A 69613-nucleotide genomic window follows, 5' to 3' on the forward strand; every position below is an offset into this window, starting at 1 on the left:
AGACTACCCTACCTCTTCTGCTCCCATGAAGCAACCACTCTTTGAGTCCTTTTTCTCTGGAGGATATTTCCCATATCTCTAAATAATATGCATGCACTTCTATTTCCTGACTTATCAATTTTAGATATTATGGATTTCCTGTTATAGTAGATGAGCACTTACCTCTCTTACCTCTCTGCCTCCCCTTTTCCCTTCTTCCTGGTACAGTTAAATCACCACTTTCAACCAAACTGATAACCAATGTTTATATTGTTATGATTATGGAATTGTTCACCATATTGCCAAGTTGTATACTAAATAGGACAAAATTTCTTTTCTTTACCACGTTTTATTTTTCCTGGGCTCTCTAACTACCTTTCTTTCTTTCCTGCAATATTTGTCACTGAAATATCCTCAATTATTTTCAAGGGATCCATCACATTATCTTTTCCACTTATTCCTCATTTTTCCCAGAGGCTCTTTCCTGAGGCCTTCCTTCCTGGTTGTTCTCTGGGCATGCTTCTCTGGACAGACTGTCACCCTGTCACCTTCACTACAGTGGTTAGAGCCACTAATTCCTGGACCCCATATCAATCTCTTCCTTGGTCACACTTAAGGAGCACATCCTCAAGTAACTGCCTAAGAAAGGGTCCATGGGAGGGAAGTTTTCTGGACTTTGCAAGTCTAAGTGTGTGGTTTTTTTTTCACCCTTACCTTTCTGATATTTACAAAGCCATACCCTTTACCACTCTGCTATGCTGACCCCTAGCAAAATGAAGAAAAACAGTTGGCCTGAGGTGATTAACATAACATAATAAAAAACAACAACAACAAAAAACAAACAGTTGGCTTGCATTGAGGACATTGAAGTTGGAGATGACTTTTCTAGATGCTGAAGTTGTGAACCCAGAGTTATCAGTGGAATAAAAATGATGGTAGTTAATGCTTTTTGAAGGTTCACCACGTGGCAGACACTGTGATGAGTGCTTTACATAAATTAACTCATTTAATCCTCACACCAAATTTATAAGATAGGCATGGTTATTGTTCCCATTTAAAGATGAAGCTGAGCACAGAAGGGTTAAAGTAACCCGGTGATGTTCATGGAGTAAGTGATAGACTCAGGATTCAAACCCTGGTAGGTAGGTTGACTCTGGAATCCATGTTCAGATTCAGTAATTTACATTAGAAGAGGCTTAGAAATTAGTATCTTCAGACTTTGTCTTCCTCCCACCCATTTTGTAAATGTGGAGACAAGACCTAAGATCTAAGTGACTTGTTCAAGGTCCCATAGCTAGTTAATAACAAGAACTAGAAACGCAGGTTTCCCAGCATCACCTTCTCAATCAGGAAATGGGGGTTCAAATTCAGGATTCATTTCTGAAATTTGGTTTCCCTGTCTGTTTAGCGGGGAGGAAACTAGTGGAAAGGACAAATATAAAAGATTCGTGTCCCATCAGATTGTTGCTGGGACATATAATAGAAGCACGTACAATGCATTGTGGAAACAAAGAAAGCTAACTCATATGATATAGGATGGAAGTCTCACAGGGAAGGTGGCATTGCACTGGACCTTGTACAGGACTTTGAAAGCCAAGGAGGGCAGGGCATTCCAGAGGAAAAGCACAGCAGAAATGAAAGCCAGGACAATTGAAAGTGAACAGCTTTTTTGAGGAACCATCGCAAAGTTTGGTTCCCACGTTGGCGAGTCCTCTATGTCCCTGTGAAGACATACAGAGAGACCTGTCCTCCTTTCAATCAATCTTCAATCACACATTCATTCAACATTTTGTCAGTAAGAGAGACAGAATAGTATGGTAAGAAAGTTCTGGGTTCTAGTCCTAGCTCTATCACTAATTCACCGAGTGACCTTGAGCAAATCTCTGGGCCTTAGTTTCCTCATATATCAAATAGGAAGAGTAGATTTATGATCTTTAAGATCTCTTCTTGCATTTGTGATAATTGCAGAGTGAAAATAGGGCAAAAGATGTCTAAGTGTCATTGATTCCCCTCCTTTAGAGTAAGGAGGAAAATAGCATTTGTTAACTTCTGCTAAGTGCTAGGCGTAGCCCCCTCCAACCACCCTGTGAGAGAGGTGTTATCTCCCCATTTCACAGAAGAGAAGAATGGAGCTCAGACTGTTTGAATAACTTCCTCAAATTCTCCCAGCAAGTAACAACAAAAAATAAGAGCTAACACGTATGAGTGTTCACCATGTGCCAGACACTCTGTCAAGACCTACATTAGCTCATATAATCCCCCAACAACATCATGACGTGGGAATTATCGTCTCCATTTTCAAGATGAGGAAACAGATTCAGAAATTAAACAATTTGTTCAGGGGAACTCTAACAATAAGTGACCCACCTGGGTCGGCCTGATGCCACAATCCCTGCTTCTAATTACCAGGCTACACTGCATCCCAGTGATGACATTTGAGTCTGCACCACACTTCCTATAAGCCACTCCAACATCAAGGCTTCCAGATGACAAGGGACTGTCCCTTTCCTCTCCTCACCACTGGGCACCTGTGATTTGGCCATGGTGGAGGAAAGATGACAGAAGGACAGATGCATAGAAACTGTCCTTTCTCAGGCACCTGGCTGGTTCAGTTGGTAGAGCACGCAACTCTTGATCTCAGGGTTATGAGTTCAAGCCCCATGTTGGGTGTAGAGATTATTTAAAAATAAAATCTTAAAAAAAAAAAAAAAAAGAAGCTGTCTTTATCCCCCTCTGGCCTCTTCTGAATGCAAGCAGCCTGTTGAGAAGAGATGCCCCAACTGCTGTTCTGTTAAAGGAGAGAGTATGGAGGGAAGAGAATGGAGACCCAGGATCCTTGATTCCAAGATTATCAGGCCAAAAGGGACCTTGCAGATCGGCCAGTGCTCTCCCAGACCCCAAATATGACACTTTGACACCAGCCATTTTCTACACTCAGATTGCAAACCTCCAGCAACAGGGAGCTTATAGCTTCTGAAAACCTTGCCCATCCCCTGATAGTTGGGATTGTTAGAAAGTTCTTTCTTCCATTGAATTCAAGCTGATCTCTATAGCCTTTAACCACTTGTCTTTAGAACAAGTCCCCTCCCTCTTCTGCAAAGACTCTAGGATCAAGCTTTCTGTTCAAACCCCAGTACCACCCTTCCCCGGTTGTGTGACCTTGGACAAATTTGTTAGGGGCTCAATGCCTTAATTTTGGTAGATGTCCCACTGTTCCTCTGGAAGCTAGCCTAAAGCCAGATTTACCCAGCTTGATCCTCAACCTCTTTCCATTGTCTGTGCATTACTTTGTACAATGCTTTTGCAACCACAAAGTGCTTTCCCATGACTCTGGAAAACAGGGTTGCTGCAAAAGGAGGGAGGCAAGATGGGTATGTGGTTATCTCAGTTTTGTAGATGGGGCAGGTCTCTACCCCCAATTCCAGACTTACCTCCAAACTTATACTCCTGACTCCTGCCAGTGAGCCTTCTGGGGCCTCCATACCCTTGCTCTCCCTTTCTTTCTGGTGTTTTTCCATGTTTACCCCTCTGCCCAAAGCACCATTTCCCTTACTTCACTTTTCCTTTACGTATTCATTCTTTAGGCTCCAACATAGACATCATTCATTCAGGGATCTCTTTGCCTCTACCCACTCACTAACCTACCACCCCTCTCACTTGTTCTTATAGTACCCTATACTTCTTTTTAATTTTTTTTAAGATTTTATTTATTTATTTGACAGAGAGAGAGAGCACAAGCGGGGGGGGGGGGAGTGGCAGGCAGAGGGAGAGGGAGAAGCAGGCTTCCCACTAAGCAGAGAGCCTGAGGACCACGTGGGGCTCAATCCCAGGACCCTGGGATCATGACGTGAGCCGAAGGCAGACGCTTAGTCTACTAAGCTCCCCAGGCACCCCAATACACCATACTTCTACAACAGAGTATCTTCCCCACTTTGTTATATTTGGCTATTTGTCTTTCTCTCCCATTGGCTACCGTAATGTAACACCATAGTCAGGGACTATGTCTTGTTCATTGTGTGCCCAGCACACAGCACAAAGCTTGAAAAAGAGTAATTGTTCATTAAGTGTTTGTTGAATGAATAAATGAATGACTTGTTCAGGATTCCATGGCTAATAATGGCCAGGAGTAGAATCCAGGTTTCATTTCTAAGTCCAGAATTCCTTTTACCATCTTCTGAATCTAACCTAATTCCTACCCTTAACCCCGACTGTTAGCCCCTGTCCCCACTTAATTCCTTAGAATCTTAGATTGTTTATTTGGAAGAAATGTTAGAGCTCATCTGATTCAACCTCTTCATTTTATATATAAGAAAACCATTAAAAAAAAAAAAAAGAAAGAAAAAGAAAACCATAGAGGTTAAGAAGTTTGCCCAAGGCCACATAACAAATTGTGGCTGTCCTCCTGACCACCAGAGTGGTGCTTTCCCAGAGCTCACCAATGAGTTCATGGACTGCCAGGGCTTTGTCTTGGGGGTGGGAGTAGTTGCAAGTAATTCCGTCCGAGTCCCTGCTTTTATGCTCTCTCGCTGCTCAAAAGTCCAGATACCAGAGTTTTCTCTGAGACACCTCACAGGCGGAAGTTTCAGGCAAGACAGGATGGAGGGGGGACGTATGTGTTGTGGGGAGGAGTGGGTCATGGAGCCCAGGATGCAGACATGAAAACCAGGCTGTGCGGCACAGCCCTATGTTGTGGGGTCCCTCGAGGCTCCCACTGTGGCAACACCACTCCCTCTGCCCCTGATGCTGACCTTTGGGGCCAGAGATCAATAACCTGGGACTTTGGCTTCAACCTCCTTTAGCCCTCCAGTGACCACAGGCCTCTCAGAAGAGCTAGCAGGACTCAGGGTCATTAAGTAACTGTCACTCTTCCCCAGTCACTGCGGGGGGAGGGGCCAGGAATGGGAACCATTACGGAGAGACATAGGTATGGTTGGTTCTCCTCCCCATCAGAGGAGTGACTTCTATCTGTTCTTGACGGCTGCCCTTTCCCCAAGATTAACTCCTGCCCTCTCTGTCCTGCCCCCCACATCCTCAGCACTGAGCTTCCACTCCCCTCACAGAACCCCCAACCTCTTCTCTGAGCCTCCATCCTGTTTGCTGAGCTCCATCCCTCTCTCATTGAAACCCCGTATTTCTCTTAGCCTAATCTCCTATGACTCCCCCACCACACACAGATTGTGCTGTATAATCTGGAGATGTTTCACACTTTCTCAGTCAAGGCAGTAGACAGGAATTCCTCATCCATCATTTTTAAAATATCTCATCCCAGGTATCTTCTCATCCCCCCGCTTCTCCCCAAGAGCAAATTCACTCTTCTGGCCCTAACATTAACAAGATCGAGTTTCAGAAACACACTCACCCACCCCGGCCCCATCCCCCCAACTTTCCATGATCCCTGCCCACCATTCCTTCCCCACATCCACCCCAATGCCCTAGCCAATCACTCCTGATTGATTGATTAAGGAGGAGGAGGAGGAAAGGGGATCGATGGAAGAATCTGGGACTATTCTTATTCAAAGCTAAAGGCCCAGGGGGGAGGGATATTAATTGTGGGGAGGATCAGAGATCCTCACTATGGAGCTGGGAGAAGGGTGAGGTGGTTGGCAGCCGTGGGGAGGATGGGTGCAGGGCTCAGACTATTCCCTGAAGGTTGGGAGCAGAGTTGGGGTGGAACTCACAGAAGTTAGAAGGCATAAACCTGTAGGAGTCATCAATGAGGTTAGAGTCCCCAGGACTACTCCTCTGGTGAGAAATTTACCACCCCATCATTCTTCCCCAAAGGAGTCCTGGGTCCCTGGTACGCTTGTGTCCAGCAGGGGGCGCTCTGCCTCCACATTTCCCCTTTATTCACCCACCAGAACCAAGTTCCTTTGTTCATTCATTCATTCAAAAATACTAAGCCCCCACCGTGTACCAGGCACTGTACACCAGACGTTATGCCACTGGATTGCAAAAATGCAGGCACCAAGAGACAGACAAACAAGGTCCCAGACTTCGTGGTGCTAGCAGGATAGAATTACAGTGAATAAATAATTATAGTGATTTAATTTAAGGGAAAGGTGAACAGGAAAGCTTTCCTGTGAAACTGACTTTTAAACTGAGATTTAACAGATGCCTAAATCTTGACCAGGTGACAATGTGGAAAAGAGGTTTAGATGGGGTGTGTAGGGGGTGCGTTTCAGGCAGAGAGAACAATGTGCAAAGACCCTGAGGCAGGAAAGATCAGGACCCCTTCAGAGGAAAGGAAAGAGGCCTGCACGGTGGCTGCATTCAGCTTTGGTCAGAGGTTTAACCCTTTGTATTGTGGAACACACAGGGCTGGCGCCCTCAGCTTTCCAAGGCTCAATTTTCTTGATAATTGCTTCTTTTTCTTTTTTTTTTTTTTTTTTGAGAAAGGGAGGAGGGAGAACCAGCAGGTCTAGAGTAACTAAGTTGGAAGAGAGAATTCCTGTTCATCGCCTTCCTAAGCTCAAAACTTTTTGTCCAGAAGGAGTGGAACAGAAGTAGATTCAGTTTTAGTAGATTTAGAAGTAAATTGAAGCTCAGGGCCCCTCCCACAGCTTTGGGGGAGCCAAGTCATGTGCTCATGTATTTTTATAAAATGTGCACAAATGAGGGGCGCCTGGGTGGCTCAGTCTGTTAAGCATCTGCCTTCAGCGGGGGTCGTGGTTCCAGGGTCCTGGGATGATGCCCCACATCAGGCTCTCTGCTTGGCAGGGAGCCTGCTTCTCCCTCTCCCTCTGCTGCTCCCCCTGCTTGTGTTCCCTCTGTCTCTCTGTCAACTAACTAACTAAATAAAAATCTTTAAAAATAAAAAAAGTGCACAAATGAGATATTTTAATCACAGTTGGGAATCTGAAATGTGAAATACCAGCAGCTACTCTGTTAAAAAGTAGTATAGAGGTGTGCCAGACAGTTAAAATTAGTACAAATGTTTTATGGCATTTGTGGTATTTTTCAGCTTTTAAAAGATATGATTTATCATGACTTTTTTTCTCATTCTAAATAAATATTCACTAGGGGTATCTTGTTTTCCTTTGTTTAAAGAGGACCTCCTAAATTGAAAAAGCTCTCAGCCCAGTAGACCTGGATCTGCCTGAGTGGGACTCCAGAGCCCCGTGTTCTGGCTCCTGATCTTAACTGGCCCCTGAACCCTTCCTCTCCCTTTGCTCAGTCTCTCCTAGCCCTGTGGTCTACACCTCCAGGATGGATGGCTCATGGGTAATGAGAATGCCAAGGGAATAGAGCAGCCCTTTGGTTCCTGGGCAGAAGCATGTTGAGGGCTACACAGTGTTGGACCGCCCCTCGCCCCTCCTGAACTGGCCCCCAGAAGAGAAGCCTTCTCCAACTATCCAAGGTCTTTAGGCTAACATGAGAGTCTGTGGGAGTGCTGCTATCTGTCCCTTCATTAGTTCCTTCCCTCATCCTGTTGACCCAGCCAGCAGCTTTAAGGGGCCCTGTTGGCTTTGATGTCTACTTCACAGGTGTATGTTAGTCCTGAGTCAGAGGCGGCTCAGATAGATCTATTTTCAGGTTGTGCTGCAGACAAAGGGGGCCCAGTCCACTCACTGGAGTTGCATAGGTATTTTGGGATGGGGAGGAGGGAGGTGAGAGTGGTTTGAATGATGTGATTTCTTAGGCTCTGAGCGAGGGGCGCATCGCCATCAGGGACTGGGTGATACTGATCCTTCAGACCCACATGGAAGAGCCCTGGACCTGAACCTTGGAGATCTGGGTTCAAATCCTGTTTCACCACAAATTTAACAGCCCGGGGAAGGACGCTCAGTTCTCTAAACCCTTATACCCACATTTGTAAAATAAGTATGCTAAGACCTTCTTTTTCAACTTCTACATGAAGAGCCAATGAGATCACTGAGGGTCAAATGTTTTAACTTTTTATTTTGAGAGCATTCCAGATTTATAGAAAAGTTGCAAGAAGAATAAAACAAGTCCTATCTCCCCTTTACCCAGATTCTCCAAATATTAAAAATCTACTTCATTTGTTATTTCCTCTCCTCTCCCACTTCCTCTGCACTCAACTATTTCAGAGTAAATTGCTGACCTCGTGCGCTTTATCCTAAATACTTCAGGGTGTGTTTCCTAAAAATGCAGGGACATTCACAGACATAATCATAATACAATTACCAAAGTCAAGGTGCTATAATGCAATCTACAGACCTTACTTGAGTTTTTTTTTCAATTTTCCTACCAAGGTTCTAACAATGTCATTTCTTGTCTAGAAGCAAACCAGAATTTAATTTCCATTAAATTCTCACACCTCTATCTCTTTAATCTGGGATAATTCTTTGTATTTTTTTGTTTCTTATGACCTGGCCTTTTAAAGTTTATTTTTACACCCCGAGTGGGGCTCGAATTCACTGAGCCTGAGATCAAGAGTCGCAGGCTCCACCAACTGAGCCAGCCAGGTGTCCCTCATGACCTGACACTTTAAAAAATAATAAGCCAGTTCTTTTGTTGAATAAATATCCTTCAATCTGGGTTTGTCTGATGTCCCCTCATGATTAGATTCAGATTTTGCATTTCTGGCAGGCATACCACAGAAAAGATACTTCTCTCTCAGTACATCGTATCAGGAAGGAAATGATATTTATTTGAACCATTATGTGTTGAGTTTGAATTGCTTGGTTGAGGTGCCAGGTTTCCCTACTGCAAAGTGCTTATTTTTTCCCTACAATAATTGTATAGGGACATATGCCAAGATGACATAAATATCTTGTTTCTCACAAACTTTCACCCAGTAGTTTTAGCATTGGTTGGATGCTGAATAGGTTTTTTAAATTTTATTTTTATTTTTTTTGTGATGGTTCTAATTACATAATCTCTGCATTAGAAGAGATTTGCCTTTTCCATTTGTTTACTCATTTATTTATATCAGAATGGACTCATGGATTCCCATTGTTTCAATAGACTATAATGCATTCCTATCATTCATTTTGATGCTTAAATTGTCCTCAGTTGGGCCAGTGGATGCTGGTGCTTAGGTCCTGTGTCCTCATCTTTCTTTGAGCACTTCCTTGCTTTCCGGCACTTCCAGCTGTTCCAGGCTTACCTACACTTTCCCAGCCCAGGGCTGAGATCAGCTATCTCTTCAAGGAACTGAGTGTTTTATAAACTAAAACTGATAGGCAGGAGCTGTAGTCCTATTCATTTAGGACATTAAGTTTATAGAACCCAATATCTCAAATTTCTTAAAAAGCCTTTGACCTTAGAAAAGAGCTGAGGTGGTTTGTTTTGTTTTGTTTTGTTTTAAGATTTTATTTGTCAGAGAGAGCACAAGCAGGGGGAGCGGCAGGCAGAAGGAGAAGCAGGCTCCCCGCTGAGCAAGGAGCTCCCTGCCGAGCAAGGAGCTCCCTGCTGATCAGGGACCCAATGTGGGACTCCATCCCAGGACCCTGGGATCATGACCTGAGCCTAAGGCAGACGCTTAACGACTGAGCCACCCAGGCGCCCCACCAGGCGACATTTCTTAAAAACAGCCTCCTTCACTCAGCCTCTGGGGGTTTCCTGGAAATAGGGTGGTGCTGAGTCTGCTTCAAAGTGGCCAGGGGTTATTTTGGAAGGTGACACCTTCCCCCTGTCTACCACAGCCCCCTTCCAAAGCCTCCACACCTTCCCTCACCCACAGCTGCTCTGACAGCTGACAGGGGGAACCACAAGCACAGAAGCTGAGTCAGTCTGCTCAGGAAGGCCACAGGCAGAGAGGGGGTGGGGAGCTAAGTCCCTGCTTGGCATGCCCAAGTGGGCACAAGGTGGGAGTGCAGGACCAGCGGGCTCTGATGCCACAAAAGCAGTCACATGGCCATAGAGTCCTCTGCCCAGGAGTCTGTCTCTGCGGGGCGCCGAGCAGCAGATCCCTGGAGACAGGCATGAGCCTCTCTGCACCCATTTTAAGGTATGGAAACTAAAGAAATGACTTGAAAAAGCTCCCAGAACAAGTCAGTGACAGAATTAGGCTAGCACCCAGATTTCCCACTCTGTCCTGTATCTTCTTTTCACAATCCCAGTGATCCTTGGTTAGGAATCCATGGAATGCAGAATTTTCTAAAATGTTTGTTTGTTTGTTTTCTAAAATGTTTTTTGATACTTCATGTGGTATTCTAAAATATAATCAAGGCTAGTGATATTTTTTTCCCTTTTAAAATTTATTGGAAAAACATGTCCGTAATAAAAACGAAACACATTTCTATGATTGATCTTGCTGTGACATAATCCTTGCCTTTAATAAGTGGTACGCCACGCCCAAGCATTGTGCATGCCCCAACTGTAATGGCAGAAATCCCTCACCACACTCTCTCCAAGGCCCTGCTTCCCATGGCTTGGCCCCAGGCAGTGACTGAGCAGGCAAGGACTGAAAGCCAGGGCCATCTTGGGAGACGAGGGAGTCCTCCGATGGGCAACTTTGGATTGAGGACACCCACTTGACTCTGCTGAAACTTCCTTAAAATTGCACCACAGTCTAAGACTTCTCCTGCCCAACCTTCCTTGCTTCCTTCCTCTGTCCTCCATCCGGGTCTCACCGGTGCCATCTTCAGCCAGCTTCCTCCAGCTCCTTACCCGTTTTCTCTTGCAAGTCTTTCCCCCAATAAATCTATCCCACATTTAATCCCCTCTTGACATTTGTTTCCAGGAAGACCTGAACTAACACATCACTAACACGTCAAGAATTCCTACAAGCTTCATGAACTATTCCCCGATGCAGAAACACATTGTTTCATTTCAACAAATATTTCTTCACTTTCATCTTAATGCATTCTCCAGCCACGTACTGAATTGCATTTAAGATATTTGGTCATTTTACTGTGTCTTGCAACCAGTCTTATAGTTTCAGTGACTGTGGTAATCCATGCTTACTGTCTATTCAAAATAGGGATACATTTTTTTTTATCATTTTTTAAAAAGATTTTATTTATTTATATTAGAGAGAGAGAGAGCGAGCACGAGCACAGGGGAGGGGCAGAGGGAGAGGGAGAAGCAGAAGCAGACTCCCTGCTGAGCAGGGAGCCCTACTCTGGACTCCATCCCAGGACTGTGGGATCATGACCTGAGCCGATTAACCAACTGAGCCACCCAGGTGCCCCCATTTTTTATCATTTCTTGTAACAGTTAATTTTTGACACCTGTTGTTTTGTGAGAGACTGGGATATCTCCTTTAATCTGGAGGTTGTGACCTCCTGGTAGTGTTCTAATATATTACTTTATGAGTGTTCCATGGGAAATGAGTTTGTGAAGAACTGGCCCAGACCCATCTGGAACATGTATACCTTCTCAGTTCCTGACACTGCTCAGGGCAATGGGCTTTAGCTTCTTCTGGCTGAGGGCAGGCAGAGTCCGGCATTGCCATAATCCCCAGGGAACAAGTCTTCCAGAATCTGTGCCTGCCCATCCTGTGTGGAAAAGAGGACCCTCAATTTTGTCAGCTACCTTGTGTTGACCTCTTTGGTTTTCTTTGACGTGTTAAGAATGACCAAATCTCGGGGCGCATGGGTGGCTCAGATGGTTAAGCGTCTGCCTTAGGCTCAGGTCATGATCCCAGGGTCCTCGGATTGAGCCCCACGTCCAGCTCCTGGCTCAGTGGGGAGCCTGCTTCTCCCTTTCCCTCTGCCTCTCCCCCTGCTCATGCTCTCTCTCTCTATCTCTATGTCTGAAATGAATAAATAAAATCTTTTAAAAATAAAAAATAAAATAAAATAAAGTAAATAGAAATCTTTAAAAAAAATAAAAAAAAAAGAAAAGAATGACCAAATCTAGAGGTGATAATACCATTGGATGCCTTGGGGTTTTGATCAAGATGAGTTGCTTTTGTTTTTTTTTTATTTTTGTTTTGTTTTTTTAAGTAGGCTCCACGCCCAGTGTGGGGCTTGAACTTATGACCCTGAGATCAAGAGTCACATGCTCTACTGACTGAGCCAGCCAGGCTCCGAGGAGAATATTTTTGAGTTAACTCAAAAGTTTCGTTTGCTTGCTTGTTTGTTTGTTTTTTAGAGAGACAGTTCGTACTGGAGCAGGGTAGGGGGAGGGACAGAGGGAGAGGGAGAGAGAATATCAAGCAGGCTCCATGCCCAGCGCGAGCCCGACATGGGGCTCAATCTCACAACCCTGAGATCATGACCTGAGCTGAAATCAAGAGTCAGACGCTTAACTGACTGAGCCACCCAGGTGCACCTCAAAAGATTTTTACTGTGAATGGTGTCTTTAAATTTCTCTCATATATTTTCCAAGGTGTTTTCACAAATTGCTCATTTAGTTCTTAAAAAGACTGTGATTCTTAGAGTATAGGCTCTGGAGTTAGACCTGCCTTCAAATTCTAGCTTGTTATGTAAACTTGGGCCAATCATTTAAAACCTCTGAACCTTATTTGCTTTTCCAAGGAATAGAGATGCCATCTCCTCTGGCAGGATGAGGTGAGGTCATGTACATGAGTTGTGGGCGGGGCAGGGCTGCCTCAACAAGGCTTCACAGGCTAAACCAGGGGGTCTGGGAAGCCACTGAACATTGAGTCGTTAGTGACACAGAGAGCTGGCCTTCTCTGACGTGGATGGGCAGAAGTAAAGCTCCCTGCTCTGTACTCCCTCAACACTTTCTCTGTCTCATAAAGCTCTTCATTATTATCCCTTATTGTGGTCTTTTCTACCCAGATGGGGAGATTTGGGGCGGCCAGAAGGTGTGGAGTCTACTGAGGTTCAGACATAGTGGGCTGACATGAGTCCAGGGAGCCTTTGTGTACAAGGACTGCCCCCAGGAGGATGAAATGGCCAAGACACTGAGCCACTGGGTCTGATAGGCCAGCAAGCCTACTTGTCGGAGCTGAAGGAGCTGCTACCATGAGGGGCTCTGATATATCAGAGAACAAGCGGTGCCGTGTTGGCTCCCCTTTGTTGACAGAGGGGCACCCAAGTATGAGAGGGATATTCTCCCCATTACTGAGAGCACAACATAGCTTTGGTATGGTAGGCATGAATTGTTGGCTCAGCGATTGGGGAGCCCCAGGAGACAGTGTCCTTGGCTTCCCATGGAGATAACTGGTGGCATCCCTCAGGTGGCATGTTTGGGAGCCCACAAGGCCATCCCCAAAACTTCTCAGAAATAATCCCCCTAACAGTTTCCATTCATCCAGCCTTTTTTCTCGGCAAGGGGCTGGGCTAGGCACTTTCCATGCACAGCCTGCTACAACCTTCATAACAACCCCAAGACTTGGATCTGTTACCAGTCCTGTTTTGTAGGTAACTAAAGCTAAGACATGCAGAGAACTTGCTCAAGGTGCAAGCTAGTGCGGCAGACATATGATTTGAACTCAGTCTGGTTGACTTGGCTTGGGCTATTGACCAAAATACTGAAATACCAAATAGCCTTGGGCTATTAACCAAAATACTGAATTACCTACCCTGAGGAGAAATAGCTGAGGGAGGTTTCAAGGTTGGGTTGTGGTGCCTTGCTCACCTCGCTGGGCTATTGTGAGATTAACAGGCTATGGGCATGAAAGCATTTGTTTGTTTTTTTTTTTTTTAAATATTTTATTTATTTGGCAGAGAGAGACACAGTGAGAGAGGGAACACAAGCAGGGGGAGTGGGAGAGGGAGAAGCAGGCTTCCCGCCGAGCAGGGAGCCCAATGTGGGGCTCGATCCCAGGACCCTGGGATCATGACCTGAGCCGAGGCAGACGCTTAACGACTGAGCCACCCAGGCGCCCCGGGCATGAAAGCATTTGTAAGGGGTCAAGGCCTAGAAGAGATTATTGTGTCCCTTGAAAGAAGAGCAAGATATGAAGGAACCCAGAAGAGCTAAGCTCTCCTCCCTCCAGGCCTCTGCCTAGAACTCTTCCTCCTCTTTGCCTGCTTCATTTATTCATTCAACATAAATTGATTGAGATTCACACCAGAAAAAAAAAAAAAAAAAAGCCTCAAATCTTGACCCTGGGCCCTGAGCAGACACTGTTGCAAAAATGGCTGACCTCTTCACTTTTATCTTCCAAATTTTGCCCAAATGTATGTAGAGCAGAACCATATTCACACACACAGGGTCCTAGCTGCAAGGGAGTCTGGGAAATGTAGGGTTTTTTTTTCATGTTCTACCTGTGTCCACCTGTGCAGTACAGGAAGGCACGCTAGGAGGAAGCAAGGGCTTCGCCACCATTTCCACCACCATTTCTGCCAGTGCAGAGTTTGTGCATTGAATTATTTTGTCCAGGGCCTGCTCTTGCTCACATAGCCTTAGACTGATGGTGTGGGGATGCTGACATGCAGGTTTTAATGGAGACTCCATCGAGGACTCATTTCTTGGAGCTGCCATTCCCGCAGGAGGCATTTATGGGAAACTCTGAGAAGATGTCTCAATGTCAGGAAAACAAGAATATACTCATTTTTTCTCTTTTTCTTAACAGCTCTAAGATATAATACATTTTGCAATTCATCCATTTAAAGTGTGCAATTCGGTGGTTTTTAGTATATCCACAGAGTTGTGCCACCACCACAATCTATTTTAGAATATCTTCATCACTGAAAGTAGACTCTCCCCATTTGCCCCCAAAGCCCCCTGCCCTAGGCAACCACTAATCTACTTTCTGTCTCCTCAGATTTGCTTGTTCTAGACATTTCACATAGTGGAATTGTATGTCAGCTTTGTGACTGGCTTCTTTCTTTCATTTAACATAATGTTTTCAGTGTTCGTATTGTAGCATTTCCATGAAGGAAATAGTTAATTCCTTTTTATGGACGAAGAATATCCCGTTGTATGAATATACCACATTTTGTTTATCTGTTCATCAATTCATGGATGTTTGGGTTGTTTCTACTTCTTAGTTTTACAACTAATGCTGCTATGAAAATTTGTGTATAAGTTGTTGTATGGACATATGTTTTCAGTTCTCTTAGGTGTATATGTCTAAGTAGAAATGCTGGGTCATATGGTAACTGTTTAACTTTATGAAAAACACCAAATTGTTTTACACAGTGGCTGCACCATTTTGCATTCCCACCAGTAATGTATAAGGATTCTGATTTCTCCACATTGAGCCAACATTTGTCTTTTATTATATACTATATATCATATATTTTTAAATTTATTTTTTATTTTTTATCATTTTTAAAATTTTTAAATTAAAAAAATATTTTCTTTTCTTTCTTTCTTTTTTTTTTTTTTAAAGATTTTATCCATTGGGGCGCCTGGGTGGATAAAATGGATAAAATCTTTATTTATTTTATTTTTTTATTTTTTAAAGATTTTATTTACTTATTTGACAGAGAGAGACACAGCGAGAGAGGGAACACAAGCAGGGGGAGTGGGAGAGGGAGAAGCAGGCTTCCCACGGAGCAGGGAGACCCATGCAGGGCTCAATCCCAGGACCCTGGGATCATGCCCTGAGCCGAAGGCAGACGCTTAATGACTGAGCCACCCAGGCACCCCTATTTTTTTTTATTATGTTATGTTAATCACCATACATTACATCATTAGTTTTTGATGTAGTGTTCCATGATTCATTGTTTGCGTATAACACCCTGTGCTCCATGCAGAACGTGCCCTCTTTATTACTCATCACCAGGCTAACTCATCCCCCCACCCCCTCCCCTCTAGAACCCTCAGTTTGTTTTTCAGAGTCCATAGTCTCTCATGGTTCGTCTCCCCCTCCGCTTCCCCCCCTTCATTCTTCCCCTCCTGCTATCTTCTTCTTCTTTTTTTTTTTAACATATAATGTATTATTTGTTTCAGAGGTACAGGTCTGTGATTCAACAGTCTTACACAATTCACAGTGCTCACCATAGCACATACCCTCCCCAATGTCTATCACCCAGCCACCCCATCCCTCCCACCCCCCACCACTCTAGCAACCCTCAGTTTGTTTCCTGAGATTAAGAATTCCTCATATCAGTGAGGTCATATGATACATGTCTTTCTCTGATTGACTTATTTCGCTCAGCATAACACTCTCCAGTTCTATCCACATCGTTGCAAATGGCAAGATTTCATTCCTTTTGACAGCTACATAATATTCCATTGTATATATATACCACATCTTCTTTATCCATTCATCTGTCGATGGACATCTTGGCTCTTTCCACAGCTTGGCTATTGTGGACATTGCTGCTATAAACATCGGGGTCAGGCACCTCTATTTTTATTTTTTAAAGATTTATTTATTTTAGAGAGAGAGAGAGACAGCACAAGCAAGAGGGGCAGAGGGAGAGGGAGAGAGAATCTCAAGCAGACTTCCCACTGAGCACAGAACCTGATACAGGGTTTGATCTCACGACCCCCAGATCACAATATGAGCTACAACCGAGAGTCGGACGCTCACCTGACTGCACCACCAGGAGCCCCTATATATGTATATATTTTAAAGTAATCTCTATACCCAATGTGGGGCTTGAGCTCACAACCCCGAGATCAAGAGTCAGATGCTCTACTGACTGAGCCAGCCAGGGTCCCCTTATTATATATATATTTTTAAATTGCAACCATCCTGGGGCACCTGGGTGGCTCAGTCAGTTAAGCCTCTGACTCTTGATTTTGGCTCAGGTCATGATCCCAGGGTTGTAAGATCCTGCCCTGGCATCGGGCCCCCATGCTAGGTGTGGAGCCTGCTTGGGATTCTCTCTCTCTCTCTCTCTCTGCCCCTCTCCCTCTTTAAAAAAAAAAGGAGGGGGAGGCACCTGGGTGGTGCAGTCAGTTAAGTGTTGGACGCTTGGTTTTGGCTGGGGTTGTGGTCTCGGGGTCGTGAGATCAAGCCCTGGGTCGGGCTCCATGCTGAGTGCAGCGTTTACTTGAGATTCTCTCTCCCTTGCCCTCTGCCCCTCCCGCTCATGCTCTCTCTCTCTAAAATAAATAGATCTTTTTTTTTAAAGATTTTTTTGTTAAGATTTTATTCATTTATTTGACAAAGAGACACAGCAAGAGAGGGAACACAAGCGGGGGAGCAGGAGTGAGAGAAGCAGGCTTCCTGCCAAACAGGGAGCCCGACGCGGGGCTCGATTCCAGGATCCTGGGATCATGACCTGAGCAGAAGGCAGACGCTTAACGACTGAGCCACCCAAGCACCCCTAAAGATTTTATTTATTTATTTGACAGAGAGAAATATAGCGAGAGAGGGAACACAAGCAGGGGGAGTGGGAGAGGGAGAAGCAGGCTTCCCGCTGAGCAGGGAGCCCGATGCGGGGCTCGATCCCTGGACACTGGGATCATGACACGAACCAAAGGCAGATGCTCAAGCAGCTGAACCACCAACCGCCTATTTTAGGCGCCCCTAAAATAAATAAATCTTTAAAAAAATTTACAATTTACAATTTACAATTCATCCTAGTGGGAGCGAAACAGTATTCATAGTGGTTTTGATTTGCTTTTCCCTAATGATGTATGATGTTGAACATTTCTTTACAGGCTTACTGGCCATTTGTATAACTTCTTTGGAGAAATGTCTGCATGAACATTTTTGCCCATTTTAGTTGGGTTATTTGTCCTTTCTTATTGAGTTATAAGAGTTATTGATGTATTCTGGATACAAATTCCTTATCAGATATATGATTTGAAACTATTTTTTCCCATTCTGTGCGTTGTCTTTTCACATCTTTAAACACAATAAAATTCTGGGACACCTGGGTGGTTCAGTCGGTTAAACGTCTGCCTTCAACTCAGGCCATGAACCCAGGTCCCGGATTGAGTCCCGTATCGGGCTCCCTGCTCAGCGGGGAGCCTGCTTCTCCCTCTCCCTCTGCTGCTCCCCTTGCTTGTGCTCTCTCTCTCTCTATCTCTCTGACAAATAAATAAATAAAATCTTAAAAAAATAAACACAAATAAAATTAACGTCACATAAAATTAGCCATTTAAAGTGAACAATTCACTGGCATTTAGCACATTCATAATGTGCAACCACCAATTGTATCTAGTTCCAAAACATTTCCATAACTCCAAAGTAAAATTTCTTACCCATTAGCAATTTCTCTCCATTCCCTCTTCCCCCAGCCCCTGTCAATGACCAGTCAGCCATCTCTGTGGATTTATCTATTCTAGACATTCATATAAATGGAATCATAAAACATGTGACCTTTTGTGTCTGATTTCTTTCACCTAGCATAGTGTTTCGGAGATGTATTCACACTGTAGCATGTATCAGTACTTCATTCCTTTTAGTGCATGAATAATATTCCACTGTATATATATACAGCCATTTATTTATTCATTCATCTTTTTTTTTTTTTAAGATTTTATTTATTTATTTGACAGAGAGAGACACAGCGACAGAGGGAACACAAGCAGGGGGAGTGGGAGAGGGAGAAGCAGGCTTCCTGCTGAGCAGGGAGCCCGATGCTGGGCTTGATCCCAGGACCCTGCGATCATGACCTGAGCCGAAGGCAGACGCCCAACGACTGAGCCACCCAGGCGCCCCTATCCATTCATCTGTTGATGGACATCTGAGCTCCTTTATTTTTTGCTACTGTAAATAGTAGGTAAACTAGACTTTATAAAATTAAAAACTTTTGTGCTTCGAAGGATTCCACCAAGAAAGGAAAGAGCAGCTATAATAAAAAATGAAAGTAAAATAAGTGTTGGCAAAGTTGTTGAGAAATTGTAACACTCAGACATTGTCGGTGGGAATGCAAAATGGTGCAGCTGCTGTGGAAAACAGTTTGGTAGTTTCTCAAAAAGTTAAACAAAGAATTACTATATGACCCAGAAGTTCCCCTTCTAGGCATGTACCCCAAAGAACTGAAAACAGGTGTTCGAACAAACACCTGTATATACATGTTCATAGGATCATCAGGATGGTTGAAATTTTTAAAAAATATATAATAAGGGGAACCTGGCTGGCTCAGTCCGTAGAGCATCTGTTTTCTCTACATTGTTGCCAACACTTCTCTTTCATTATATATATACATACATTTTTAAAAAGTAATCTCTATACCGAGTGTGGGGCTCAAACTCATGGACCTGAGATCAAGAATCGGATGGGGACATTAGTAATTCTTAACGTAAAAGATTTTTTTTTTTTACCTTGAAAGATTTTGAGGAAGATTAAATGAGACGATTGTCAAGAGGCTTAGCACGTAGGAGTCACTCAGTAAATGTACCCCTTGCTTTTTTTCTGGCTGCACAGTATTTTGTTGCATGGATGCACATAGTTCCTCTTATAGTAGACATATAGGTGGAATTCAGTTGTTCCATTTCCTGCAAGGGTGCAAAGGACATCCATGTGCACGGTAGGTAGCGTTGCATAGTGGTTAAGAGTATATCAGCCCTAGTGGATTTGAATCCAGTGCGTGTGACCTTTTTTTTTTTGCCTCCTATCCTCTTGGAATGGTTGAGATGAGAGGATGGGTGGGATGACCTCAGATGTCATTCGAAGACATCTCTTAATTTTGTCCTCAGGACTAGAAGGTCACAGGTGGGTGCAGGGGAAGATGCAAGAGATGCAAGAGTCTTGAGGCCCCTTCTGCAGATGTGAAAGGTGGTGCACCCTATCTCAGGATCTCCCCGCCCTAAGGTGTGAAGCCAAAATGAACTCATTACATTTGACAGACTGTCCAAGGAGATGAGATAAGTGGGTGTAAGGCAGGGGGAAGGAGGTGTCAACCGCAGAGCAGAGTGAGGTGAGAGCATGGAGCTCCCCACCCTTAACCCTGTCCAGAGTCATAGCCCACGTTGCTGCTTAACCCTCTAAACCAATGACCGTCCCAGATCCCCTCCTGACCAGCATTCCTTACCTGCTGTCCTGAACTATTCATGCAACAGAGCTCCAGGACCCACGAACTGAGCCAGCCTGGAGCTCACCTGGCTGGCCTCAAGGTTGGAGGTGGCCATGGTTGTGGATTGACGCTTTTGAGATTTTTAAAGAGCAAGTAAGGCATTTCCTGTGGTTCCATTGTTTCTCCCTCTTACGGCCTGAGCCAGCCCTACACCCCTGGCTCTACTTTGCTTAGAGTGTGCCTGTTCTACTAATAATAAGTCCTGAGGCTTGCATCCCACTTTCTATTTCAGCAGCATCCAACAAGCCTGTTGGTTTCCAAGGTCTAGGTCATATTCCCATGGGCTATATTCCCAGCGACTAGTCCAATGCCTGAGACATAGTTCTCATAGTCCTGAAGGGAATCCAGACTCTACTGTACCTCACTTGTGGCTCTTTTTACCTCTTCAAGGTGCCCTTCTAGCAATTCTTCCTTGAGCTCTCCTTCCTCTCTGGGACATGGCATTCCCAACCTGGGTCATGTGATCTTGAGTCAATCACTTTCTTTCTCCGAGTTTCGGTTTTCTTGCCTGTAAAACAGGAATAAAAGCATTCATCTTGGAGGCTCATTGTGCTGATTGAGTTGAGCAAAACATGTCGAAATGCTTTGCAGGGTTCCTGGCACATGGTAAGCGCCCAAATGCCAAAAGCTATAATTACTGTGGTGTGAGGACTGGCGTGGGGGCAGGACAGCATTGGGTGAGTGCGGTGGTCTCCAACTAAGGGCTAAAGAATAAAACGGAATTTAGTTAATCTTTCCAAGTGTGGTGCTCAAATTCTGGTCTTCCAAAGTGAGCCAGGAACATTCATCACAACTTTAACACTATTAGGAAGCTGACTTGCAGATACTTGCCTAACTAAACAAAGATTGATGTACAATATTAATATTAACCCACATTTGTCAAGTGCTTGTTTTGGGCCAGGCACTGTTCTAAGAGCTTTACGTGAATTAACTTGAGGAATTCTCAAAAGAACCCTGTGAAGCAAGTACTATTATTATCCTCATTTGACAGAAGAGGAAAGAGGCACAGAGAGGTTAAGTGACTTGCCATAAGGTCACAAAGCTGGGATTAAGTCCAGCAGAGCAAATATTCTTAATCACTCCGCATACTACTTCCATATGGAGGTCTTTTCCAGTCTTCCATGGAACAGGGAAAAATTGGGAGTCCACAATACAGGAATGCCACATAGTTTATCCATCCCTGCAGAGGAATACTATGTAGTCAGGAAAAAGCAAGAGGCAGCCGTGTATGTTCTGCATGAAATGATGGCCACAATAGACTGTTGGATAGAGAGAGCTGCACAACAGTATTTGTATCGTATAATCCTATTATATAAAAAGAAAATGAAAACGTTCACTTACTTGTTTGTAGGTTCATACGTAAATGTCTGGAAGGATAAACACCAAACTATTCACACTGGCCATGGGGAAATTGTGAAGGAGGGGAGCTTCCATTTTTGTCTTTTTATTCTCTGCTGTTTGAAATGTTTACCATTGGTATGTTTTATTTTGTCATTAACAGAAAGAGGAAGAAAATAAGTGTGCATGAATCGGAAGCCTGACGAACTCTGTCCAGCCCTACAGCTCTTGTCAGAGTCCTCTCTGGTGTCTCCCACTGACCCTGGAATCATAGGCCCCAAATCCTATTTCCCCTCCACAAGCACTTCCCCAAACTCCCTCTGCTCCCTGAGGGCTCGGCCTGGCCTGGGTCTCTCATCTGGGTCCAGGCATCTACGCAGGTTCCCTGGCTAGGAGGCTGTCATCCTCTGCCTGTGCCACCCACCCCAGGGATGTCAGATGTGGTGACATCACAGTTGGGCTAATGACATCATAGTGGACCCGGAGGCTGACAGGACAGAAGACCTAGCAGGGCTCAGGAGATGGGAGCAAGGAAGGGATTGGCAGGTAGAGGCTGTTTAGGGCGGGAACTTGAGGGACTGTGTCCTCAGCCTGCCTCCCAGGACATCCCTAGCTGGGCCTTTCAGGGATTGGAGATCCAGAAATCTCCAAGACCGCTTCCCTTTTTGTTTCTAATCAAGAGGTTGTCCAGACTTTTTTGAGAGTTGGGAGCAGAGTGTGATGCCAGGAGGGGGTGGAGTTGGCAGGTGGGAGATGGAAGCCAACCGTGTGTGTGACTCCTCCTCGGGAGATGAGACTGGGGCCTTCTGTGGGTGCCCCCCTGTGATTCCAGCAAGGCGGTAGGGGAGGCAGGCTTGTGGCCTTGGAGGCTGGGAGGGCTCCAGCTTTGGGCGCATGGAGTTTGGGTGGATCAAGACTGCAAGGGGTGCTGCAAGCTCTTCCATGAATCTGGGAAAGGCAGGAAGCTGTTTGTACATGTAACTAACCACTCAGATCCTTGGCTCTTCCAGCCTGAATCCTGTTGCTTCATCTTCTGTTCTGGGCATATATTATGCAGGATTCTTTGTTTAAGCTATAGAAACCCTTTCAGGAGGATTTAGGAAAAGTAAGTCCATTTCGGGGCGCCTGGGTGGCTCAGTCGTTAAGCGTCTGCCTTCGGCTCAGGTCATGATCCCAGGGTCCTGGGATCGAGCCCCGAATCAGGCTCCCTCCTCCGCGGGAAGCCTGCTTCTCCCTCTCTCACTTCCCCTGCTTGTGTTCCCTCTCTCGCTATGTCTCTCTGTCAAATAAATAAAATCTTAAAAAAAAAAAAAAGAAAGAAAAGAAAAGAAAGAAAAGTAAGTCTGTTTAAAAATTATTGAGGAAACTCCCAGAATGTCTGGAAAGGCTGCAGAGGCAGGCCTGGAGAACAGGCTGGATCAGGGGGAGCTGGGAGCCTACTACACGCCTCAGGACCAGCCCCGAGAGGATTCTGCCACCTCCTCTGAACCCCTTTCTCTCCTCTGCTGCCCTGGAAGCTGATGTGGCATCATGTGCAGAGTGGAGTCTCCACGGACCTGCCACTTCAGGGCCACTGACTTCTGATCCTGTCTGGATGGGGGTATCCAATTGGCCCAGTCGATGCCATATGTCTGCATCATGTGCTGGGATAGGGAGGTCGGAATTAAGTGTGTGGCCATTGTGGCTTTTATTTTTATTATTTTTTTAAAGATTTTTTTTTTTTTTTTGGCTTTTATAGTGGGAGGTGCCTTCTGCCTCCCTCTAGACTCATGTGGGGGGAAGCTCCACAAGCTGGGCATCCAGAAAACCCAACAGATGGCTACACAGGAAACAAAAATGAGTAGACAGGGGTCCCTGTCCTTGAGACACTTCCAGACATGCAGGAGTCAGTTATGTGGGAAGATAATAATGATAGGAAGTGAAGGCGGCCACAGTGGAGGTGATCAGCAGCCAGGGGTGGGGCTGGCAGAGAAACACCGATAACATGGCCCCGGCCCATGTCGGAGAGTCCAAGATGGCCCCGTGTGCTCCAGGCCACCTAGATGGAATAGCTGGGTGGAGTTTGATGACTAGTTGGGGCTGTCACACTGGGCCAGACACTGTGTGACACAGACGCACACCGACTGGGCAGAATTCGAGTCTCCAGAAATGATGAACCTTTTCTTGCTCACAGAAGTAATGAAATTGCTTGGCCTAAAAAGCTGCTTCCTGGCTAATGGAGCTTCTCTTTTGATATCTCGTCATGCCCTACAAGCATTTTGCAATGTCCTTGAAGTACCTCTTGTCCCTGCTGGGGCCTCAACGCTGTATCTGGATTAGAGAAAGGGATTCTCGGGATAGGCAGACCAGAGTTGGGACGAGAAAGAGGAAGGTGTATTTGCTGCCCCGTGGGCTTCTGCTCTGTGAGACCAGGTTCCTACTCTCTTCTCTGCTTCACCCCATGTCCTTCTGTGTTGCCTGCTCTGTGTCTGTGCCCGTTCCTGTCCCCGCGTCACCATCACTGTCTTTGCTGTCATCATCCCTGCCTGTCTCTATCTCAGCTGGGCCCCCATTTCCAGAGGGACCCCAGCTCCAGCCTTTCAGCCCTGCTCTGTCCCTCTTGGACTCAGCCATCTGGGTTCTCTGAGAACCAGACACAGCAACCCCCACCCCACCCCACCTCCACACACTGACATTCCAGTAGCCCTGGTTCATGGTGGTCCGAAATCAGCACATTGTCCTATGGAGTTGTCACAGGTGGGTTAGGGCTGGTGGGCGGCTCCCTCTCATCAGGTCTTGCAGGGCTCCCTGCCTGCCTGTCTATCCCCTTCTTCCTATTTGAAGTAGTAACTTCAAATGTAACACCTTCCTGTCATCTCACACTCACAGGGGCCCCAGCCACAGCAGCTGCCAGCCTGCCCACCTCTTTGCATCCTCCAGAGGGAAGCTGTGCAGAGCCAGGTGAAGAGCCTCATGCAGGCACGTGAAGGGCCTCTGCTGGGCAGGGCTGGGAGGAGTCAGAGAAGAGAAAAAGGAGACCGGGTTTTGCAAGGCCAAGATGCTCCAGTGAATGTGCTAGGGCCCCAGGGGCGCTTGAGAAGGAGAGACGCATGGCTCCTGAGAATGGGAAGGAACCTTGGGGCACTTGGTTGAGCTGAGGTGGTCCCTGTGTTGTGCGGCTTTCAGTGAAAGAAGGTGGAGAAGCGGGGTGCTAACTGAGCAGACAGCAGAGGAATCAGGGCATCTTCCCGTCAGGCAAGTCAGGGGACCCGGAGGGTTCTTGGCCTACTCTCTCAGACTGTCCCTGGTGAGGGAGCTGAGCCTGGGTAGTCTGGGAGGCAGGACCCTAGGGCTTTCTCAGCTGCCCAGAAAAGCTGTGTGGATGATCGAGGGTGCAGGGGCACCCCTTGATGGGTGGGCTGTGGTTGGCAGAGTCAAGGAGGCAGAAGTCCCTCCCAGCATGGAAGGGAGCGGCTTCTCAATTCCTGGTGTCCTCCAGGAAATCTGGAATGTTCCTTCAGGTCTCTGAGTTCACTTAGAAGTAACCTCCATGAGGACCTTCCTCTCTCTCCTCTTCCCTAGGGATGACTGTCTCCATTCAATCCTCTTCTGGCACCTACCCAGAGAGCGTCACTGGCCTCTAAATGTCAGTACTGAGTCCTTATACATCAGCCTGTCCAGCCCTCGTGTTTTGCAGATAGGGAAACTGAGGCCAGGAGGGGCAGTGACTGGCTCAAGGTCACATGATGGTTTAGTGGAAGGGCCAGCTCTAGAAGCCAGGCTCCTATTTGGAGGTCCTTCACTGCTCACCGGTGACTGACCTGTCTTCCCAGGTAGTAGGGGCATGAAGGGGGAATCTGCTCCAGACTTGAATTGTTGCCACAAGGCTAAGGCTCTGAGGAGTACAGGGGGCTCTCTGTCCTGCAGCCTGGACTTCCAGCTCTGCCAAGGCGACCAGGTAAGGAGGGATCCCAGCCCCATCTTTGAGGTCAGCCCGATTATGGAAGGGAGAGGACGTCAGGATGAAGTGGAGGAAAATATTTAGGGACCAGATTCCCATTGTCCCCTGGTCCTGAGCATCCCTATCCCACCCAGCACTTTGTGGGGATGTGCCCTTGAGGTGCCAGAGACCCTCTCTCATGCCCCAGGGGTCAAAGTCCTCCTGTGGGGCATCAGAAGGGATAGGGCCTGTAGGACGCCTTGGCTCAATGACCATGGCCTGGGCCTTAGCGGGAGCGGAACCCAGGGCTATCTTGGGGGGCTTATAGTCTTTGATGAGGATTTTCTCCGAGTTCATCTTGGCTCCATTCAAAACACAGTTGATGGTCTGAGACCCAGTGGGACCAGGGCAGTCAGGAAGGGAGGGTGGGTGAGGGGTTCTGGAGGGTAGGAGGAGGGCAATCCTGGGATGGGCATGAAAGTTCCTGAGGAAAGAAATTTGTGGCTGAGGGATGGGGAAGCCATTTGAGTGGCAGACGTGGAGGACGGCTCTTAGCTTCTCCTCTCCTTTTGAAAATCAAACTGGAGCTAGGACCAACCCAGGGACACAGGTGCCCCAGCCTCCCACCCCCAAGCCCCTTGCTTCCTGCCCTCCAGGTCTTCTCAGCTTGGACGCCACTCTCCGACACAGTCGACGCCCGTGGCTCATCCTGTCCCAGCTGGCTGCACCCCTTGCCCCTGGCACCAGCCAGGTCTGCCTCGCTGACCTGTCCCCAGGGCCTCGGCCTATATCTGCGCACCCTGCAGCCGACACCACTGAGCACAGCCCCGCGGAGTCTCAGATGCGATGTCTTGAGCACAAGTAAGCCCAGGGCAGAGGGCTGCACCTGGACAGAGGCCGGAGGCGGGAGAGGACTCTTAGGTTCCAGGACAGGAAAGGGAGGGGACCAGTGCCACCGGTGAGAACAGAGCCTCACATTTTGGCCTGGAGTCCGGGCCTTGGTCCGGGGTGGGTGGGTGGGTGGGGTTTCAGGGCGAGCCCTGAGCCACAGGAGGTGGACAGGGGCTTTCTCGGGCAGGGAGATCTGGAGTAGGTGTAGCCAAAGTCCCGGGCATTGAGGATGGTGCTTTGGCTGCCTAGAATGTGTGAGCTGGAGGGGTCCTTATAAGATAGGGGCGCTGACTGGGAGCCAGCGAGCGGAGGGCGGAGTCCTGGTTCTGCTCTTTCTGGCTCTGCGACCTCGGCCACGTCACTGAGGCCCGTTTCTTCTTCCAGGTGAGTAGGATCTGTTCTAGATTTGTTGCTTTGTAATGCACCGTTTCCTTACACACTGTGGCCTCCTGGAGGGCGGGAACTATGTGGCCATGTCAGCACGGAGCGGAGCGCAGAGTGAAGTGGTTCATTGAGGTTGGCGGAGTGAATAAATGAGGATTCAAGCAGACAGTCTACTTTGTGGCATTTTTTTCTTTTTAGTATCTCACTTTACGTCCCTCCTGGCTTATCTCCCCCCTCCCTGGCTGTTGCATCTCCACCTCCCTTGCTAGCTCTTCTCTACTTACCTCCTAAATATCCCCACGCTCTGAACTCAGTCGAGAGCCTTCTTCCCTCCCCTCCCCTGCTTTGGTCTCCTCTCTCCTCTGCTTTCCCTCCTCTCCTCTCTTGTCTACTTCAGGGAGAGTGGCACGGTCTGATAGAACTTCCTGCAATCAGGGTCACCATCCATGCTTGTGCTCTTTACTGCCATACCTACCGAGCCTTTTGAATGTGGCTAGTGTGAGTGAGGAGCTGAATTTTTTATTGTACTTATTTTAATTAATTGAAATGGGATCACATGTGTCAAGTGACCACCAATTTTGGACACAGCAGATCTAGCTCACCCTTAGGTGGTCTCATCAGGCAGGGCTCCTGGCACCGAAACGTATGTCTTCAGCTTGGACGTCTCCTTTAAATTCCAAACCAACCAACCAAACAACCAACCAACCAAACTCCAAACCAATTCATCCAGCTGCCTACTTGACTTTTCCACCTGGGTGTCTAACAAGCTTCTCGAATCATTTTCTCTCTCTAAAACTGTTGAGCGCTGCATAAACTCTAGCTGCTTTTGTCGGCAAGAACAGGGAGGCTCAGAGAAGGACAACGCCTGCCCGGGTCATCCAGCAGGCTTGCAGGCTAGAGCACTCCCCCACCCCGAGCTAGCTAGCGGCCCAGTTCGATGGGGAGCAGAACTTTCCCCCAGGCTGCAGGGCCCTGACCAGTGTTTCTTTTCCTGCTCAGAGCACGAGCCACCAGGGCTGCAGGCCGGCTCCACTGATGAGAAACTCACGGCCAAGTACCCTGCGAGCAGGGACAAGAGGGGAAGCCATCAGGAAAGAGCCGGCGAGGGGGCCCTCTGCCCATCGTTCTCTCCTCACAGCGGCTCTTCCCCAACCCCCTGCTCCTGCCCGCTGCCCACTCCCATCTCCAAAGAACTCCCATTCTGCCTCCACTCCTTCTATCCTGAGTATCCACTTCTGCCTCCACCTCACCTGTTCACCTATGGGGCCCTACCTTCTGTCCAATATCCCCTCCTCTTCATGCTGCCCCCAGACCCTTCCTACCCCAACAAGGCTATGCCCAGCTTGCTGATGAGTGTCAATGAACCTGGGCACCCTACTGCTCAGAGGGAGACACTGTATCCTTACCCAGGGGCCCCCCAAGCCTCCGGCCAAAGCCAACCTTCCCAGGCCCAGAGTCAAGGTCCTGGAGCTGCCAGGACCCACTCCCCAGGGCCAAAGAGCGCGGGCAGGGCGGCTCGAGCAAGGCGGGCGCCCGCGGGCTCCCGGCCAGGCACCACAGCTCTGCCTTACCCACTGAAGAAAGAGAACGGCAAGATCCTGTACGAGTGCAACGTGTGCCGCAAGAACTTCGGACAGCTCTCCAACCTCAAGGTATCTGCCTCCCGGGCTCCGCGGCTCCCCTCAGCATCCTGCCATGACCCCCTCCTACCCCGCTTCCAGAATCAAGGACTTGAAAGCCGGAGCAACTCCTGGGCAACCCCTAGGCTGTGATCTGGGATGGTTCACTTGGCCCCTCACTGTCATGTTTGCAGAGAGGAGATGCAGGACAAGATGGCCACCAAAGTCCTCTCCACCCTAAGAGACTGTCTCTGAGGGCATCTCATTTCAGTCAAAAATGGGGAAACTGAAGGAAAGGTTTGCCCGAGGTCACTTTGGTTTCATGGTGAAGTTGGGCCTTGATGGTAGCCTCTCCGTGTCGAGTGCAAAGCCCTTTCCCGAACAACCATCTTTCTAGATCCCCGGTTAAGCCTCCTCTTGCTTATTTGTTTGAAGGTCCAGTGGGGGAGCGGGTAGATTTTAGTGAGTCTCGGTCACAGACCTGACAACGAGCCTTTTTCACGTGGGATCCTACAAAGCAGCATGTTGCTCTTGGTGTCACCATCCACACTGCCCAGCGGGAGCACCCGGGCCCATCGCTCTGTGTCAGCAAAGATGGGGATCTATGCACGTGTTGGCAACACCGAAGTTGAGGAAAAGTTATGGCTGTTGAGGAACGGCCCTTCGGGGTCCTCCAGGGTGGGAGTTCTTAAGCTTTAATGAGATTCAAACCTGGAGAGCTAGGAAACATGCAGATTCCTAGGTCCCAGCCCCAGAGATTTTGATTCAGCTGGTCTGGGGCAGGGCCTGAGAATTTGCATTTTTCACTTGCTCCCAGGTGGTGCTGATGCTGCTGGTCTGTGGACCACAATTTTTTTTAAAGATTATTTATTTTAGGGGGCGCCTGGGTGGCTCAGTTGGTTAAGCGTCTGCCTTCGGCTCAAGTCATGATCCTGGGGTCCTGGCACCAAGCCCGGCATTGGGGGGGTGTCCCTCTTCAGCGGGGAGCCTGCTTCTCCATCTCCTTCTACCTCTTCCCTCTGCTCATGCTTGCTCTCTCTCAAATAAATAAATGTGTGTTTTTTTTAAGATTATTTATTTTAGAGAGAGAGTGAGAGAGAGCAGGGGGAAGGGGCAGAGGTAGAGGGAGAGAGAGTCCATGCCAACTCCGAGCTAAGCATGGAGCCCGACACAGGGCTTGATCTCACGACCGTGAGATCACAACCCTGAGATCACGACCTGAGCTGAAGCCAAGAGTTGGTCGCTTAACCGACTGAGCCACCCAGGCACCCCTGTGGACCACACTTTGCGCTGCACTGCTCAAGATATATATACGTGGGCCATCCCTTACCTAGCCTTCTGACCACTGTCACCTCCCCTCCCACGGGGCACCAGAAAGAGTGAGGGTAACGGAGAATGGAAGAGAGGCCCTGAGGGCAGTGATAGGGTAGCAAGGGGATTGAGAATCCTTGATGCGAAACAGGGGTCCTGTGGGATTGTGGGGAGAGATTTGGACAGGATCCCAGGCCCTGCTGGAGGGTTCTGGGCAGGTGGCAGCCTTTCTCCCACACCTGGCTCAGGTCCATCTGCGTGTGCACAGTGGGGAGCGCCCATTCCAGTGTGCCCTGTGCCAGAAGAGCTTCACCCAGCTCGCCCACCTGCGGAAGCACCACTTAGTGCATACTGGGGAGCGGCCCCATGAATGCCTGGTGAGAGCCTACTTCCCCTCCCCCGTACTCCTGCAGGCTGGTGAGTAGTTCCAGGCACCTGGACAGATGGCCCCTGTAGCCTCCATTCACCAATGCTCCTGAGCAAGTGGAGACAGGACTGGAGGCAAGGGTGGAGGTGGGGAGGGAGGTGGAGGGAGGTAAAAATGACCCGTCAGCCTGGAAGGGCCAGAATGTGAGACTGGAGGTCCCTCCCTAGGCCTGGAGTGAGGAACAGAGATGTATGCCTACGGGAGGAGAATAAGAAAGCTGGGGAGTCCTGGAGAGTGGATACCCGTAACCTGCTTCCCAGGGTTGCTGGAGAAGTAAAGGGCCTCGCGTGTGCAAAGTACGCAAACACTACAGATAACACAGGTCGATGTTAGCTCCTTCTCTCTTTGAGTCTTGCTACATCCCTTGGGAGGTCAGAACAGCAGGAATTCTTTCCCCAGTTTACAGAGGCAGACGTGAAAGAAGCATCGCGGTTCTAAGTCTGGGCTACTTGGGTTCAAATCCCAGTTCTCCCTCCAACTTGTGTGATCTTTGGCTAGTGGCTCTCCTCCTCTGAGCCTCTGCTTTCTCACTGTAATAGAGGAATTATACTAGGACTTAGCCCTGCTTCTCCAGGGTCCCGGGGAAGACTCTGTGAGACCAATTCCTGGCATGCGGCAGCTCCCAGTAAATGTTAATTACGCCCACGAAAGCTGTAGGCCCATGCTTAAGGGTCCTATGTGATGATCTCATCCAGTCCGTCACACCTCTGAGGTTAGGTATTAATGGTCACATGTTACCAATAAGGAGAACGAGGCTCGGACAGGAGATGGTACCTATGCAAGGTCACACGGGGAGTAAGAACCGGGATAGTAACCCAGGTCTCCCTGAGTCCCAGGGAGAAATCATCAGGGGAAATCTTCCGGGCCAGCGGTACAGGCAGGTGGTGTGGGGGAGGGGTGCCCAGCGTCGGGGGGTGGAGCAGAGATCCTGAGCCAGCCAGGTGGGCGGAGCTGACACCAAGCGCCCATTCCCACCAGATGTGCCACAGACGCTTCGGCAACTCCAGCAACCTCTAGACCCACCTGTGCCTGCCCTCGGGGGCCCGGCCCTTCTAGTGCAGCGTCTGTCCCCGGAGCTTCGCCCAGCGTGTTCCCCTGAAGCTGCACGACCGCCTGCACGGCCCTGTGGCCTAGCTCACAGCCACCTGCCCCTGGCGTCTCTTGCCTGCCTTGCCCGATGGCACCAGGAAGCCCTAGATCTTGTGGCGCTGCCATCAGAGAAGCAGACGGGCTGGGGTTTGGAAAAGGTCAAGGTGTCCTTGGCATCTGGGGGAAAGTATGCGCAGCCAGCCTGAGCCCTGGTGCCAGCACGGCCCCGGGGAGGGGGCAGGAGCAGAGCAATTAAAGGATTTTCTCTATGGCGAGTTGAGGCCTCCCGGACTTCAGCAGTGGCGGGGGAGGGGGGAGGGAGGAAGCAACTGTGTATCTGTCAGACTTCACACCTCACCTGGAAGCAGGTCAGAGAACACAGCCAGGGAGAGCCTGTGATGCCCGCTCACGGGGTGGGTGCTTGCAGCCATCCACATCAGCTGGATTTGGGTCCTCCTCCGTGTCTGGGACTTGGCCCTCCCATCTCAGCTTGCCAATGGATAGTCCAGCCTCCCGGGACCCCGCATGGTGCAGACGGTGCTGCCGAGCACTGGGCACACTGCTCTCTTTCCTGAGCAGATGTTCCAGCACCTGCCCAGATGTATGTCTGCTGCTTCCCACCACCTCCCTGTCTCACAGCTCCTAGGAAGCCAGTGTGCCTCCTTAGCTGGTACTCCCTGCCATGGTCAGGTAGGTGGGGTGTGCTTCTCCCTCTGTACATGCCAGGATCTGAGCCCCCCGTGGGGGTGGAGGGGCAGGAACACAAGGAGGTCAATGTCCATTCATGACCCAGAAACACGAGGTCGTCCTGTGTGCCAGGACCACTCACCACAGAAGGCAAAGGGCTAAGGAGGTATGAGTCCACAGAAGGTGTAGAGGCCCCACAAGGAGTATAAGGGAAGAACTGGCAAAGAGAACCTGAGGAACTAGGACCCTCCTGGTGACCTTTCTCCCTGCAGTCCCAGAGGATCCCCTCAGATGTGCAAGGTATTCGGCACCCCCGGGGACTCGGGAGTTAGCATTGGGGGGAGGGGGGAAGAGTACTTACTGCCTGGGAAGCAGGAGAGCCAGGTTATAATCACAATAAACAGTAGCCATTATTAAATAATAATAGCTGGCCGGGGCGCCTGGGTGGCTCAGTTGGTTAAGCCACTGCCTTCCGGCTCAGGTCACGATCCTGGAGTCCCAGAATCGAGCCCCGCATCCGGCTCCCTGCTCAGCAGGGAGTCTGCTTCTCCCTCTGACCCTCCTCCCTCTCATGCTCTCTGTCTCTCATTCTCTCTCTCAAATAAATAAATAAAAAATATTTAAAAAAATAATAAAAAATAAAATTCTTAAATAATAATAGCTGGCCAACTTCCAGCAGGGGCCTCCATTCGCGCCCCCAGGGGTTTGAAAGCGACTTCCCCACCCGGGGACTGGGCGAGCTTCGCGCTGTGTGAGAACTCTCAGGAGCCCACCGCGGCGGGGCAACGGCGGGGTCGGCTTCGGCCTCTCTCGTCCCCTAATCAAGGTCCGGGTTTAAAGCCCACCCCGTCACCCCTTTGGCCCTGCGCCAGAGGCCAACCCCTCGGGCTAGGCCCCATCCACTCGACAAGACCATGCCCCCTCCCGTCTCGACCTCGCCCCCGCGTTCTAGCCCCTCCTTCTCGGGGGGGAGAGACGACGGTCGTTCAGCCCCGCGTCCGGCCCCCGCTCGCCCGAGTTTCCCCTTTCCTGCCCACCTCGTGCAAGGCCAGCTTGGGGGCCGCTCGCCCCCGGTGTGCCCCTGGAGCCTCCCGAGACCTAAGGAAGTAGCGCGGACCGTGCGGAGAGCACGGCAAGAGCGGGGAGGAGAAGTGGGGCACAGGCGGAGCGACCCCCGCAGAACGCACCCCATGTCTTGGGGCAAGGGCCGCCTCTGGGTCAGTCCCCCGCCCGCACGGACTGCGGGCGGGGCCGCTGTTTGTTCAAGGAGGCGGGCCGGAGAAGGCGTTTCTCTGCTGAGGAGCGGATCCGGGTGGCCCCGTGGCCCCCGAGCGCTGTGGTGCCCGGAGCCCGGAGCCTTGCCCTGGCCATGGCCGAGCGGCACGGGAGTCTGGGGGCGCGCCTGGCCCGCGGCTTGGCCAGGCTGGGGCTCCGGAGGGAGCGCCGGGGGAAGCGGACCCCGGAGGAGGCCAGAGCCCGGGATCGGTGAGGGGGATGGAGGAGGGCTGCAGGGGCGGCCCTAGGGCTGTGTGTGTGTGTGTGTGTGTGTGTGTGTGTTAGAGGGTAGTGGATGTTCAAATAAGCGTGTATGAGTGTCTGAGAGCATAAAATTATACATGTCAGTGTACTACGATTTTGGATATATGAATGTGAACATGGTCTTTAGAAAGTACCTGCGCTCTTTTGAAACTCTGGAATAACTTTGGCAATTCCCGAAGTCAGGCGACGGCCCGTGGATAATGATTTCCTCTCCAGAGCCAGTTTAAGGGCAAACGTAGGAGCTCCCCCTGCCCCTGTGGACTTTGTCACGTCACAGGCCAGTTTCCCTCTGGTCTGCATTCCCTTTGTCCTGAGCACGACAGGCACTTGAGTTGTCCGAGATGGCGCTGCGTTTGCCCTCAGATGCCACGGGGACGGTTTCCCCTGTCATCCCAGACTGTAGTAACAATAAACCTTTATGTGCCTCTTGCATCCTGCCTTACCTGGATTATCTCATTTAATCCACACAGCAGCTCCGTGAGGCAGGTAGTTCATGTGATTCAGATGTGGAAACGGAGGCTCAGACGGGTGAAGTCACCTGCCCGGTCACACAGCAGGGAAGTGGTGGGGGCGGGGTTAGAGCTTAAGCAGTCTGACTCCAGAGCCCGTGTCCTGAAGCGCTGGGCTGCTCTCTTGCCTGGGGAGATTTCAGGACTGCAAGCCAGGGGGCCAGACTTCCGTCCTAACCCTAGGTGCCATTGGCCTGGTCACCTTGAACAAATTGCTTCCTCTCTCTGAGCCCACTCATTGATAGCTACTGTCTAAGTGGAAGGAAAAAGGCTCTGGATGGCAAAGCTGAATGGCTGGGAGGGATAGTGAAGAGGCCCCCAGTGGCTCACAGGCCCTGTATCTGAAAAGAGCATGGAATGTGCTCCCAGGCACCAGGTGTTGTGTCTCTATGTAGTTACCAGGCAATTTGTTCTGATCTTATCATGACACAGCTGTCTTTAGCAGCCCTGGGAGGGGTGGGGTACCTGAGGACTGGGCGGGTGCAGAGGGAGAGGAGGGGTTTGTGCTGCTCTCTCACACCAAAGAGGGAGGGGAGGGGAGGGCCTAGCCACCCTGGAAAGCCTGGAAGCCTGGGTGCCCCAGGGGTACCCACACCCTGCCACTGCCCTGCCCGCCCCCACCTGGAAGCCACGCCCTCTCGCATTACCTGGTCTGGCAGGAACCTGCCCTATAGGCCCCTGGTGGCACTGCCCCTCCCTTTCCCCACTTGAGAGGAGGCAGGGTTGGCATGCTGGTGAGTCAGGGGTTGGGAGGACAGGGGAGGGACTGTGCATGCTCATGGGTCAGCGTGATGATACATCCCATGCGTGCACTTGTACTCGGTTCTCACCAGATGTGGTAATGGGACTCCAGCACTAAAGCCCAGGGCTCTCTGAGCCCTGCTGATTGCCCCTGGGCAGGGGCAGGGTGGGGGGCGGCAGGCAGTCAAGGCACTTTTCCCCATCTTGCCCCCATTAGTGCCATGATGTCCAACCAGCCTTTGGAATGGGACGGTCTTAGTGTCCTAACTCCCAGGCTCACCAGCTGTGTGACTCCAGGCAAGTCACTTCACCTTTCTGGGCCTCAGTTTCCTTATCTGAAAAATAGGGACATAATATCCACCTTCTAGGATTATTGTGAGGCTTGAAGGAGATCACGTGAGCGCCATACCTAAGGCTAAGCCTGGCGCTGGGAGGGCCTCAGCAAATGGCAGGCTTTGGAATTATTGAGGTGCTGTCCTTTTTCTATATTCTGGTCCTGCTACAGACCTAGTCCCCACTCTTGTCTCAAGCTCATCTCCTGTCTCTTTCTCTCTTTTGGGGAGTAGACAGCTGGGGGAGGGAGCAGAAGGGAGGCTGCTGCGTAGACCTTGCCCCACCCACTCCTAAGGTTTCAGGAGCTCATCCTGCCTATGTGCCCTGAGAGAAGTAGGGGAGGGCCCCAGGGTCCAGTCTGAGGGTGGGAGGGGAAGAGGCTACTTCACTCCTTTCCCTGTGCTTCCTTCCTAGGCCCTGGGGTGGCCGGAGCTGCCCTGACCTAGCCCAGGGCCTGGGCAGCACCAGCAACATCAGCCTCAAGGTAAGAGAGAATCCGAAGCGGTGGGAGGGGAGGGAGGGGGGTCAGAAGCTCTGGGAGGGGCTGGGCCGGCCCTGAGAACCCTGACTTACAAGTAGTCAGGCACCTGGAGCTCTCTAATCCTCCCTCTGCCACTGATTCACTGTGTGACCCTGCGGAGATCACTCCCCACTTCAGTTTCCCTATCTGCAAAATAGGGACAAGAATGCCGCTCAGAGTGGGGCGCCTGGGTGGCTCAGTTGGTTGAACGACTGCCTTCGGCTCAGGTCATGATCCTGGATCGAGTCCCGCATCGGGCGCCCTGCTCAGCAGGGAGTCTGCTTCTCCCTCTGACCCTGCCCCTCTCATGCTCTCTCTATCTCATTCTCTCTCTCAAATAAATAAAATCTTAAAAAAAAAAAAAAAGAATGCCGCTCAGAGTTGTTGTGAAAAAGAAAGTCATGGGTGTAGGACATCCAGCAAGGGACCTAGATGCTCTGGAAGCCTGAGCTTCCTACTCAGTGCCTGTGCCCAGGAGCCCCCTTTCTGCACTCCCTCCTTTAGCTTGACCTTGTCTCCTCTCCGGCCCCCTTTCCCCACTTCCTGGCACGGAGCCCCAGGGGTGAAGCTGGGTGGTGGTTTAACCTTCTGGCCACAGTTTTCCCATCTTCAGTGGGGACCTGAGCCATGGCTTGAACAGTAACAGGGTGTCCTCCCTTTGGAGGAGCAGAAGGCCTCCTCTGGCGGTCGCTCAAGCAGCCATGTGTCTGTGGTCCCGAATACCATTAGTAATTACTCGTATTTAATTGAGTACTCATTATGTGCTGGTTACTCTGCATGGCTTATCTCATACCATCTTCGCAGCACTCCCAGGAAGCAGGTGCTGTTATTATCATACCCATTTTACACACGAGGAAACTGAGATTGTGGCTGGGAGGTAGCAGAGCTGCGATTTGAGCCTGGGTTGCCTGGCTCCAGGCCCCCACATTAATCATGGTGCCCTCCTGTCTCTTGAGGTATTTAGCCCCTGGGAGCAAGAGGCTGTACCTACTTCACAGATGAGTAAATCGAGGTATTTGGGATCAAGGGCCCCTGCTAGGAGGACTTTTGACCCCAGACTTGGCTCCTCTGTTGCCAAGGACACAAGCCTGTCCCTGAAAATTAGTGGTTTGGGGGCAGTGTCCATATGGCCCTCTCCCCTCACTCCCACAGCCAGGCTGGGCCCCAGGGGAAGACAGCAGATGGAGGCAGGTTTGTCCCACTTTCAGGGGAACCCTCTTCCCTGGATCCCTCATGGCCCAGGTATATCTTTATGCCCAGGTGCCTCCCAGGTGTGCTTGGGAATCTCAGGCTGCGAGAGTACGGGGGGCGGGGGGGGGGGCGGCATTGGCTACAAGCTCTCTGGAAGCCCGGAGTCGGCAGAGGCCATAGACATTCGTACCAGGCACGTCCATGCAACCCCTAATGCCCAGAGAAGCTGCTGCCAAAGGGCCAGAGGCCTGTGGATGCCTGGGAAGGTGGCAGTTGGCCTGAGAGTTGAGCCCTCACTTAGTGACTTTAGTCAAGTCAGTGTCCCCTCTGGGCCTCTCTTCCCTCATATGCAGAACGGAAGGGGGTAAGTGAAATGCTGAGCGCCTTCCCAGAGCTCTACCCTTTGTCCAGTTCTCGTGGCCCTTAGGGCAGCTCTGCTTGGTGTCAGAGTCCTGTTCAGCTTCTCCTGTGCCCAGGAGGGCAGTCAAGGGTGAGGAGGGAGCTTGGAGGGTCGGGAGAAGTGCCGTCACCAGTCCCCTGCCTCTGCTTTCCCTTAGGCCCAGTCCCACAGCTGCTCAGAATGGGACCTTCGGGCAGGGAGCCGTGGTTCCTGGCTTCGGAGGAGACGACACAGCTCAGGGGAGCCCCCTCAGCCCCTGGGGCGCCTACAGAGGCCAGCTGTGGGCAGTGCTTCTGACCTGGCCAACTATGCCTCCGTGGGATTGGAGAGCCCCTCAGGCCCTGGGCCAGCTCCTGGAAGTTTGGAGCAAGGAACCCCAGGCTGCGCTTGCCCGCGAACCCCAGGCATTGCCCCCGAGGTTCCTGCGTGTCCTGAGCCACCAGGCAACCTGGAAAACCTGCTGCCCCGCCCAGCATCCTTCCCCACGGCAGAGGGGGCAAAGGGCGAGGCTGTCACACCAGGGCCAGCCCTGCCACATCCAGCCCGGCCCCTACACCAGTGTCCCTCTGCCAGGAGGACCCGCTACCACATCACTGTCACCCTCCAGGGGCACGGGCAGGCACTTGGGGAGGTGGGTGGGGAACCTAAACCGGCCCAACCAGCTCTCCGCCCCTGCGGCCCTGAGGAATCCAGGGGCTGGCAGGATCCTCCCCAGGGGCCCCGCCCCGTCACGGGGTGCCCGACAGACCTGCCCCAGGAGCCCCGACTGAGCGCCCCGCCGCATCAGGAGGCCACAGCCCAGCAACAGGAGCGCTGGGCCCACTGGACGCCCGGGTCCCCACACAGTGAGTAGAGGTCGGTCCCCACATGGGGCGACAGCGGGAGGGGAAACTGGCCTGGCTGCCCCCTCTTGGGTCTCTGCCTGGTTTCTGGGCTTTTCCAACTCAAGGCCCATTCATTCAGCTCCTGAGCATGAGCTGACTCTGCCATCTCCTGCCCACCCCGCTCTGCGCTCCTCTCCCTCCCCTCAGCCACAGGCTACCTCCCGCGGACTATTGCCACTCTTCTCTGTCTACCTGAGAGAGGGATAGCCTGTCATGGAGGGGATGGGGGAGGGTCACCTTCTCCTCAGCAATACCCCCCACAGACCCAGCCTGGGAATAGGTGCCCAGCCAAAGGGCTGGGTGTCCTGGGACAAGCTGCTTAACCTCTCTGGGCCTTGAGTTGTTGAGTAGATTTGGTAGCTGGAGATGAGGAAGGCGGAGGTGGTCACAGGACATGCTTTGAACTCCAGGGAGTTAGGCCGCCCAAATAGCAGGGATGCTTGTTACTAACGCCTTAGTCGCAGCAATAACGACCCCACCTGGCCCTTGGGTGGTGACCACAGGAACAGGCGCGAGGTTCCCAAGCCTCGGTTTTTATTTGTGTTGAAATGACTCTCCTGGATCTGCCTGGTAGGCCCAGAGGTGGAAGGGTGGGTCCCCTAGAACTCACTGAGGAGGGAGTGATGTCTCTAGGGCCACCAGGAAGGGGCACTGGGGCTCAAAGAGGGCTCTGAAAAGTTCCTAATGATGATGGTGGTGGCTGTTATTTCTGGCTTGGTTTTTTGTTTTTTGTTTTTTTTTTAAGATTTTATTTATTTATTGACGGGCGGGGGGGCACAAGCAAGGGGAGCTGCAGGCAGAGGGAGAGGGAGAAGCAGGCTCCCTGCTGAGTAGGGAGCCTGACACAATGCAGGACTCGATCCCAGGATCATGGGATCATGACCCGAGCCGAAGACAGATGCTTAACTGACTGAGCCACCCAGGGGCCCCATGGCTTGTTTTCTAAGCATAATTCTTTTTATTTTTATTGTTTAAAAGATTTATTTATTTATTTTAAGAGAGAGAGAGAGAGAGAGAGAGAGAGAGAAAGAGAGAGAGAGCAAGCATGCTCATACAGGAGGGAGGGGCAGAGGGCGAGGGAGAGAGAGAATCTCAAAGCAGACTCCCTACTGAGCACAGAGCTCTATCCCACGACCCTGAGATCGTGACCTGAGCCGAAACCAAGAGTCAGAAGCTTAACCGACTGTACTACCCAGGCGCCCCCTAAGCATAATTCTTTTAAATCTTCAGAAAGCCCCATGAAGCAGGACTAATCCTGTTGACTACCCCCCATTGCAATAGGGAAACTAAGGCTCAGGGAGGTCACATCACTTGCCCAGTCAGCTAGAAAGTCAAGGGGTCAGAACTTGAACCTGGATGCTTGTGCTCTAAGCACCACTTTCTCCTGCCTCTCCCAGAGGGCTTGCTGGCCCTGTGCCGTCCGTGGAGGGTTGAGTGGTTGCTGTACAGGGTTTTCAGTGACCCCGTGGAGGTGGATTTGGCAGCATCAGGAACGCCCAGGCCCCGGAGCAGGAGTCAGGGTACGTTGTCCTGTGACAAGAAAGAGAGAGGTGAGACCCAGGCTGGCTCAGGGACCTGCTTGGCTGGCTCAGGGACCTGCTTGGGTGCCCCAGCTGGGAGAGAAGGGCTGCAGAGAGAGGGAAGGTGGGCAGAGGAGGCAGGCCTTGGAGAGGAGAAGGAAGAAGCAGCAGGTTTAGCTGAGGGGACTCAGGCACGACCTGCCACTCCCTGGCTATTTTGGGACGAGGTAGCTAATGACAGACTCTGGCTGGAGGCTAGGGGCTCACTTAGAGAGGCCGGACGCCGACCTCCGGGGATATCATCCTTCTATGACCCCTTTCTGGGGGAAGCATTCCTGGGTGAGGATTGGCAGATGCTGGGGGGGGGGTGGGGAGGTGGGGCACAGCCGGGGCTGCACGTGGGGCTGTGGAAGACATGCATGCATCCCTGTGTGTCTGTGCTTGAGTGCAGGCGGATTTCACGAGGAGGAGGAGGGCTGCGAGTTGACCGTGTGTATTGTGAACGTGGACACGTGTCACTGTGTCTGTGTGTTTCTGGGGGTGTGTGTGTGTGCCTCGTGTGTCCACTGGGTCTCTGAGCATGTGTAACCGAGTCTGACCGAGTCTGCGTAAGTGTGCGCTGGTTTGGCGCCCGTGTGACTCGGTGGGCCTGTGCTGCTGTCTGTCTTGGTGTCGGGGTGAGCCTTTGTGACGCAGCATGTGTTTGTGGGCCTGTGGGCCTGTGGACTGGTTTGGCCTAGTTTGGGGGTGACTCACAGGCAAGCGGGGAGAATCCAGGACTTGTTGGGTTAGACCACGCTCTTTCCCACACTCCCCCTGCCCCCTCCTCAGCCTCTCCCTTTCCCCGCCCCACACACCTTGTTTGGAGGTCACAGTCACCCTGCCAACAGACCCATTTCTGGTCTGGGGCCCTGAAGAAGAGAGGGCTCTGGGGATGAGGACTTCTGCTAGTCTAGGAGAGGCATCCTGGGTCAGTGGGGTGTGTCTTCAGAGCAAGGATGAAAGGGGGTGCTATGGACAGGCAGATTCCAGCATAGTTTGAAGAACACTCTAGCAGTCATGACTCTCCAGGGATAGGACAGGTCAGCTGTCAAATGGTGACCTCTGTATCCCCAGAAGTGTGCAAGCAGAAGCCAATGACCACATGTTTATGGAATGAGGGACTGTCAGGAGTGTTGTTCAGGGGCTGCGCTGGCTTGAGAAAGGCGTGGAATTTTGATTGCTGGGAGGTCATTTACAGTATCTGATCTGATGACCAATGGCTTCCTTTGAAGCTCTTCTTGTTGCTTTGCCAAAACCAACGGGGCCTTCCAAATGTGGTTCCTGTTTTTAGGTCCAGTTCTTTGGACTCCTGGACTCCTAGGATACCACCTTTGGGTGAACCAAACCAGGGCCCAGCATATCACTTAACACAATTAGCCCTGAATGAACGAATCAGTCAATCAGTCAATCGATGACTTAGAACCCAGGCTCTGCCACTTAATGCCCTCAGGGGCAGGGAATCTCAGTGAAATCCTAGTTATTATTATTGCAGAAATAAAGAGGAGACTCAGTAGGGGGCTCAGTGAGCGGGTGAAGCTCCTTGGCAGTAGTCCCAGCAAGCAGGACAAGGTTCTGTTGGAAGAAAAGGGGCTCCTTAGTGAGGATGGGAGGGAGTAGCGGCCTCAGGCAAAGGGCTCTGATCTAGAGCCACAGGTGTCTGGTTGTGTCCTGCTCTCAGGAATTCTGGTCTGGGGAAGGGTTTGGGATTCATGTCAGCTCCCTACCTTCCCCCTATGAAAGGCTTTTCCAGGGCCACTCAGACCCTGCCCAAGCTCCCAAGGTTCTGGAGTCAAGTCAGGCTTCCCTGGGCCTCAGCCCCTTTCATCTCTGTTCCTCATAAAATCTGAGTCACTGCTAGGGCCACAGAGCAGGATCAAAGTTCTGGGTTCCACCAGCTTCTCAGGAGAGAAGAAGATAGAGATGGGGGAGGGGAGGTGGGGACAGCGGTGCATTTCTGGCCTTAACTTCCCTTATAAATGGCCTGGGGGCTGCCTCTTGGAGAGGCATGGCCCTGAAGACAGGCTCGACCTGAGGCTGAGGATGAACAGCCTGACCTCTTGGGTCCTTGGGATCTCAGAATAGGATTGTCCTGGTCAGCATAGCCTGGAAGTTGGAGTGGGGGCTGGGTGGTCCCTCCAGGACTACTATGGCCCCCTTTAAAAGTAAACCTCCAAACCATAGAGTCTTGGTTCACCAGATAATTATTACATTAGGGAGTTTAGTATGGTGGTCCAGTGCTTAGGGTTGGGGTTCAAGTCTTGCCTCTGCCGCTGTGTGATTCTGGTCAAGTTTCTTAACCTCTCTGAGCCTTTTTGGTCCTCATCTACAAAATGGGAATGTTTGTTTATAATTGATTCTTTGAGGTATCAAATGCATGGGATTCTTTTGAAGATTCAGAAGGACAATGAACATAAAGCAGTTAGCAATGTGCCTGGCCCATGAAGCTTGAAGGGGAGAAGTGGCTGGCCCAAGGTCATCCAGCTAGGAAGCGATCGGGTCAGGGGAAGCTCAGCTTTGCCGGAGGCCACAGCCCATCTTTCCTTCCCTCCCCTTATCATGGTCATGATCAGGGTCAGAACAGTTGCCTGGTTTTCTAGTTTTTGGCTTCTGGAGGACTAGACCCAGGGCTCCTTGGGCAGAGTTACAGCCCCATCCATAGACCAGTGAGTCCGACCCATAGGCTTTTTTGCTCTCTCCCTTCTCTCTCCTTCCAGGCTCAGGCCTCAGCTTCACCCCTTGAAGGACCCTGGCATTGGGGATCATCTGAAAGTGGGGAGATGGTGGGAGAGCTGGGAGTAGCACGCCCATTTTACAGGTGAAGAAACAAAGGTCCAGAAAGTCAAATGAGTTGCATGGGGTGACCGAGCCTGAGCTTGGCAGGGGTCATTACTCTGTACTGCCGAGAGCCACCCTCCCCACCCCCTGACCCTATCTCTCTTCTTCTGGCAACATCTGCAGGGAGCTGGAGCACAGGGAGCCGAGGACACCTCGGGACAGGTTGCCAGGGCGCAACATGGAGGAGGCAGGCGGGCCCCCGGCTCAGGCTGAGGCCCCAGTGGTGAGCACCATGCTGATGTGGCGGCGGCTGCCCCCTGCCCAGGAAGAGATGAGACACCATTTTCACAAGATGTCCCTGGTGTCAGGGGAGCAGACAGAAGCCCCCCGGGAGATGTTCAAGTACAGCCACTGTCGAGAGGAAGTCAATGGCTTTGCAACACGGGAAGAAATGACTGTAAATTACCAGGGACCCCGGGATGGGTCCAGCTCCAAGAGCTGCCAGAGCCATGGGCCCATCTTTTCTAAGAAGTACACGCTACTCCCTAAGGAGAAAAGGCCAGTGGGAAGGCTGAAGGAGGCCGTAGGCCAGGGTGATGGCAGCCCCCCAGAGCCCAGGACTGAGCCAACACACCTGGGAGCCGTGGCCAGGACTGAGATTTTGCTGCCCCTGCCTGGGCCCCGTGAGCCAAGCCCCCACCCAGGTGTCAGTCTCATCAGCGGGAGCCCCCGGATCCTCGAGGAACGTCGGGTGACACGCACCATGCAGACCACCGTGGTGGTGGGAGGGCACTTGGAGCGACGGGTGAACAGCTCTGTGACCGTGGGGCCGGTGCTGTCGGGCGAGGCCCTGCCGAGGGGCCGCAAAGTTGTTCGCGCCGTACGGGCGGTGGTGGTGAGCCCCCAGGCTGAGGGCTCACCAAGCCGCAGTCAAGCCCGGGAGCTGCTAAGTAGCCTTGTACCTGCTGAGCGTAGCACCCCTGCCAGCCGGCTTCCCAGGCCCATGGCTGTTGTGCCAAGGAGTCCGGGTCTGGGCGGCGGCACAGGGGGTGTGGGCTCGGGGAAGCTCCCTGAGACAGGGATGGCAGAGCCAAAGGACAAACCTGCTCTGGTCCCTGCATGCATCCCAGAGGACGTTCACCCACCTCAGAACCGGGAAGTCCCTGCAGCTCACCCAGACCAAGACCAGAGCAGAGCCCCAGATTCCAGAGCCCATGAGGTCCCAAGGGTGCAGGGAGCCTCCAGCCCCACCCAGCCCCCTCTCCAGATTTCTCAGGGCCATGCACCGTCACCCTCCTCTCCCAGACGCCAGACCCCTACCCCCTCCCTGGACCCAGTCCGCCCCCCAGAGCAGCCTGCAGTGCCCACTCACCCCAGGACCCAGCTCACTGTCAAGCCCAGGGGACCCCAGGCCCTGCCCTCTGTAAAAAGGGAAGGGTTCACAAATCCCTCTCCTGCCACCATACTGCCCAAGGTGAAGAGCGAGGTGGTTGTTACAGTCCCTGGACAGCCTCTTCCGCCAACCTCTACAAGAAGGAAGGCAGTCCCAAGCTCAGGAGGGCTTTCTGCTCCATCCTCCCCAAGGAATAAGTTTGTTCAGGACTCTGAAAATGTCCCTATCTTCTCCCTTACCCAGGAGGAGGTAGCACAGGGCCCCGGTGTCCAGGCTGACCCATCCCCCACCCAGAAGGAGGTTGAGCAGGGCCCTGGTGCTCCTGCCACCTCATCCCCCAAGCCAACCAAGGTTGTCCAGGCCCCAGAAGGCAGCCCTAGCACCCCAAAAGAGGCTGTCCACAGTACTGACGGTGGCCTTGCTTCTTCTCTCAGCAAGGACAAGGCTGTTCGAGGCCTGACTGCTTCCACTATCCCATCACCCCAAAAGGAAGAGGCTGTTGAGGGCTCTGAAGTGAGCCCCATCTCATCCCCCACCCAAAAAGAGGTTGTCCAGGGTCCTGGTGCTTCTGCTGCCCCATCTCCCACCCAGAAAGTGGCTGTCCAGGATGCTGCTGCTCTCCCTGCCCCCTCCTCAGGGGGCAAGGTGTCCCCCAGCCCAGGAGGCCCACCTGCTCCAGTGCTGATGGGAGTAGAGGCCAGCCTGGAGGCCCAGCTTGTCCCTGACTCCACCGAGGGCAAGATGTTCCCAGAGACATCCAGGGAGGAGGAGGTGGCCCTGGCTGCTGACCTGGAGATTTTCCTGGACACTCTGCGGAGCATGGAGCCCCCCGAGATCCTCCGCACTCACCGGCTGCCACGAGCCCCCCGCTCCTCCTACCTGGCTATGTATGCTACGCTGCCCGCCATCGAGGAGGACCAGCCCGGACCAGGGGTGCTGGGACCCAGCCCCCAGGAGGCACCCACACTAGAAGGGAAAGAGGAGGAGGAAGAGGAGGAGGAAGAACCAGAGAACCCCTACCTAAGCGACGATGAGAAGCTCCAACGTAGACAGGAGAAAGCCGGGTCCAACCCCTCCTGGGACTCTCACCCTGCGAGGCCCCCCAAGGTCTCTTGTTCTCCTCTGGAGATGATGAAGAAACATGTGGCAGATGCCAAGGGCCCCCACCCAGAGCTGGGGCCAGAGTGGCAAGCAGGGGGCAGGCCCCCTTCCCGTCTTGGAGGCAGCCTTCTCTTTGGTGGTCTGGTGCCCACCACGCAGGAGTCCCCCACCTCGGAACCACTGGGCACAAAACTATCTGCTCTGACACCCCACATGACACCGGGGCTCAGGAAGGTGCCAGGACAGCTGCCCCTGCTGTGCAGCGAAAGGCCACTGCTGGAGAAGCCTGCTTGTGCCCGGCCCCCGGAGGGGTGGGTGAGTGAGGTCTTCGATGAGCAAGGGAGGGCTCCTGGCCTCATCTGGGGCAGGGTTTGGATGGTATGAGGATCGTGGCACTGGGAAGAGAGTCTCAAGAAGCCAGAGGCTTGGTGATGTCTAGTTCAGTGTGATCTTATACAAGCTACATCTTTCTGGGCCTCAGTTTCCCTATTCACACAGCAGAAGGCTTGTGCTGTGGAGTCCAAAGGGCTTAGTGGCTCTGATCTCTTGGAAGCTGGGGAAAGGGAGTGATAGGCATTCACCCCCTGGGATGGGGTGATGAGGTCCCTGGAGGTTGGTGACATTCTCTGTGGGCCAGCTCTTTGGGAGTGGAGGCCAATAGGGAACATGTGGGATCCTTGGAATGACAGGTTGTGGGGAGGCAGTAAGGAGGCCACACCATAAGACTTTTTATCACCTCCCTCCATGCCAGAGCCCAGCATTGAAGACCCAGGGCAAGCTGAACATCAGGCCTGGAAAGGTAAGGCGGGGGGAGGCCATGCGGGAGGCGGGGATCTGGGGACAGGGCCTGAGGATTCCCTCTGTGTCCTCTCCAGATGATCCTCTTCTCAGAGCCTGGCTGCCAAGGCAGCAGCAGGGAGGTCTGGGAGGACACCGCCGACACCTCTGGCTGGGCCTGCATGGCCTCTGTAAGGGTGGTTCGAGGCTGGTGAGTGCTGACTGCCACTGCTTGTGGACCTGGGGGATGTCAGGGTGGTGAGATGTACCTAGGCCAACCTGGCAGAAACCCCTTCAGCCACCCTGCTTTGTGGCTACATCCTCTCCCCACCAGTGACCCTGGGTCTCTGTGCCCACAGCTGGATGCTCTACGAAGAGCCAGAGTTCCGGGGCCGGAAGCTGGTCGTGCCTGAAGGAGATGCGGATTTAGGAGTCTCGGGGCCAGCGTGGAGCACCCAAGGCATTGGCTCCCTGAGGCGGGTTGTCCGGGTGAGTGGTTGGGAGTGGGCCCCAGATGTTGCCCCGTCTTCCCCAGGCTCCAGGCCCTGAGGATGGGGACACCCTCAGGTGCCTGGAGTTGGAATGGCCGGGAGAACTCATATGGGTGAGGAGCCTGAAGGGGGCTTACTATGGATTCCTGACCTCAGAGCCCCACCTGTGGAAGAAAGGAGTTCTGGGGTGCTCAGCCTGGCTTGGGGACGCAGGGGGCAGACAGAGGCCAAGCCCCAGCTTGGGAGAGCAGCCTGGGGAAATTTGAGCTGGACTTGGAGAAGGGTTTGGTTAGAGCAACAGAAATGGGTGGGAGTGGCTGTGGGTGCTGGCCCCAACCCCCCCCCCCCCAGGCCCAGGATCTCAGGTCCATGGTCAGGCCCAAGGTGCTACGATGTTTGTTCATTTGCTCACAGATACTGGTTAATGTCTGCTGTGTGCCAGGCACCATGCCAAGCAGCGGGTGGGTGGGGGAGACCTGCTCTCTGCCCTGCAGGACTCATGGTCAAGGTAGGGTATGAGGGTGGGACTTGAAGCAGGAAAAGCATATAATCAGATTAGGGATTTATAAACATCCCTCTGGCTACCAGGAGGAGATATCCGGGACTCAGGAAGACCAGGCAGGGCTGTGATTTCCAGGTGAGGGGCACCTCTGAATTTGAAGGGAGAGGTGTGTGGTTTGAAAAGGCAGAGTCAACATTATAGTTTCATATCTGTAAAGTGGGAAAAAACAATACTGTTTTTGTACCACAAATTTACAAACTACCAAACTTAAGCTTGACAAAACCGTCTTGGCCACTAGGGAGAAGGGAAAGCCCTAACTCTAAAAGCAGGGCCTATCAGACTTTTTTTTTTTTTTTTAATTAAAGTATGAATAACTCCAAGACGGAGCTGTTGCAATCCTCTGGGTAAGAGGGCGAGAGCTGACGAGTCATAACCAGGGCAGTGGCCCAGCTATGCAAAGGAGGGAATGGTTTTGAAAGCCTCTCCAGAAACACACGAATGTTTGTGGTCAGTTTATTGTGAGCTTCTCACAATAAATTCATCTTCATGTAGGAAGTAATGAGATAGAAGAGAAACAACGAGAGCTTTGAAGTCAGGTGGCCCTAGTTTCATTTCATTCATTCAGCATGGATTGGGCGCCAAGTGTATGCCAGGCTCGTGGGAGGTGCTGTTTGCAACAGTGAACAAAAACTACATTGCTCTGTTCTTTGCCCTGCTACGTCCAGGCTTTGTGCCCTCAGGCGGGCCGCCTAACTTCGCTGAGCCTCACTTTCCTAGCCTGTGAATGGAGTAAGAACGCCCGTTGAGAGGGCCAACTGAGATGGAGTAGGACATGCCCTTAGCGAAGTGCCTTGCACTCAGTAGGGGCTTCATAAGCGTTTGCTGAAGGAGCGAGGGAATGAAATGATTCTTAGCGGGAGAGAAACACCCAGAATGCAGAGAGGATCCGCTGCTGCCCCGGGTAAGATGCAGGTAGAAGCCAGTCTGGACTAGGGCAGGAATTGTTTACAAAGGAAGAGTCAAAGTTAGACTCAGGAAATAGCTGTCCACCCTCTTCATCTCTGGGTTGGATTATCAGGCTACCCAGAGGCAAGGCGAACGGCATATGGCACTTGGCAGGCTCCTGCTGGGAACTTTGGTCACAGGTGCCAAAGGTCCAGCACCAAAGAGATGGCTTTGGTCTCAGGCTTGTCTGGCCCACCTTGCAGAGAACACTCTAGTCACCCTCTGGCTTCTTTGGAGATGGCCACAAAGGTCTCCCAGGAGCACCCTGGGGCCCTGGCTGGACAGGCTTGGGAAAGCAGTTAGGGGCGGGGTGGGGGGTAGTCTCTGAGGGGGGCTGTTTACACTCCCTTTTCCACCTCTCTTCCGCAGGACTACATTAGCCCAGAGATCATCTTGTACTCTGAGGAGGGCCTCAAGGGGGAGCAAGTGAAGCTAACGGATGCCTTGGAGGACTCCCAGGGCCCGGAGAGGCCCCTGCAGGTGGCATCTGCCACTGTCTCTGCAGGACTGTGAGTCAGGGCAATTCTGGAATCCCTTCATTTAACATTCATTGTGCTGGGTGCTGGGGACACAGAGGCGACAGGACACAACTCCTGCCCTCAAGAAGTGCTTAGTCTACTGGAGGGGACGCGCAAGTAAGAAGGCAGTGGTAATCGGAGTCCTGGGGTGGGGGAGCACGAAAAGCACCAAACCAACCCGAGGTCAGAGAAACCCTCCTGGAGGAGGAGACGCCTCAGCTGGGATGAATTGGCCGCAGAAGAATCTCAGCATAATGAGAGCAGGGCATGGGCGACTTTGTATGTTTTGTTCACTACTCTCTCCCTGATGCCTGAAGCAGGGACTGGCATGGGGTAGATGCCCCTAAATATTTGTTAATTGAATGGGGAAGAGTATATCTAGCAGAGGGAACAGCACCGGCAAAGGCCCAGAGGTGAGAGATCTAAGCCTTGAAAGATCAGTCTGGCCCAAGAAAGCAGCAGGTGGGGAGATGTGAGGGCCAGGAGTATGGCAGGGGGACAGATCAAAGGGCCTCTGTGCAGCTGGACTATATTGTGGGGCTAACGGGGAACTACTGGGGGCCCCTAAGCAGGTATGTGTGCAGGAAAGAACTCTCCAGCTGTGAGAAATTAGAGAGTGCCAGGCCAGAGGAACGGGGATGGATGGAGTGGCTACTGCAAGAGATTATGGGGGTCTGAAATATCCTCCAGCATCGACTCGATGGGGGCCTCTTCCCCTAAACCTTCTTCTCCCCTTTAGACCTTCCCCCCATCCACCAATCTGTGTCCCTGGGTATCTGGGCCACAGCTGCCTTTCTGCCTCCTCCCCCCCAGGTGGCTGCTGTACCCCAAACCCTTCTTTGAAGACACTCCCTGCATCCTGGAGCCTGGAGAGTACCCCACCTCAGAGGCCTGGGGTACATCAGACCCCAGGGTGGGCTCCTTGAAGCCCATGCGACTGGTAAGGGGCAAGTGGTCACAAGTTACCTCATCCTGCAGGTTGGGGGAAGAGGCAGGGCCTGGGGGGCTCCTGCTGAGAGTGGGATCTGGGAGAGGGGGAATTAGCCCAAGGGCTGGGGCAGAGGGAAGACAAGGGGTTGGCCATTTCTAGGGGTCTCAGGATCAAGTAAATCCTGGATTACCAGCCCCATCTGTCTTCTTCCTCTACCTCTGGGCTGGTGTCTCAGCTCTCTCTCCTCTGCAGGGCTGCCCGAGTGTGGAAAAGCCAGGGGAGCCCAAGGTAGGAGTCTGCGCTGCAGGGTGGAAGAGGGCCTTTGGGTGGGATGTGTATATGCGTGTGGCTATCATAGTCTGGACCAGAAGACAGGGGAGGAGAGTGCTGGGGAACAGAAGCTGGGTTTGGGAGGGTGGAATCCTATGGGCTCACTGGGAACTGGCTTTTGGTGTGTAAGGAGGTTAGAGGTAAGAGAAGAGACCGGAGTTACCTAAGAGAATGGAGCTTAGTGAGAGTGGGAGGACTTAGCTCTGGGCTAACTAACGCTGGGCAGGGCCTCCCTGGGCTGGCTGGGTGTGTTTCAGTCCAGATGGCTCCCCACCACCCTCACACCACCCCCTTTCCCCCAGGTTGTGGTTTATGAGGCCACAGGATTTCAGGGCCAGAGCTGGGAAGTGAGCAGAGACATCTACAACCTTCAGCAGCCAGAGGACAGCCAGAGCCCCCACCTGGCCTCTGTGGGGTCCCTGCGAGTTCTTGGGGGCTGGTGAGGACTCTGAAACTTTCCTCCTACTTCATCCTCCCTTCTGGCCTCTACAGTGGGGTTGGGGAATGGCCCGGGCTGCCTAGGGGTGGGGGCAGCTGTCTTACACATCCGTGGGCCTTCCTGACCAAGTCTGTTTGTCCGCCTCCGCCTTCCCCCAGCTGGGTGGGCTACCAGAAGGCAGGCTTCCGGGGCCACCAGTATCTGCTGGAGGAGGGGGAGTATGCTGATTGGTCACACTGGGGAGGCTTTGACGAGGGGCTGACCTCCCTGCGGGTCATCCGGACGGTAAGCAAGGGCAATTGGGCCATCCCTCTGCCTGTGGCCACAGCCAGACATCTCCCACCCCGCCCCCCGCCCCGCCCGCAAGTACAATCTGTTGAGGGAAGAGTTTGTGTCCTCTTTCCCAGTTCTCCAGAGCACCTGGAAGTGTTCCCTGAGGTCTAGCCTCTTGCCTTCGGGCTGCTCTTCCCCAGGCCACACTGATCTCCTTACTGCAAAGTCCCCTGGTGGGCTGCGTCCCCGGGGTCTGAGCACTCCCAGGGATTTCCGTGGGTGGGCAGGAGAGACCTGACTATCCCTGGGGCCCAGGACTTTGGGGACCCGGCCGTGGTGCTGTTTGAGGCCATGGACTTCGAGGGGCATGGCGTGGAGGTGAGAGAGGCATTGCCGGACGTGGAGCTGGCGCGACACGGCCCCCACACGCAGGCCATCCACGTGCTCAGCGGCGTGTGAGTGACCCCGGCTCCGGGAGCGAGGCGGGCCAGGAGCGGTTTCCTCGGAGGCGCCGGCTCCGCCCCGCTGACCCGGGCTCCGCCCTCCCTGCAGGTGGGTGGCCTATCAGAAGGTGGGCTTCTCCGGGGAGCAGTACGTGCTGGAGAAGGGCGTGTACCGCAACTGCTATGACTGGGGCGCGGGCAACAGCGCCCTCGCCTCGCTGCAGCCGGTCCTGCAGGTGCGCGCCAGCCGCGGGGGGCGGGGCCCTGGGGCCTGGGCGGGGCCCACCGCTGCGGGGGCCGGGCTGGAAGACACGAGCGGGGAGCGCGGAGGCGGGGCCCCTGGGAAGGGGCGGAGCTAACACGGGCCTGAGCGACGGGATTGCTGTGGAAAGAGTCGGGAAACTGAGGCTAGAGGCTGGTACCCTCCTTAAGTCTCGAAACTTTGGGCCCTCCCTTCAGGTCGGCGAGCACAATCTGCACTTTGTCTCAAAGGTAAGGAGCTGGTGCGGGGCCTGTCTCCTCTTCCCTATTCTCTCTGTCTCACTCCATCGCCCTCCATTCTCAGCTCTTCATGTCTCTACCTGCAGATTCAGCTTTTCTCCGGCCCCGACTTCCTGGGCGACCACATCTCCTTCGAGGATGACCAGACCTCCCTGCCCGCCTGCTTCCAGGTCCAGTCTTGCCGTGTCCACGGGGGCAGGTGAGGACGTGGGGGAGGGGAGAAGCGGGGCGCACCTGCCGCACCTGCCCCGAGCGCTTAACTCAACTTGGAAATCCAGGCTGCTGGAAGGTCTTTCTTTGAAATGATTTCTTTCCTTCGGCTTCCTTGAGATTAGCTATTCTGTCCCGAATCATTCAATCTTAAAGCAAACCAAGCAAAATAAAGGTTTAATGGAAAACGTAAAACTTGTAGGTAGTATAGGATAAAGAACTCCAATCTTGTTTCATCTATCTCTCTGCCTTTTTTTTTTTTTTTTTTTTAGTGGAGCATTTAAAATCCCTGACCCAACATAAAATTTTACAGGTAAATACTTAAATATGTATCTCTAGTAAGAAAGGACTCTCCCCAACCCACATAGCCATAATTTATTATCACAGCTAATAAAATTAACAGTAGTTTGTTAGTGTTACCTAATACCCAGGCCATGTTCAGATTTCTCCCGTTGTCTTAAAAAAGTGCCTTTGTGAAATTGATTTGTTTTTCTCAGGATCCAAACAAGGTCCACACATTGCTTTTGGTCAGTTTGGTCTTTAATTTATAGCAGTTCCCCTCCTTTCTTTTTGTTTTATATTATTCATTTGTTTAAAGAAACCAATAGGGGTGCCGGGGTGGCACAGTTGGTTAAGCCACGGACTCTTGGTTTTGGCTCAGGTCATGATCTCAGGGTGGTGAGATCGAGCCCCCCAGGAGCCCTGTGTCTGGCTCCGCGCTGGGGGTAGAGCCTGCTTGAGATTCTCTCTCTTCCTCTCCTTCTGCGTCCCCCCTTCCCCCTCCCCCAAAAGAAAAGAAAACCAATAATTTGCCCTGTAAGTTTCCCATCTTCTGAATTTGGCTTATTGCTTCCTTCGGGTGCCTTTTTTCCCTTTGTGTCCCATATTTCCTGTAAACTGGTAGATCTGGAGGCTTGATGAGATTCAGGGTGTTTTGTTCTGTTGGCAAGAAGACTATATAAGTGGTACCCTGTACTTTTTACTACATTACCTCAGGCACATACCTGGTTGTCCCACTTTTAATGATATCAAGATCCCTACATTGTAAGATTTGCCATTTAAAAAAAATAAGATTTGTCATTTACCTCTCACCTAATGGTATTAGCATCCACTGATGATAATTGCCTAGACCCCTTATTTCTTTAGAGGTTACAAAATGATGATTTTAAGATTTTTGGTATTCCTTCTACATATGTTAGCTGGAATACCTCTATAAAGAAGAGCTTTCCTTTTCTATTATTTGTTTACCCAAAATAGTTTATATAAAAAAGGCAGTTTGATCCTTTCCCAAGGATCAGTTTCTCTTGATCAATTTTCAGAATAATTTCTGAATTGATGCCCTAGCAACCGCTAGAGCTAATGAAATATTTTTTAAGTATTGTTATGAACTCATGGATTTATATGTAATTGAAATGCCTCCGTCCATTGGAGTTACTATTCTTTTGTGTGCTCTAATCGTTCTCTCTTTGACAAATGAGAGCCCCTTCAAATTGTCTGCTTTTGATGCGACTCCAATAGGTTTTTTATAATTTCCTTGTTTTCCTGGTGTAATAAGATGCTCCAGGATCATTTTGTACATTTTTGCCCTAAACTTGGATTTAGGTATCTGCCAAGGGACTCCGATTCCAATGGTATTTAGATGGAAGCTGGATGTTTCAAAACTATATTACTAATATTACTAACAGTAAAAAGCAGTGAAAACTGTTTGAGGTTTCTCTGTGGTTCTTTTTGTCCTCGGGACATTCACCAACATCCCACTTGGTATGTGCAGTTCAAAATATCATTTTTAAGACATTTGAAATAATACTTTTAGTGTGTGTGGTTATGCCACCAACCTGATATACAGTTAGGTTCGTTTATTTTATTTAATTTATTTAAATTTTTAGGAATACTTTCCATTTTTACTTAATTGTTTTTTAATTACATAAAAAATTTACAGTGTCCCTGTCTTAGCTTGGGCTGCTGTAACAAAATATCATAGGCTGGAAGAATTAAAAAACAGGAACTTATTTTCTCACAGTTCTAGAGGCTGGGAAGTCCAAGGTCAAGGTGCAGGCCCATTCTCGGCTCTCCGGCGAGGGCTCACTTCCTGGCTAGCAAATAGCTGCCTTCTTCCTGTGTCCCCATGTTGTGGACAGAGCGCTCCTGTGCCTTCCCCTTGTATAGGGACACTATACCCATCATGAGGCCCACCTTCCTGACCTCATCTGAACTTCCCAAAGGCCATCATATTTGAGGTTAGGGCTTCAACGTAGGAATTTTGGGGAGACACATTCAGTCCAGAGCAGTTCCAAAGCTAAGTCAATCAGTAGGACCTATCTCTATCCCTGTGATCTTTTCCCCTCCCTCCCTCATAGGTAATCTTTTGTTTTTTCAGTGTTTAGTTAACTCATCCATTGCTTCTTTTTGAAAATATAAGCGAGTATACTCTCATATATAAATTTGTATATAACTATAGAAACCAAATATATTTGTTGCCCCCTTTCCCCATTTTCTTACACAAAAAGAAGCGTACTACAACCTGGCGAATACTAAAGACCACTGAATTGTACACTTTAAAGAATGAAGTTTATGGTATGTGCATTATATCTCAGTTTTTCAAAAGGGAAGCATACTATAAACACTGTTCTGCCCCTTGTTTGTTTTTCCTTAACAGTTTAGAGATCATTTTATATCCCTTTAAGAGCTCTTCCTCATTCCTTTTTACTGCTGTGTTATTATACTCTACATTCTTAGTTTAATCAACTCTCCCCTGTTGATGGACATTTAGACTGCTTCCACTCTGCCATGGCCACCCACACTGCACGAAGAACTTTGTGCATGCGCCATTTCAGGTTTTTGAAGGAGGTTTCGAGATTCTGAGAAATGGGACTGCTGAGTGATTGTGCATAGAGTTTTGCTTCATATTGCCAAATTTCCCTCCATAGGGGCAGTATGATTTCATCCAGTCATTTCTGAAGCCTTGGCCTCAGTCTCTTGCTGCAGGGCCTGTTCATCCTTGACCTCCCATGGGCTTGGAGCGGGGAGTGGGGGTCACAATCAAGTCCGCCTCCACTCTGCTGCATCTCAGAGGGCCTGGCAGGCCAAGCACAGGATGGGACAAGCTCAGATACCTACTCACATCCTCCTACTCTTCCCCTTCCCCAGCTGGATCCTGTTTGATGAGAAGAACTTTGAGGGTGACCAACACATTCTCTCCGAGGGCGAGTTCCCCACTCTCACAGCCATGGGCTGCCTAGCCTCCACAGTCCTGGGCTCTCTCCAGAAGGTACCCCTGGTGAGTAACCTTGTCCAGGTCCAGGCAACCCCTGGGGCAGGAGGTGTTGCTGGGGGCATGCCGGGTACCGGGTCTCTTCTCACTGTTGGCTAGGCTGCTGGAGCTTGAAGCCAGTCATCGTCAAAAGCACCCCAGGTCCCTCCGAACCCATGGCTTCAAAGGCAGTTTGACTTACTAGAGATTTATTGAGCACCCACCGTGACAGGTCCTGGGGACGCTGAAATAAATCAGACACAGCCCTGCCTTCAAGGAACCCATGGCCACACTGACATAAACATGACAAGGCAGTGGTGTGCCCAGATATAGAGGTGGTCTGGGGACAGGAGGGACTAGCACTCAGGTGATCGGGGGGCAGGGGCCGGACTGCGGAGAGGGGCTTCTGTGTGGGAAGGAGTGGGACAGAGGGCTGGCTCTGCTGTGTGGGGAGGATGGGTGGGCGGGGACAAGGCAGTAGGGTTGCCGCTCCAGTAAGGGGGAGGGGGAAGGATGGACCCTGGGCCGGGGAGGAGATGGAGGGAAGCGGCCCGGCCATAGTAAGGAACCGGAGTCTGGAGGACGGGGTGGGCCAGCCACGGCAGCACAGCAGACGGTGACCGCCGAGCTCCAGGTGGTGTGTAAAATGCTTCCCCTGCACTTAATCCGATGAGCTTTGTCACTGCCATCAGCTCCCTTCTCCAGATGTGAAACAGACGCACAGAGAGGTCGTGCGACTTGCTCCAGGCCACAAAGGTGGTGACAGGCAGAGCTGAGTTCTCCCCGAGGCAGTCTCGCTGCTGAGTCCAAGCTTTACAAGTACACGTTGGGCTCTGCAGGCAGACAGACGTGGTTCTGAAGCCCAGCTCTAGGGACTTGAGCAAGTGGTTTGATCTTCTCCAGACTCAGTTTCCCTTCTGTTAAGCAGGGATGATAAAAACAGCACCTACCTTACAGGGTTGTTGAGAAGTTATAATGAGGTCAGGTAAAGCACTTAGCACAGAATCTGGCGGGTGGTAAGCCCTGAATACATGAGAACCACATAATTACTGCTATAATTACTACTCTTAGAAGCACCATTAACTGGCACTGCGAGGAGGTTTGAGGGGGCCGCGGGGGGCCCACTCTGGCACGTGCTGCATCTGAGAATCTGGGGGACACCCAGCTGCCAGTGTCCAGGAGTCCAGGGCCCTGTGGGGCGGAGCTCAGGAGGGAAGAGGGCCTGAAATATGGATCTGGGGATTGGAGTATCTGGAATTTGGGGCCGAGGTGGGGGCTGGGGCTCTCTCGGCCTCACCGCTTTTCCATGCCCCCGGCCCCAGCACTTTTCAGAGCCTTCCATTTTTCTGTACGGACTGGAGTGCTTTGAGGGGAAGGAGATCGAGCTGGACAGGGAGGTGCGCAGCCTGCAAGCCGAGGGCTTCAACAACCACGTGCTGTCCGTGCGGATCAGGGGGGGCGTGTGAGTGTGTTGGGCGAGCTCAAGGGCAGGGGCTGCTAGGGAGTGAGGGCTGGGTCCCTGGCCTCTTGCCCCTTTCCATTCCCTTCCACTCCCTGCCCCCAGCCAAGAGGGAGGGAGAGGGGCAGTGTGAGGAGGGCCTTGGACCCCAGCCTGGATCCTCCAGGACCCTCCTCTGCCCTGCAAATCCGAAATCCACTTCCCGGCCCCCCTCTCCTCCCTCGGGACCCTAACACCAGGCAGAGGAGTCTCAGCACGAGAGAAAAGGAGGTGGAGAATGTTCTGACATCTGTGCCTCTCCTCCACCTGTCTATCTGTCTTGCTCTCTGCATCTCCGGCACCTGTGGGGCCCAGCTGGGTGCTGTGTGAGCACAGTGACTTCCGGGGCCGCCAGTGGCTGGTGGGCAGCTGCGAGATCACCAACTGGCTGATGTACAGCGGGACGCAGAGGCTGGGTTCCCTCTACCCCATCAAGCAGGTGGGTAGCGAGTCGGGTTGTGTGTGTCTGTGCCGGTCTTTCGGGCCGTGTGCTTCCCATGTTTCCCAAACTCAGCATTTGGGTACTTTTGTCACAATTTTGCCACAGTTTTGCCACATTGTCGTTCCTCTTGAACCATTATCTACTTAATATTTTTCTCTAAACCAACTCACTTTTTGTCTTCACTTTATCCTTATGCTAGGGACTGATATCCATAAAATCATGGGTTTGGTGTGTGTGTATGATTTTTCTTTAATTGGCATTATAATAAATACACAACCATTAAATTTTTAGCCATCTGTTTATCCACTTAGGACTAAAAATCATCTCATGTGCCTCCCTCTGGGAAACACTGGAACACCTGGAAACGCTTGGGTTTCTCCAGGTCTGAGAGCGCATGTCTGGACCTGCTTCTCATTGATGTACATGCGCATTGTTGTGGAGGCGTGGCCATGGGGCGCGCGCGCGCGCGCGCGTGTGTGTGTGTGTGTGTGTGTGTGTGTGTGTGTGCGTGCGCACGCATGCCCTCTCAGGGTATTTCTGTGGCTGTGATGTTATTTGTATCCATGTGTCTGTGCTCTGGAGGTGACGTGGTTGTGTGGGAGGTGTGTAAATGACTACCTGTGCCTGCTTTTGTGACACTGTTGAGACAGCGTGTGTCCTTGTATGAGGATCTTTGTGTGGCCCCTAGATTCACAGACTCTTAGGACAGCATTGCTAGAAGAAGGGTTGGAGGTTCTCTCCGGCCCCCACATTTACAGATGGGGAAATGAAGGTCCACAGAAGTGGACAAGGATTTGCTCTGCGATCTTGAGCAAGTACTGTACCTCCATGGACCTCTTTAAAATGGGGATAACGTAGGGGCCACCTGGCTGGCTCAGTCGGTAGAGCATGCGACTCTTGATCTCGGGGTTGTGAGTTCGAGCCCCACGTTAGGTGTAGAGATTACTTACAAAAAAGCCAAAAAAAAAAAAAAAATCTTTAAAAAGAAATAAAATGGGGATAACACATGTGATGGAGTTGTCTTGAGGACTGAAGATAAATAATGTTTGTAAAGCCCTTAGAACGGTGCTTGAGTGGGTTAGCGGTGGTTCCTCTGACTGCTATTACCGTCACCACGATCCAAGACCCCCGGCTGATCTGTGGCAGAGCCTGGTCTGATGTGTGACAACCGGGTGTCTGCCCCACACCCGGGCCAGTGTTCTTCTTCAGCACGGGTGTGTGTGCGCATGTCTGTATTCCTACCTGCATCCATCCTGTTAGCAAACATGGGGTATGGAGTCGGCTGGCGGGGGGGGGGGGGGGGGGCTGCGTGTGTCTGTGGCTTTGTGGCTGCGGCAAACTTCTGCCCAACCACGGGGACCTGGGGCATCTCTGCCGGTGTGTCCCTGTGCGTGTGGTGTCTGTGGTCGTGGGTGTGCACCACGGATGCACCCCTGATAGACGTGTGTGAGAGAAGAAGCAGGGCCAAGGAAGGCTTCAGGGCAGGAGGGAGGGCTTGGGGGGCTGGGGATGCTCATGGCTCCCGAGCTGAGGGTGTCGAGCTGAGGGTGTTGGGTGCCCAGCTGGGAGCATCCCTGCCCCAGGGACCTCTCACTCTCCGCTCCCCCTGCTCCCCCCCCCCCCCCAGCGCCGGGCTTATTTCCGCCTCTGGAATGCCGCACTGAGGGGATTCCTGGCGGTGCCAGACCACGTGGAGGACATGAAGGCGGGCCGTGTGGTGGTCTCTGAGCCCCAAGCGGGAGGCAGCTGCGTCTGGTACTACGAGCATGGGCTGCTGAAGAACCAGGTACTGGTTGAGGGGCTGGGACGGGAACACCAGAGCCCCAGGCACTCGAAGGTTCCCTGCGTGGGGAAGCAGGACCTGCCCTCGGGCCAGAGAGACAGAGAGAGACACACACCTGCCAGGACCCTGGGGAGGCGGGGAAGACTGCAGGCTCTGCTCCCCTGGGCAGTGTGGGCTCCTCTCTGGGCCTCAGTTCCCCATCTGCAAAACGAGAGCGTTGAACCAGATACTTCTAAGGGAACTCCTAGCTCTGATATCCTGGGACAGACCTTGGATCCTATTAATAAGGATAGATTCACTCCACGAACATTTCCCGAGCACCTGCCCTTCCGAAGCTGACATCGTAGTGGGGGAGAGACAGAAACCATTTAAATGAGTAAAATACCTCAGTACGTTAGGGGATGAGAAGTGCATGAGAGGAAAAATCAATGAAAGGGGAACAGGGAGTATCAGTAGCTCTGACAAGGGGAGCCCTTCCTAAGAAGGTGGGGGCATTTGAGGGAGGCAGCCATGTAGGTATCTGCAGGAAGCGTGCTCCCTGCAGGGGGAACAGCGGCGGAAAGGCCCTGAGGTGGGAACCTGCCTGGCAACAGGACTAGCCAGCTCCCCTCACTGGCAGCAGTGAAGGGAGGGAGGGAGGGAAGTAGCAAGAGAGAGGAGGTCAGAAAGGTTACGGGCGTTTGGGTCTTTGTAGGCCACGGAAGGAGCTTTGCTTCTTACTTGAAATGGGAGAGAACCTGGCTCTGTGGCAGGTGCCGTGGTAAGCCCTCTACATGAATGCCTCGTATGATCCTCAGAGGGCACTATGGGGCAGGTCTTACTCTACTCCCCATTTTATAGGTGAGGAAACTGGAGCACAGAGAAGTTAAGTAACAGGCTGAAAGTCACACAGGCAGTTAGTGTGTGGAAGCTTGTCTGATGCGAAATCTTGTGCTTTGGGAGTCAGTCACAGGAGGCTTCCTGGAGGAGCTATTTTTCCAGACCTTTTATGGTTTTTCACATGGACTGCTTGCATCAGGCAGCACTCAGAGGTTCCCATCCCCAGGGAATCCAGTGCACAGAAGGATTAAGAGATTTGCCCAGGGTCCCAGTCCCTGAGAGCCAGGATTCGAAGCTGGGTGTGTGTTAAGGGTGTCGGGTTTGGCGGAGTCCCTGATGACCTCCTGGGGCCTCAGGTGGCCCCGACCATGAGCCTGCAGGTGATCGGGCCCCCCAGCACAGGCTCCAAGGCGGTGCTGTGGGCTGAGAGCCGCCTGCCCCGCCAGACGTGGAGCATCAGTGAATCGGGCCACATCTGCAGCCAGATGTTTGAAGGCCGGATCCTAGATGTGAAGGGTAAGGGGGCCTGTATGTGGGAGAAGGCACCTGGGGGGGCTGCGGCCAGTGGGGTCCTCAGCAATCTCTGACCATCTCCCCATCTCTCACCCCTTCCCCCAGGCGGCCGGGGCTATGACCAGGACCATGCGGTGCTGTGGGAGCTGGCCAAGGACCGGGCGTCCCAGATCTGGACCGTCCATGTGCTCTGACCGTCCCCGTTCCCCAGCCCTGGAGGCTTTCCCTGGGATGGAATGTTTTTATAGGTTTTTTGTTGTTGTTGTAACATAAGCTGTTTTCTAATATGCTCCCAGGTACCCTCATCTTTGTGCACCTTGATATTTGGGGATGGGGTGAGGATTTGTTCACCTGCCTTCTTTGCCCTATACTCGCCCTACTTCTTTCCTCCCAGCTCTGGTTCTGGGGCTCAGCTGTAAGGCCTCCCTCGGCCACCAGAGGGAGCCCTGGGCCCAGACGAACTGATGAGTGTGGTCTTTTATGCTGTCACCCCAAATGATGGGTTCCAAGAGCCGGCTCTGAGCCAGGTCCAAATGGGTCCACTGAGCTGTGGGGCACAAACAGAAGCCAAGCCCCTTGGTACCTGCCCTCAGAGAACTCACAGGCTAGTGGAGGATTCCTACAGGTAGGGTGATAACACTCAATGGTAGGATAGGAAGGGAAGTAGAAGGATGCACAGAGGAGGAACCTGAACCACTTAGGGGCACAGGGCAGGCTGCTGGGAGGAAGGGATGCTCAGCTGAGATGTGGAGGAGGGGAAGGAGTCAGCCAGGCTAGAGGGTGGCGGAGGAAAAGTGTTCTAGGGATGCAGATAAGTCGAGGGGTGAAGACTTGGAAGTTCAGTGTGAAGGAGTTGCAGCGGGCCAGGCAGGAGAGGTGAATGGGAGACACACCCCCAAGGACCTTGCCCACTGGCGTCCCTCTTAATTTCCCCCAACTCCGGTCTAAAGGCCCAAAGGTTTGGCCTCTCAGTCAAAGAAGCCAGGACAGGGAGTCTGGGTTCTTAACCCAGCCTCGAAAAGACAGGACATAGAAGAGGAACAGCTCCCTCCATCCCCCGATCTAGCAGGCACTTCTCAGCCCCTTGGCCAAGGTCCTCTAGGAAGAGACAGAGAAGCTCAAGGCCCTTGGGGGCTTCTCTGGGGCTCCCTTCCCTCCTTGCAGCTCCCAGTACCACCACTGCAGACCCAGGAGGCTAGAAGTGGTTAGAGCACCTGTGTCCTTCCTGCCTTCCCAGCCTGGGTTCAGTGGAGTATAAGTGGATGGCCTCCTCGTCATCCTTCTCAGCACCCCTGGTGGATCAGTGTCCAGTGTCCGGTGAGGACAGGAGGGTGCCTGTGGGGCTGAGACCCCAAGAGCCTGAGGGAGTGGGTCTCTGAATCTGCCATTCTGAAGATACCCAGGTATAGGGTGAGGGACTCTCTGAGCTTCTGCAACTGGGGATGTCCAGGGGCAGGAATGGGGGGGGGGGGCGGGTCCTCTGGGACCGTCATTCCCAAACACCCAGGGCTGGGTGAAGCACATGCAACTAAAGAGGCTGGCAGATTCTGGGCCATGTCCCTGCAAGGTGATCCTGAGGGGAGAGGCCTCTGCCCTGGGATTCTGGGGCGGGAACGCTAGCGTAGGAGCTCTCTGGCGCTACCTCTCCTGCTGGTGGGGGCAAGGGAAGATCCTTGGTGCTGCTGCAAACCAGGCTCTTGGAGCCCGGCGATGTGCAGTGACCACACACAGGACCCCGCTCCAAGTACAGGACAACTTTATTGATCCCCAGTTGGGTGCCGCTTGCCCCCCCATAGCTCCAAGGCCCTGCCTCTCAATTCCCACAGCCTGGTCATCTCTGGCATCAACCCCTCCCGGGGATGTGGTGGTGGTGGGGCGGGGGGCTTCTCTTGCTAGTGATGGTGGCAGCTGTCTCAGGGGGCCCGGAGCTAGGGCTGAGGCATGTCACCTCAGCTGAGGTAGAAGAGCTGGACGAGGATGTTAGCCAGGAAGAGAAAGACGCTGCTACCGCCTACGTTGCTGAGTGCTGGGGACGCGCTCTTGGGTCTCTTGGTGGTGGTGGCTGTGGTACCATTTCCCAGGACTCCAGTTTCTATCTGCAAGAGAAGTGGGGCAAGCTCAGGGCTTTCGAAGCTCAGGTTATTTAGAGACCTAGTTCCCCTACCCTGATACGGTAGTTCTCTGGTCTCTGTCCCCCATGACCACGACTTCTGCCACAAGGTCTTGTGGGGACAGGATCTTCCTGCCTGTGTCAAGGCGGGGTCAAAGGCAGTTCCTCCCATGGAAGCTTCCTTTCACCTCCGCCAAGCCACCAGCTCCTCCAGCATGTGGGAGACAGGAACCTGTGGTCTCAGCCCTTGACCTGACTAGCTGGGCTAGGGCCTTAGCCTCTCTGAGCCTGCTTCCTCATCTTCTGAATGAGCCCATCACAGTCTTGAGGTCGTGTGAAACGAGGCTGGGGAGAAGACACTGGCAGAAGTGTGGGTGGGCGAGGAGGTGGGGAGGGTGTGACCTCTTGCACGAGGAAATCGCCAGATGGTGATCAAACTGTTCTCAATGCTTGACCAGGCTACAAGTAAAGCTGCTCCTGATGGAGATAAAGCTGTTTTTGATGGTGATCAGGCTGTTCTTGATGCTTGATCAAGCTGTTCTTGATCTAGAACTTGATGGCTCTGGTCTCCTATGCGGGCTAGCGCCCTTAGGGCACATGGGATGCTGCCAAATCTGCCTCCTGGGATAGCAGTTGAATTTGAGACTCCAGCTGTTTCTGGAGTGGGAGATTTCTATCTCCTTTGCATTCCCGAACACACAGGCTTTTCTCCCTGGGGTGGTTCCCTGCTATCTCCAGGACCAGATCTGGCTCCCCTTGAACCTGTCCTGGCCCCTTCCCAACAGGGCCACTTCCCCAGCTTCCCTGGGGATTGATGCCATCCTTCCTCACTCCGAGCTGTCTCCCCAAGCCTCGTCATTCCTATTCCACATCACCCCCCTGTGTGCCTCACTGTGCCTGGCACCCTGCGAACGCTCCCCAGCCTCAAGCAGTCTGCGCCCAGCCAGAAGGGCTGGAATGCTGGGACCAGGCCCCCTGAGTCCTGGGTTCTCCTGCTGGGACCCTCTGTTCTCCTGGAAGAAAGCTGAGTGCCCAGGAGCCTGCATTTCTTCCCTCCCCTGCCAGGCAGGTCTGGGGAGTCCTGGGTGGTGGTGTCAGGGGGCTCCAAGGGGCTGTTCTTACCTGAATCAGAACCAGGAGACTGATGGTGAGTAGGAGGAAGAAGGAGCCCTTCATCTTTGGAGAATCTTGGTGGCTGTCTTCGTAGCAGCTTCTAGAAATGAGCGCAGGCTTGTCTGCAGGCCTCTTGGCTTGGCTGCTTTTGAACCAGGAGGCACGGGAGGCGGGGTAGAAGCAGGAAGAAGGAGGGCCTATGGGTGTGGGGTGGGGTGCTTCCACTTTTCTGCAGACCTCATGATTGAGGACACCAGGCCCTAGGTCCTAAGGCCTGCTGTAGATGGTAGGTTCTGGATAGGGACTGAGGCAAGTGTTGCGATGGGAGGTGGGCAAACCAAGGGAGCCTCTGCGGGACAGTAAGCAGGGCCCTGAGCTTGGAGTCTTGCAGAGTGGGGAGTGAATCTTGGTCTAATTACCTATAAACCCTGAGACCTGGGCTAGCAACTGTGCCTCTCTGAATCTTTAACGCCAAGAGCTGCCAGAGGATGAAATGCAATATAATTAAGAATATTGGAGCAAGGGATAGGAGCTAAAAAAGAGACTGAGATAGGCTTAGGTTTCAAGGTAAGGTTGTAGCTGGCTCCACAGTTTCAGAACGAACATTTGGGGACCATGAAAACTTAGGGTTAATAGATTTCTGCGAAATCAAAGGAGCACAGCTTTAGGAATCCAGAGACTTAACTCCTGGGTGAGCCCATTCCCTCCAGACCTCAGGTTTCACCTTTCAAGTGAGAAGACTGGAGTGGATGATTATTTTAAGGCCTAGAATTTTGTGATTTGGAAACAGAAAATAGCAGATGGGTTGTTTGTATTGCTGACCTTAACAATGAAACAGTTATTTGATCCAAAACGGGTTTATTCAGGAATAGAAGAGAACTGCAATTCAGGACCAGCAAGCTACACCAAAACCCAGAGGCTAGCCCAACAAAGGAGAGAAACCTTATTTAACGGAGAAGGAGGAGGAAGTTGGGAGGAGTTGTTTTGAACAGAAGTCTAAAGGAGAGAAGGCGGCAAGTCCAGGGTGCTGATTTCTCATTGGCTGAGCTGCTGGGGTGGTCCACTTCCCTTTTCCTGCTGGGGTCTGTAACCGACAAGTCTTTCCGTAATTGAGGTTGGGTGATATGGCCTGAGAGCTCCCCCTGCTGGCCTCTCCGCTCCATTTTAGTGAGGTTTCCTTTTCTTTCCACATTTCCTCCTTGTGATCAAGATCTTTCTCCAAAAGCATCCCTGATCAAGAGTCCGGGTTTCCTAATTCAGTGACCTTCTGTTCCTCAGTGCCAGAAGGGGTCTTCCCTGGGTGTCATTTCCCAAATAAAGGAAATTGTACAGGTTGGAAATTCCCATTGGAGGAAGAAGGAGGGGAAGCAGCAGAACTCTCAGGCACTTCCCGCCTTTAGTTCACATTTATCAAGAACGTAGTATCAGAGATCATCTCCTTTTTGGGTATATCATTTTAGAAAGGTCTGGCAGGCAACAAGTACAGAATCAAAAGTAATACGACAATTCCAAAGATAAAATTTGTGGTTCCAAACCAGGACCCTAGCCCTGAAAGTAGCCAACTGAAAATATTGGCATTTATTCCAACATAGGGGAGAAAAGTTCTCCCTGTGGAGGCAAACCCCCAATGACCTATGCCTCCTGGAAGTGCCTATTTAACTTGGCCATGAACGCAAAACAGTGAATACCGCAAGAGCCCTTTGAAAGAATTCACAGAGGGCATTTGTGAAGACACAGTGCAGGTATGACCATGAAGCAATAGTTGGTTAAATTTTTGCAAAACAGCAAAACTTCAAATATGTTTTAAAAACGGTATTCTTGGGGTGCCTGGGTGGCTCAGTCGTTAAGCGTCTGCCTTCGGCTCAGGTCATGATCCCAGGGTCCTGGGATGAAGCCCCGCATCGGGCTCCCTGCTCCATGGGAAGCCTGCTTCTCCCTCTCCCACTCCCCCTGCTTGTGTTCCCTCTCTCGCTGTCTCTCTGTGTCAAATAAATAAATAAAATCTTAAAAAAAAAAAAACCAAAAAACAAAAAACCCCACAGTATTCTTATCTCAAAAGAACTCTTTGACATGAAATGTGTTATCAGTAATATAGCTGGTAAAGCTGTAAATTCAGAAAATATGAATTTGGATAAGAATTCAGATTCTGTTAATAGCTCACATGAAAAAGAGAGACTTTTATGAATCCTGAACCTTCTAACAGGCCTAGTCTGGACATCTTGGCAACACTGTCTGTCGGATGTAGTCGGCTCAGACTCCGGGAAATCTTGACTTTCAGGTCACCAGGTGGTGGGCGGGTCCAATCAGGGTTTGGCGCTTTCCTGACTTGTGCCCTCCTTAATGCCCATCACCCAGTTACCCCATCCCTCTACCCCCCTCCCCTCCAGCAACCCTCAGTTTGTTTCCTATAGTTAAGAGTCTCTTATGGTTTGTCTCCCTCTCTGATTTTGTCTTATTTTTCCCTCCCTTCCCCTATGATCCTCTGTTTTCTTTCTTAAATTCCTCATATGAGTGAAATCATATGATAATTGGCTTTCCCTAATTGACTTATTGCACTTAGCATAATACCTTCTAGTTCCATCCATGTCGTTGCAAATGGTAAGATTTCATTTTTTTGATGCCTGAGCAATATTCCATTGTATGTATATATCACATCTTTATCCATTCATTTTGTTGATGGACATCTGGGCTTTCATAGTTTGGCTACTGTGAACATTGCTACTATAAACATTGGAGTGCAGGGCGCCTGGGTGGCTCAGTCGTTAAGCGTCTGCCTTCGGCTCAGGTCATGATCCCAGGGTCCTGGGATCGAGCCCCGCATCGGGCTCCCTGCTTGGTGGGGGGCCTGCCTCTCCCTCTCCCACTCCCCCTGCTTGTGTTCTCTCTCTCGCTGTGTCTCTCTCTGTCAAATAAATAAAATCTTTAAAGAAAAAAAAAAAAACATTGGAGTGCAGGTGCCCCTTTGGATCACTACACTTGTATCTTTTGGGTAAATACCTAGTAATGCCATTGCTGGGTTGTAGGATAGCTCTATTTTAAACTTTTTGAGGAACTTCCATACTGTTTTCTAGCGTGGCTGCACCAGCTTCCATTCCCACCAGCAGTGTAAGAGGGTTCCCCTTTCTCCACATCCTCACCAACATCTGTCATTTCCTGAGTCGTTAATCTTAGCCATTCTGACTGGTGTGAGGTGATATCTCATTGTGGTTTTGATTTGTATTTCCCTGATGCCGAGTAATGTTGAGAATGTTTTATGTTTCCGTTGGCCATTTATATGTCTTCTTTGGAGAAATGTCTGTTCGTGTCTTCTGCCCATTTCTTGACTGGGTTATTTGTTTTTTGAGTGTTGAGTTTGATAAGTTCTTTATAGATTTTGGATACTAGCCCTTCATCTGATAAGACATTTGCAAATATCTTCTCCCATTCTGTCAGTTGTCTTTTGGTTTTGTCAACTGTTTTCTTTGCTGTTCAGAAGCTTTTTTTTTTTTTTTTAAAGATTTTATTTATTTATTTGAGAGAGAGGATGAGAGGAGAGAGAGAGCACATGAGAGGGGGGAGGGTCAGAGGGAGAAGCAGACTCCCTGCTGAGCAGGGAGCCTGATGCGGGACTCGATCCCGGGACTCCAGGATCATGACCTGAGCTGAAGGCAGTTGCTCAACCAACTGAGCCACCCAGGCGCCCTGTTCAGAAGCTTTTTATCTTGAAGTCCCAATAGTTCATTTTTGCTTTTGTTTCCTTTGCCTTTGGAGATGTGTCTAGCAAGAAGTTGCTGCGGCCGAGGTCACAGAGGTTGCTGCTTGTGTTCTCATCTAGGATTTTGATGGATTCATGTCTCGCATTTAGGTCTTTCATCCATTTTGAGTTTTTTTCTGTGTAGGGTGTAAGAAAATGGTCCAGTTTCATTCTTCTGCCTGCGGCTGTCCAATTTTCCCACCACCATTTGTTGAAGAGACTGTCTTTTTCCACTGGATATTCTTTTCTGCTTTGTCAAAGATGAGTTGACCATAGAGTTGAGGGTCCATTTCTGGGCTCTGTTCTGTTCCACTGATCTGTGCGTCTGTTTTGGTGCCAGTACCACCTGGCATGGGTGTTTTTTTATTTTTTATTTTTTTTATTTTTTTATTTTTTTTAGATTTTTATTTATTTGCGAGAGAGACAATGAGAGACAGAGAGCATGAGAGGGGGGAGGGTCAGAGGGAGAAGCAGACCCCCCGCTGAGCAGGGAGCCCGATGTGGGACTCGATCCCAGGACTCCAGGATCATGACCTGAGCCGAAGGCAGTCGCTTAACCAACTGAGCCACCCAGGCGCCCCTAGCATGGGTGTTTTTAATGGAAGCAATTACGCCTTTACTATATTGAAGTATGACTTCTTTTATTAATTGTGGGTCAAAGGAGGCAGGGGCGAAGTGCATTGGACCTACTGTAACTATCTCAAAGGGTGAGAATCTATGTGTTCCCAAGGGGTTGGATCTGAGATTTAGAAGGAAAAATAGCAATGCGTCAGGCCAAGGTATTTGGAGGGTTTCTACAAATTTGCCAATTGAGTTTTAATAGTGCCATGTTCGACTAGCCCTGAGGATTGAGGATGGCATGGACAATGAAAGTATTGCAAAACTGGCCAAACAGCACAGACTTGTCAAAGCACCTGCCCAGTAAAATGGGTTCCCCAATCACTATGATGTTCAAGAGGGGTTCCCCAGATAGGGATAATCTTTTCTAACAGAATTTTAGCCACAGAAGAGGCAATGGCCTGTCTACAAGGGAAGATTTCAATTCAGTGAGAAAACACAAACCATGGGGGCACCTGGGTGGCTCAGTCGTTAAGCGTCTGCCTTCGGCTCAGGTCATGATCCCAGGGTCCTGGGATCGAGCCCTGCATCCGGCTCCCTGCTCTGTGGGAAGCCTGCTTCTCCCTCTCCCACTCCCCCTGCTTGTGGTCCCTCTCTCGCTGTGTCTCTCTCTATCAAATAAATAAATAAAATCTTTTAAAAAAACACAAAAAAACCACAAAAAACAAAACAAAAAAACCCCACACAAACCATAACTAAAACATATTTATATTGATGAGACGGGGCGAGTGTCAAAACTCAAAAGGTCCATTAGGCCATTTAAAGTGTCTGGGAGCAGTGCCAACAGATTTCCCTGGATTGAATTTTGGATAGGTGGGACAGGGGAGGTAGGCCCTATGGATTCTGCCAATATCAGTTGAAGATTTTGCCCATAAGAAGGGTGGTACCTGATCCAATAGGGACTAATGATCATTGTCCCCAGATTCAGCTATCGTGCCATTAGAAGTAGAGCAAATTAAAAAAGTCAAAACTCATTTAATTCACTTGCTTAGCTATTTTGATGGCTACCGTCAAATTCTAGAATTATTTCCCCCTTTTGGGAGAAGGAAATTCTGGCATGGTACTTCTCTCAAGAAATCTTGGCCTGATGGGGTGCCTGGGTGCCTCAGTCCGTTAAGTGTCTGATTCTTGATTTTGGCTCGGGTCCTGGTCTCAGGGTCATAGGATCAAGCCCTGCATTGGGCAGCGCAAGTCTGCTTGTCCCTGTACCTCTGCTCCTCCCCACACTTGTGCCCTCTCTCTCAAATAAATAAATAAATAAATAAAATCTTAAAAATAAAATAGAAATCGTGGCCTAATAAATGAATAGAGACAGAAGAACTTCAGAGAAAAAGGTGTGTCTCTCAAAGAGCCAAAATGAAAGAGAATAGGTACAGACAGAGGAACTTGTTGAGGTTTATTAGAGACCTCTCCATTTGAGCTGTTTAGTACTCCTTGCGCAGGGGCCATACTAATCTCCCTATCATTCCAGTTCTAGTGTATGTGCCGCCAAAGTGAGCAAACTGTTTTAGTGCCCCAAGGCAGGTGCTGTTTTATTGCAGTGGGGCTGAGCACTGATAGTGTAGGGCTGGTATCTGTAAGGACAGAGATTCACTCTCATTCTAGAGAGTGGTTTCTCTGAGCTGATAAAGAGGAAGGACTGGGAAGAGCCTCTGTAGTTCCTCAGAGCCCCGACAGTGGGAATTGGGAGGACATTAGAAAGGCTAGCTAGGGGGCTAAAGATGCCGGGGGCACTTGAGTTTGTAACCATCTTTTCTCCAACGTCCTGGCCCTTTGCAATAATAGCTGAAACTGGGACATTTTTTGGTTTTGTTTAGGGGCCGGATTTGCCAGAGTGGAAAATTAATTTTAGCAGTCTTTCTTTTAGGTGACTCATCTAGGGTGCAAGTGACCTGGTTTGCCAAATTAACTAAATCTGGAGTGGACACAGTTTCCCATTCCATCCTGGTCCTTTCAACTGAAAGAGAAAGATCCTGGTTCAGCCCATTAATAAAGAAAGTCTCCCCGAGAGGATCCAGCATCTAAAGGAAGACCAGAGTTTTCTTTGAAAACAATGTGAAGTTGATTACAATCGTCATGAACAGGTTCATCAGACTTTTGTGTGCAAGCCTGAATTTTGTTCCAATTAAGAGGCTTAGGGAAAGCTATCGCCATTGCTCAGTGGAGGTTTTCAGCAAGTATTCTAGCCATAAGTTAGGGGCTTGTTTTTTAAAATCCTGTTCATGATGTGCCCATCAGGCAAGTTTTAGCCAAGGTTTGGCCTGGTCCTCAGCAACAAACTAACTGATATAAATCTGAGAAACCAGGTTGGTAAGTTTGAATAGCTATTAATTCTTCAGCAAACCTATGAGGGTCCTCAGTCAGTTTCATAAGAAACTCTTTAACTATGGCTCACAATTTGGCCTTCATCCAGGGAACAGAAGACATTTGGGGGTTATTTGAATCCTCAGAAGACTTAACTTTAAAGGGACTGTGTGTTTGGAAACAAAGGAAATGGGGGAGGGAAAAGAGAGGCCTCAGAAGCCCTTTTATCTTTAGTTGTTTGTTTGCCTCAGTCCAGAAATTGTACTTTGTAGAGAGGCAATTTTAGATTCCTGATAACATTTGGAAGCTTTAAAACATCAAAAGAGGCATTTCATGTCATTTTGACAATTTTAGAGCCATGGCTATTCAATTCAGTTTTGAGAAAAGTAAGTTTGGGGTGATTGAAAGCTCCCCATAATGAGCATTTATGTTCTAAATTACTTTTGGTTAAGTGATCCATTTAGTTAGAAATGCACATGAAAAGGGACTGAAATTTTTAAACATAAAACCAGCTGGGGTGCCAGAAAGGGGGGATGCACTCTCAAAGCATTTTGATTACTGGGATCCCAGTTCTTACAGGCTTTTCTAGAGGGGGGAGAAAAATCCTAAACAGCATAGTTCCAATAGGAATAGCCCAGTTCCCCAAAGCAGTCAAACCAAAAGCCAG

The 69613-nt window shown here is 51.1% G+C and overlaps 2 protein-coding genes across 2 annotated transcripts; both read left to right on the top strand.

Annotated features, from left to right (window-relative positions):
• Positions 1–21236: 21236 nt before the first annotated feature.
• On the top strand, positions 21237–30983 carry ZNF683 (zinc finger protein 683). The gene is made up of 7 exons (XM_078073605.1): positions 21237–23804; positions 23937–24030; positions 24881–25005; positions 25644–25848; positions 27262–27914; positions 29441–29569; positions 30598–30983. Exons 1-7 carry the CDS (start codon positions 23790–23792, stop codon positions 30634–30636), a joined length of 1260 nt encoding a protein of 419 aa, XP_077929731.1. The 5' UTR covers positions 21237–23789; the 3' UTR covers positions 30637–30983.
• A 1718-nt stretch (positions 30984–32701) lies between these two features.
• On the top strand, positions 32702–59373 carry CRYBG2 (crystallin beta-gamma domain containing 2). The gene is made up of 24 exons (XM_078073606.1): positions 32702–32880; positions 34932–35001; positions 35994–36049; positions 36786–37473; positions 41789–41889; positions 42033–44658; positions 45095–45142; positions 45219–45331; positions 45480–45609; positions 47488–47627; positions 48450–48576; positions 48820–48855; positions 49200–49336; positions 49495–49621; positions 49925–50064; positions 50162–50288; positions 50512–50544; positions 50640–50752; positions 53911–54040; positions 55336–55475; positions 55827–55950; positions 57581–57739; positions 58912–59071; positions 59174–59373. Exons 5-24 carry the CDS (start codon positions 41852–41854, stop codon positions 59260–59262), a joined length of 4737 nt encoding a protein of 1578 aa, XP_077929732.1. The 5' UTR covers positions 32702–32880; positions 34932–35001; positions 35994–36049; positions 36786–37473; positions 41789–41851; the 3' UTR covers positions 59263–59373.
• Positions 59374–69613: the final 10240 nt, after the last annotated feature.

Source organism: Halichoerus grypus, chromosome 5 (genome assembly GCF_964656455.1).
Source record: "Halichoerus grypus chromosome 5, mHalGry1.hap1.1, whole genome shotgun sequence".
NCBI lineage: Eukaryota > Metazoa > Chordata > Mammalia > Carnivora > Phocidae > Halichoerus > Halichoerus grypus.

What these genes read in the sequence shown, in the direction of transcription:
- ZNF683 (XM_078073605.1), top strand. An exon ending in GAAGAGCCTCATGCAGGCAC is followed by an intron (nt 24,031 to 24,880) that starts GTGAAGGGCCTC and finishes CTGTCTTCCCAG; the next exon opens with GTAGTAGGGGCATGAAGGGG. An exon ending in AGCGGCCCCATGAATGCCTG is followed by an intron (nt 29,570 to 30,597) that starts GTGAGAGCCTAC and finishes CATTCCCACCAG; the next exon opens with ATGTGCCACAGACGCTTCGG.
- CRYBG2 (XM_078073606.1), top strand. Translation starts at nt 41,852, where the DNA reads ATGGTGGGAGAGCTGGGAGTAGCACGCCCATTTTACAG. An exon ending in CGCTGCAGCCGGTCCTGCAG is followed by an intron (nt 50,289 to 50,511) that starts GTGCGCGCCAGC and finishes CCCTCCCTTCAG; the next exon opens with GTCGGCGAGCACAATCTGCA. An exon ending in ATGGGCTGCTGAAGAACCAG is followed by an intron (nt 57,740 to 58,911) that starts GTACTGGTTGAG and finishes CTGGGGCCTCAG; the next exon opens with GTGGCCCCGACCATGAGCCT.